Source organism: Oncorhynchus gorbuscha, linkage group LG04 (genome assembly GCF_021184085.1).
Source record: "Oncorhynchus gorbuscha isolate QuinsamMale2020 ecotype Even-year linkage group LG04, OgorEven_v1.0, whole genome shotgun sequence".
Taxonomy (NCBI): Eukaryota; Metazoa; Chordata; class Actinopteri; order Salmoniformes; family Salmonidae; genus Oncorhynchus; species Oncorhynchus gorbuscha.
Window position 1 is genome coordinate 11,778,196 of NC_060176.1, and position 58,391 is coordinate 11,836,586.

Genomic DNA, 58,391 nt, shown 5'->3' on the forward strand with positions numbered 1-58,391 from the left:
AGCCATTTTGCCACAACTTTGGAAATATGCTCTGGGTTATTGTCCGTTTGGAAGACCCACTTGTGACCAAGCTTTAACTTCCTGACTGATGTCTTGAGATGTTGTTTCAATATATTCACATAATTTTTCTTCCTCATGAAGCCATCTATTTTGTGAAGTGCACCTGTCCCTCCTGCAGCAAAGCACCCCCACAACATGATGCTTCCACCCCCGTGCTTCACGGTTGGGATGGTGTTCTTCAGCTTGCAAGCCTCCCCCTTTTTCCTCCAAACATAATGATGGTCATTATGGCCAAAAAGTTATATTTTTGTTTCATCAGACCAGAGGACATTTCTCCAAAAAGTACGATCTTTGTCCTCATGTGCAGTTGCAAACCGTAGCCTGGCTTTTTTATGGAGCAGTGGCTTCTTCCTTGCTGAGCAACCTTTCAGGTTATGTTGATATAGGACTCGTTTTACTGTGGATATAGATACTTTTGTACTTGTTTCCTCCAGCATCTTCACAAGGTCCCTTGCTGTTGTTCTGGGATTGATTTGCACTTTTCACACCAAAGTACGTTCATCTCTAGGAGATAGAATGCGTCTCCTTCCTGAGCGGTATGACGGCTGCCTGGTTCCATGGTGTTTATACTTGCATACTATTGTTTGTACAGATGAACGTGGTACCGTCAGGCGTTAGGAAACTTCTCCCAAGGATGAACCAGACTTCTGGAGGTCTACAATATTTGTGGAAGCCAAATGTGACCTGTCCATGGTGCTGACAGAGCCAAAACAGCTTTCACAGACACACCCCTCATCAATTTAGGTGCATGCACCTGTGCATCCTTTCCAACCAATTAATGTTATTTAATGTACTTTACAAAACCATGCCAAGGAGTCTGTGCAACCCTGCCTCATGGTATACAGCATATACTGCAGGATCTCTCCTCATTCTCCTGTGAACATAATTTTAAACAGAACACATTAAGTTGCAATGGCACTCATTCAAGGATCTGTGTTTTAGGCATATAGGAATTCAGGAGCATTATCGAACACAGAACATGTAAAGTAATTGTCAAGGATCAATGTTGATATCCCTGTAGCAGTCCTGCTCAAGGAGGAAAATATAAAGAAAGACAAGGGATTAGGGAGTGCAAGAGTCTCGTTTTAAAGACAGTGGGAGGGGGATGATGAAAGAGAGAGAGGAGAGGAGGATGGATGGAGTGTGAGGAGTGTGCGCTCAGATAGACTGGTGCTGTCCGTTCAGCACCACAGCTCTCATCTTTCGTTGCATGCCACACGGGCTGTACGCTTCCCTAATTAAAAGACGGCGTGGATTTGGAGCTAGGTTTTCAATATATGGAGTCATAGCCTACACACATATTTCATCAACGCTTTTCGGAGGGGTGTTCATCTTTGGGTTTGTGATGTAGCCTAACCATGAACATTTGGATTTTTTTCCATCCAAATTTCTGGGGCAGGCACAGGCTGCTTCTTGCTTTAGCCTACCTTGCAACTATATCAAACATCCGTTGAGGTATTGCTTTCTTTGGTATTATTAAAAGTTGTGATTTATCTGAAAGATTCAGTGGAGCCTGTGCTTTTTTTGCAAGCTGAATAAAAGAAGTCGGTAAGAAACCTGCCTTCTCTTTTCCTCTTTCAACCCGAGTTCATGTGTCGGCCAGATCCCACTGCGTTGCCTCGCACATGTTTTGCAATACAATGACTGGAACCTGCTCGAGACATGCCTAAGCGACGCAATGGGACAAGGCGACGAGAACGATCGTATTGTGATTAACGTGGGAGGTATCAGACACCAGACCTACCGTAGCACCCTTCGCACATTACCGGGCACCCGGTTAGCTTGGCTCGCCGAGCCAGATGCCCACAGTCACTTTGACTACGATCCCAAGATTGAAGAATTCTTCTTTGACCGGCACCCGGGTGTGTTTGCCCACATCCTCAATTACTATAGGACCGGGAAGTTGCACTGCCCTGCAGACGTTTGCGGCCCTTTGTACGAGGAGGAGTTGGCGTTCTGGGGTATAGATGAGACCGACGTGGAACCATGTTGTTGGATGACTTATCGGCAACATCGAGAGGCCGAGGAGGCATTGGATAGTTTTGGGGGTGGCCCCCCCGAGAATTCAGAGGAGGATGGGGATGAGGAAACGCTGGGAATGATCAATAGGTTGGCTCTTGATGGACCAGATGCCAAATCAGGGGGGCATTGGCGACGTTGGCAGCGGTTGCTTTGGGCACTTTTCGAGGATCCCTATTCTTCTAAATATGCAAGGGTAAGTAAGGGTTGGAATCAGTCATCTTGAGTCAATAAAAGTTTAGATAGGCCTACTACTAGCCTGAAAAAACAATGCTTTACAATTTCTCTCTCTCTGTGCTCGCGCGCTCGTGCGTGTGTGTGTGTGTGTGTGTGTGTGTGAAGGAGAGACATTTGCTTTAACATAGTTCCTTTCACGCTCATCCAACGTTCACGTAAAAAGTTGGGTTCATAGTCACGTACTAATAAGGCTCGTGAATATTAATTGGATTTGAAGCTTGAAGTTGAAATTTGAAGTTGGTACATACATTTATTTACTTTTAAATGAATGACGTATACCCGTTGATTATTGAATAATATAACTTACCCGATTAGCTAAGTTCAACCTTCGTAGCCCATCATAACCCAAAATATGAGCTTGTTTCACTTCATTGTTGAACAGGTCAATTATAAACCAACACTGTATTGCCTCTATAATGTTGATATCATGAATGGTCAGACCTTGCATCCATAGCCCTGTCTATGAATTTGAAAGGGGTTACATTACTCCAGCCACATCTCTCAGCTGTTTACCAGAACAGTGATGGGGTGGCGGTGTTGTTATTGTTTGAACTACAGATTTCCATTTTTTTATGTGTCCATCACCAGCACACAAACTATTGTCTCTTTCCTAAGCTGGAACAGAATGGTGATCAATGAGAGGAATATTTGTGACGTCAACAGTCCTACATATATTTGTCTTTACACCAATCAAATCAAATCAAATCAAATGTATTTATATAGCCCTTCGTACATCAGCTGATATCTCAAAGTGCTGTAGAGAAACCCAGCCTAAAACCCCAAACAGCAAGCAATGCAGGTGTAGAAGCACGGTGGCTAGGAAAAACTCCCTAGAAAGGCCAAAACCTAGGAAGAAACCTAGAGAGGAACCAGGCTATGTGGGGTGGCCAGTCCTCTTCTGGCTGTGCCGGGTGGAGATTATAACAGAACATGGCCAAGATGTTAAAATGTTCATAAATGACCAGCATGGTCGAATAATAATAAGGCAGAACAGTTGAAACTGGAGCAGCAGCACGGCCAGGTGGACTGGGGACAGCAAGGAGTCATCATGTCAGGTAGTCCTGGGGCATGGTCCTAGGGCTCAGGTCCTCCGAGAGAGAGAAAGAAAGAGAGAATTAGAGAGAGCATATGTGGGGTGGCCAGTCCTCTTCTGGCTGTGCCGGGTGGAGATTATAACAGAACATGGCCAAGATGTTCAAATGTTCATAAATGACCAGCATGGTCCAATAATAATAAGGCATAACAGTTGAAACTGGAGCAGCAGCACAGTCAGGTGGACTGGGGACAGCAAGGAGTCAGTCCACCTGACCGTGCTGCTGCTCCAGTTTCAACTGTTCTGCCTTATTATTATTCGACCATGCTGGTCATTTATGAACATTTTAACATCTTGGCCATGCCCCAAGAACAGTCTTGGGGCATGGTCCTAGGGCTCAGGTCCTCCGAGAGAGAGAAATAAAGAGAGAATTAGAGAGAGCATATGTGGGGTGGCCAGTCCTCTTCTGGCTGTGCCGGGTGGAGATTATAACAGAACATGGCCAAGATGTTCAAATGTTCATAAATGACCAGCATGGTCGAATAATAATAAGGCAGAAGAGTTGAAACTGGAGCAGCAGCACGGCCAGGTGGACTGGGGACAGCAAGGAGTCATCATGTCAGGTAGTCCTGGGGCATGGTCCTAGGGCTCAGGTCCTCCGAGAGAGAGAAAGAAAGAGAGAAGGAGAGAATTAGATAACGCACACTTAGATTCACACAGGACACTGAATAGGACAGGAGAAGTACTCCAGATATAACAAACTGACCCTAGCCCCCCGACACATAAACTACTGCAGCACAAATACTGGAGGCTGAGACAAGAGGGGTCAGGAGACACTGTGGCCCCATCTGAGGACACCCCCGGACAGGGCCAAACAGGAAGGATATAACCCCACCCACTTTGCCAAAGCACAGGCCCCACACCACTAGAGGGATATCTTCAACCACCAACTACCATCCTGAGACAAGGCTGAGTATAGCTCACAAAGATCTCCGCCACGGCACAACCCAAGGGGGGGGGGGCGCCAACCCAGACAGGATGACCACATCAGTGAATCCACCCACTCAGGTGACGTACCCCCTCCAGGCACTAGATTTAGCTTATTCATTACATTGCCTGGTTGGAGCTCTCCTTGGTTCTGTAGGCTTTTAGCTGCATTTATAACCTAATTATTAGCTTTGTCTAACCTTTCGGTCTTTTCTCCTTGCAATTCGACTTAGCTTTGAACAACACCACCTATCACACCTGGTATTCCCATTCCCAATGCCTTTTAGCTTCACTTGAAAACAATTCAAAAGTAGTCTCTTACTGACCCAATAGGATCCTGACCCACTGACCTGAGACAGCTGTGAGGAGATGCAGGGATCAGAAATCCACCCTCCCCTAGCTCAGCACAGGATACAACATGTTAGAGTATATCATCTTCAGAATGTATCTATAATCAATCAACTGGTCAATCAATCAATATGCATTATGCAGCATATGTGTTATGTTTTGGTTAGTTATTGGTCCCTTTGCTGTTCCTCAGAGACTGAGCAGTTTGAGAATTACGCAAGTGCAAGCAATAGCCTCTGCTTTGGCTCTGTCAATTTCCATAAATGCTTAGATCAATGTATATAAGTGCATCCGCTTACTCGTTTACACTGGAGCATACTGGCTTGACTCCATCTTTTGCACCTCTCAATTCTCCTGAGGGGCAGTGATTACAAAAGTGCAGGGTTGAGTGACAGTATAGTCTACCCTCTCTCTTCCACTAGCCAAGTGTGTATTGTCTACACGTTGGTTCTCTCATATAGCATCCTTCCCATTTTCTCACTCTCTTTACCTGTTTCTCATTCTCAGTCTCTCATTGTGAAAGTAAATTGTTGAGTTACTATGAATGAGCATGTCCCGGTGCCTTAGCAACTGGAGATCAAATGGACCATAGAGACCATGCAGTGTACACAGACACACCATAGGGCCTTCACAGAGCATTGTGAGTGCAAAACATGAAGCTACAGGTGTAGGATCTTAATTTGTTCGCTTATGTTGTTGTGAGTTTTCCTGCACCGCAGGAAATGCAGTTGAGCTTTGTGATTTACATAAATTCACTGAAAACCCACACACATAACAGTATTGCACTTTTCATGTAGCCAAAATTTGGTCATCTATTAGCGTAACAGCCGATCAAGCAACATTATGGAGTAAACGTTTAAATCCTGTTGCAGCAAGATTGTTTTGTTGTGACAATCCTGCTGTACTGACCAATTATGTGAGATGAGCTAGTCAGGGAGTCGATTAGTTGTTATTAAATCCTCATTAGGCCCAGTTTTGGTCAGCAGGGGCAAACATAACACTGATCTCAGAGGAAAAACATGTTGACCGTCTGTCCTTATCTTTTGCTCCAGTAACGTTGGTTTCCTCCTATGTAAATAATATATATAGAAGGAAGAAAGGAAAGAGAGAGAATCAGATTTTTATATCCCCTTTGGAGTCTCTTTTGTTGGTGCTGGGTGACAGAAGAGGTGGCAAGAAGGACCTCATTATCACCTTTCTTAATAAACACCCAACCTCACCTCTGCCACCTCATACACCCTCCTGCAATGCTGGAGGACATGCAACGCTTCCACTCTATATCCCACTTTACAAGCAGAATTATTACCTAGGTATTACAGTGGGGTAAAAAAGTATTTAGTCAGCCACCAATTGGGCAAGTTCTCCCACTTAAAAAGATGAGAGAGGACTGTAATTTTCATCATAGGTACACTTCAACTATGACAGACAAAATGAAAAAAAAAATCCAGAAAATAACATTGTAGGATTTTTTATGAATTTATTTGCAAATGATGGTGGAAAATAAGTATTTGGTCAATAACAAAAGTTTATCTCAATACTTTGTTATATACCCTTTGTTGGCAATGACAGAGGTCAAACGTTTTCTGTAAGTCTTCACAAGGTTTTCACACACTGTTGCTGGTATTTTGGCCCATTCCTCCATGCAGATCTACTCTAGGGCTGTTGCTGGGCAACACAGACTTTCAACTCCATCCAAAGATTTCCTATGGGGTTGAGATCTGGAGACTGGCTAGGCCACTCCAGGACCTTGAAATGTTTCTTACGAAGTCACTCCTTCGTTGCCCGGGCGGTGTGTTTGGGATCATTGTCATGCTGAAAGACCCAGCCACGTTTCATCTTCAATGCCCTTGCTGATGGAAGGAGGTTTTCACTCAAAATCTAACGATACATGGCCCCAATCATTCTTTCCTTTACACGGATCAGTCGTCCTGGTCCCTTTGCAGAAAAACATCCCCAAAGCATGATGTTTCCACCCCCATGCTTCACCGTAGGTATGGTGTTCTTTGGATGCAACTCAGCATTCTTTGTCCTCCAAACACGACGAGTTGAGTTTTTACCAAAAAGTTATATCTTGGTTTCATCTGACCATATGACATTCTCCCAATCTTCTTCTGGATCATCCAAATGCTCTCATGCAAACTTCAGACGGGCCTGGACATGTACTGGCTTAAGCAGGGGGACACGTCTGGCACTGCAGGATTTGAGTCCCTGGCAGCGTAGTGTGATACTGATGGCAGGCTTTGTTACTTTGGTCCCAGCTCTCTGCAGGTCATTCACTAGGTCCCCCCCGTGTGGTTCTGGGATTTTTGCTCATCGTTCTTGTGATCATTTTGACCCCACGGGGTGAGATCTTGCGTGGAGCCCAAGATTGAGGGAGATTATCAGTGGTCTTGTATGTCTTCCATTTCCTAATAATTGCTCCCACAGTTGATTTCTTCAAACCAAGCTGCTTACCTATTGCAGATTCAGTCTTCCCAGCCTGGTGCAGGTCTACAATAGGTCTCCAATTTTGTTTCTGGTGTCCTTTGACAGCTCTTTGGTCTTGGCCATAGTGGAGTTTGGAGTGTGACTGTTTGAGGTTGTGGACAGGTGTCTTTTATACTGATAACAAGTTCAAACGGGTGCCATTAATACAGGTAACGAGTGGAGGACAGAGGAGCCTCTTAAAGAAGAAGTTACAGGTCTGTGAAAGCCAGAAATCTTGCTTGTTTGTAGGTGACCAAATACTTATTTTCCACCATAATTTGCAAATAAATTCATTAAAAATCATATTATGTGATTGTCTGGATTGTTTTCCCTCATTTTGTCTGTCATAGTTGAAGTGTACCTATGATGAAAATTACAGGCCTCTCTCATCTTTTTAAGTGGGAGAACTTGCACAATTGGTGGCTGACTAAATACTTTTTTGCCCCACTGTACATGGTGATTAATGCAGTGTCAGTGTAGCGTCGATGTAATTTAATGCAGTTACACACAGTACCTTTGTATGTGAAGCAGATGTAGTTTGTATAACTAGATGTCTGTACCACTACCAACCGTTCTTGTGGACAGATATTAGTGCAGTGGTACTCATGTTGCTTTCAGACATGGCTCACATACTCTCACATACTTCCAGTGAGCAATATATTAAATGAACCTGTCTTAAGTTTGGAAGGCAATCTGAGGGAACTTAGACTGACCATAATTCAGACACGTGGCTACAACTACTAGTCTTCCTACTTATGAAAGGGGACATTGAGGCATCCTGTGCCCTTGGACTTTTGATGACTTGGCCCTTACTGCCTGGATTTGCGAGAGGACAAATAATTTAGATTAGTTAATTGATCGATCAAATTGCTGCTCATGTAAGGATGTAAATAAATGCTTAAGTAAAACGTGTGTTTAAGTGGTAAGGATGATGAGAAATAACTTTGTGCAGCTGGGAGAGAAGGAAATGCATGACTGAATGCAGTTTGGTGGGGTTTTGGGACAGGTAGGGTAGATGTGGGTTTGTTCAGGTTAGAAGTGGAAGTGGGAGCTGCTGGATGGGAATGGGTAGGAGGTTTCTTTTCACTCAGCCATGGCTGTGGGTTGTAATGTATCACTCCACGTCACATAAGAAACACAGCAGTGAGTTTATGTGGAGGGAGAGCTTTGAAATCAATATCATGCTAGGCTTTTAAAGTGGACGTGTCAGCTTTAACGTGAGGAGCCTACTGACCATACAGACACCCAGCCAGCTACCACGACCTTCAGCTATCTGGGATGAAACTGCTCTTGAGTTTAGAAGGAGATCCATTCTCCTTGAAAGTGCACCTACATGGAAAGTAGCTATACGTCTACATAATCGCCTTAGAGAGACAGTGTGGCTGGGACGGCAGCTTCTAACCACCACAGAGTGAGTAACAGATCCAGGCTGAACAGAAAAGAGCAAGGCTGGTTGCTCCTTAGATGGCTGGAGCGATTAACATGAATTAGTTGGGCACAGACCCTGGTAATTAATGGAGATAGAGACGGAGGCATCCTATTACACAAAAGACATGCTGCATGGCTAACCTTGCAACACTTTAACAGGAAGTCATCTAGGTTTTAAGGAGATCCACGCGGAGACTGGCTTGTCTGGAGGGCTGTGGCCGAGATAGATGGTCATATTGCTTTATCAAACAACACCTGCTCTTAGTCTACCATGTGGCATGCTGTAGTACATTGAGGTTCATATGTGTAACTGTATGAACACATTATGCACATGTAGGTGTGCATGTGCATGATACACATCGACACAGTCCAACTCCAGTAGGGAAATGCACAAACCAATCAAAAGCTGGTCACTGGGATATCTAACACAGCTCTTCCTCCCAAAAGAAGTGGAGCAGGACACCCCTTAAAAAGCACTGGGGTTTGTCCCTGCGCTCCTGTATAATTGATTTCCCAGGCAGGAATGAGAGGAATGAGGCACCCAGCTAAAAGCATTCAAACTGGGGCAAATATCGAGGCAGAATTACAGGCCTATCACGCCACCATTACACTGCCAAACAGAGAGGAAAGTTACACTCACTTGTTCTGCCTTCATCTACAAGATAACACTGGCTCCAACAACCTTTCCTCTGAACATACACCCAACAGTTATCTGACAAATCCTAAACACCAAAACTATTTGATCTTCATGACTTTCAAAACCAGGTCGCAGTTGTAAATGAGAACTTGTTCTTAACTGGCCTACCTGGTTAAATAAATACACATTTTAAAACACAAGATTTTCTGTCTTTCCAGTTTCATCCTGAATGGTCAGGCGTGGTGAGGGAGTGTTTATTCAGTTTATTCATCACCTTTGTCCGTTAGCGATACATGCTGGCATAGCCATTACCTCAGCCAGACCATACCATCTGACATGGGGTGTCACTCAGATTTATCCCACTGAAGATATAACCCATATAAGACTGTTCTGTAATGTTGAGCTCCCCCCTGTTGACACACTTGCCCTACTTAAGGGCAACCCAGTTTTCACAGAAAACACTCATGTGTGGCTCTCACATAGCACTATGATTATTGAATGAACATACCTGTACATGTCTTCCAATAGCTTAGTCTCATTGAAAAGAAAATAGATTAAAACTACAGTGATTTAGCTAAGGTTTGATCGAGATTGTTTTGCATTTGAATGTTAAGTCAAACTGAATGTGTTTCTTGCTCCGTGCTAATTGGTGGACCAGAAATGGACAGAGACATTAGGGACAGCAGGCAGGGTGACAGCCTGTAGAAGAGCATGATTATGGACGAGGGAAATGAGGCTTCACTGAGGGAAGCAGGGATATCCTCAGAACTCTGTCAACAATGTGACTAGAGGCTTTTCAGCGGATCGTCATGTTTTTATCTGACATAGGCTTATTATGTCAGAATTCCCTCAGATTTGTCTGATGTTTATTCCCCTGTTCATGTTCATAAGAGTAGTTATATTAAGTGTGTATGTGACTTCAAAAATATGATTTAGTATGACAAATATGATTTAACCAAGATAGCCACACTGTATACTGTACAGCAGGATGCAACTCCCACAACAACATCACAGGGCATGTTTGTGGACAATAACACACACCTACTGTATGTAGTCACTTTCTATTGGTATGTGTGGCCACAATGATTACTGATGGATATAGGCCTGTCCCAGAGTGCAAATAACCTTGATGTGACCCTGGACAACACTCTGTCGTTCTTTGCAAAAATCAAAGCAGTGACTCGCTTCTGCAGGTTCATGCTTTACAACAGCACAGGTCCTAATCCAGACACTTGACATCTCCCGTCTGGACTACTGCAACTCAATGTTGGCTGGGCTCCCCGATGTGCCATCAAACCCCTGCAATGTAACCAGAATGCTGCAGCCCGCCTGGTGTTCAACTTTTCCACGTTCTCCCGTGTCACCCCGCTCTGATGCACACTCCACTGGCTTCAAGTCAAAGCTTGTATACACTAGAAGACCATGGTACTTGCCTACAGAGCAGCAAGAGGAACTGCCCTTCCCTACCTTCAGTCCCTGCCCATCTTCCAAAAACATCTAAAACCCTAACTCTTCAAAGAGTATCTTAAATAATCCCACAACACCCCCCCGCTTGGACCCCCTCCTCACCCCGACCCATTAAAAGAAAATCATTTTGTGATCTAACTCTTGCACTTGATTTTCCCCTCTTACTAGCCCTGACTTTGCTGTTAGCTACTTTATTGAGGTAAAATGTACTTACTATGACTATCTTAAGATGAATGCACTAACTGTAAGTCGCTCTGGAGCTTCTGCGAAATGACTAAAATGTAAATGTTTTGTGTGATTGGTGTGGGCAGCAGTGATGATGAGGAATGGCAAACTGGCACTGAGCACGGGGATCACTGACACACATGGCCTAGGCAAATGTTTGTCGTGTCTGTTGCCGGGGGAGTCCATAAGCAGAGAGAGATGACGTTAAACCCAGGCCATTGAATAGCATGATGAAGCACTGACCACTGCTTCCTTATAATGCTCACTTATTGCTATCCCTTCTGTATCTCATCATTTACTATGGTGTTTAGTCTGCCTACACATACTGTCATTCATGTTACAGTATGTTATGCCTCTGTGCTTGAGTCTCAGTAATCATAAGGGCTATTGTGCTAAGTTAGTATACATAATTCAAGAATCATTCTCTATCGTTTCTGTCCTCTAGTCAGAATAGAGGCTTTCATAGTCGATGTGAGTAATTTACCCAAGGCAAGGCGTTAGAACAGTTGGAACAGAGCCACATTATGTGTTGGCACTATCAAGTCATGTTATTTAAAGTGTTTTAGATAACTTAGAGCCAAACTAATTGATAGACGGTTTTAGTAAAGGCTTTGCCTTTGGTGTTTGTACATGGCTGGCTTGAAGAATATATAGTCAAGATGTGCAAGTCCTCCTTATTCTTCTTCCTATGGTTTCAGATGACTCAATCTGTTGTGGTTTGTGTATGAATGGATTTGTATAGTTCATTATAGTGCTGTAAATGCTACATATACATTCTCTCTTTCCGATGTGCACAGTAATAGAGGAAATCAGTTAAGTGGGATTGCCTGTTTCATAGCAATAACCTTTTCATGTTGTATCTCCCATCACAGACTGCAGCAGGTGAGTGGAACAGGGAGGGAGGTGGTGGTGGAGCTCTGAGCTAACTCAGCATTCTGAGGCATCACACAGCTTCGGCAGCACATGTTCAATCTCGACTGTCTCTACTGTCTCTACTGTCTCTACTGGCACTCTCAGATCATACTCTGACAGGGTATTCTAATTACAACCTAAAACTAAAAACAGCCAGCAAGCATTTGGTTACCAATGGCTGTTACTGGGCTAACAAACGTCTTCCAAACAAATGCTCAATCAATCAGTTCAACATGACTTCCTTTTTACAGTATAACGGATCTGGTGTAGGCTGTTTGTTGATTTGTTGGAGAGAAAACCAATGTAGTCATTTTCAAATCAAATCAAATCAAATCAAATCAAATTTATTTATATAGCCCTTCGTACGTCAGCTGATATCTCAAAGTGCTGTACAGAAACCCAGCCTAAAACCCCAAACAGCAAACAATGCAGGTGTAAAAGCACGGTGGCTAGGAAAAACTCCCTAGAAAGGCCAAAACCTAGGAAGAAACCTAGAGAGGAACCGGGCTATGTGGGGTGGCCAGTCCTCTTCTGGCTGTGCCGGGTAGAGATTATAACAGAACATGACCAAGATGTTCAAATGTTCATAAATGACCAGCATGGTCAAATAATAATAAGGCAGAACAGTTGAAACTGGAGCAGCAGCACAGTCAGGTGGACTGGGGACAGCAAGGAGCCATCATGTCAGGTAGTCCTGGGGCACGGTCCTAGGGCTCAGGTCCTCCGAGAGAGAGAAAGAAAGAGAGAATTAAAGAGAGCATATGTGGGGTGGCCAGTCCTCTTCCGGCTGTGCCGGGTGGAGATTATAACAGAACGTGGCCAAGATGTTCAAATGTTCATAAATGACCAGCATGGTCAAATAATAATAAGGCAGAACAGTTGAAACTGGAGCAGGAGCATGGCCAGGTGGACTGGGGACAGCAAGGAGTCCTCATGTCAGGTAGTCCTGGGACATGGTCCTAGGGCCCAGGCCAGTTGAAACTGGAGCAGCAGCATGGCCAGGTGGACTGGGGACAGCAAGGAGTCATCATGTCAGGTAGTCCTGGGGCATGGTTCTAGGGCTCAGGTCCTCCGAGAGAGAGAAAGAAAGAGAGAAGGAGAGAATTAGAGAACGCACACTTAGATTTACACAGGACACCGAATAGGACAGGAGAAGTACTCCAGATAAACAAACTGACCCTAGCCCCCCGACACATAAACTACTGCAGCATAAATACTGGAGGCTGAGACAGGAGGGGTCAGGAGACACTGTGGCCCCATCCGAGGACACCCCCGGACAGGGCCAAACAGGAAGGATATAACCCCACCCACTTTGCCAAAGCACAGCCCCCACACCACTAGAGGGAAATCTTCAACCACCAACTTACCATCCTGAGACAAGGCCGAGTATAGCCCACAAAGATCTCCGACACGGTACAACCCAAGGGGGGGGGGACCCAGACAGGCCGACCACAACAGTGAATCAACCCACCCAGGTGACGCACCCCCCCAGGGACGGCACGAGAGAGCCCCAGCAAGCCAGTGACTCAGCCCCCGTAACAGGGCTAGAGGCAGAGAATCCCAGTGGAAAAAGGGGAACCGGCCAGGCAGAGACAGCAAGGGCGGTTCGTTGCTCCAGAGCCTTTCCGTTCACCTTCCCACTCCTGGGCCAGACTACACTCAATCATATGACCCACTGAAGAGATGAGTCTTCAGTAAAGACTTAAAGGTTGAGACCGAGTTTGCATCTCTGACATGGGTAGGCAGACCGTTCCATAAAAATGGAGCTCTATAGGAGAAAGCCCTGCCTCCAGCTGTTTGCTTAGAAATTCTAGGGACAATTAGGAGGCCTGCGTCTTGTGACCGTAGCGTACGTATAGGTTACGGCAGGACCAAATCAGAGAGGTAGGTAGGAGCAAGCCCATGTAATGCTTTGTAGGTTAGCAGTAAAACCTTGAAATCAGCCCTTGCTTTGACAGGAAGCCAGTGTAGAGAGGCTAGCACTGGAGTAATATGATCAAATTTTTTGGTTCTAGTCAGGATTCTAGCAGCCGTATTTAGCACTAACTGAAGTTTATTTAGTGCTTTATCCGGGTAGCCGGAAAATAGAGCATTGCAGTAGTCTAACCTAGAAGTGACAAAAGCATGGATTAATTTTTCTGCATCATTTTTGGACAGAAAGTTTCTGATTTTTGCAATGTTACGTAGATGGAAAAAAGCTATCCTCGAAATGGTCTTGATGTGTTCTTCAAAAGAGAGATCAGGGTCAGAGTAACGCCGAGGTCCTTCACAGTTTTATTTGAGACGACTGTACAACCATTAAGATTAATTGTCAGATTCAACAGAAGATCTCTTTGTTTCTTGGGACCTAGAACAAGCATCTCTGTTTTGTCCGAGTTTAATAGTAGAAAGTTTGCAGCCATCCACTTCCTTATGTCTGAAACACATGCTTCTAGCGAGGGCAATTTTGGTGCTTCACCATGTTTCATTGAAATGTACAGCTGTGTGTCATCCGCATAGCAGTGAAAGTTTACATTATGTTTTCGAATAACATCCCCAAGAGGTAAAATATATAGTGAAAACAATAGTGGTCCTAAAACAGAACCTTGAGGAACACCGAAATGTACAGTTGATTTGTCAGAGGACAACCCATTCACAGAGACAAACTGATATCTTTCCGACAGATAAGACCTAAACCAGGCCAGAACATGTCCGTGTAGACCAATTTGGGTTTCCAATCTCTCCAAAAGAATGTGGTGATCGATGGTATCAAAAGCAGCACTAAGGTCTAGGAGCACGAGGACAGATGCAGAGCCTCGGTCCGATGCCATCAAAATGTCATTTACCACCTTCACAAGTGCCGTCTCAGTGCTATGATGGGGTCTAAAACCAGACTGAAGCATTTCGTATACATTGTTTGTCTTCAGGAAGGCAGTGAGTTGCTGCGCAACAGCCTTCTCTAAAATCTTTGAGAGGAATGGAAGATTCGATATAGGCCGATAGTTTTTATATTTTCTGGGTCAAGGTTTGGCTTTTTCAAGAGAGGCTTTATTACTGCCACTTTTAGTGAGTTTGGTACACATCCAGTGGATAGAGAGCCGTTTATTATGTTCAACATAGGAGGGCCAAGCACAGGAAGCAGCTCTTTCAGTAGTTTAGTTGGAATAGGGTCCAGTATACAGCTTGAAGGTTTAGAGGCCATGATTATTTTCATCATTGTGTCAAGAGATATAGTACTAAAACACTTGAGCGTCTCTCTTGATCCTAGGTCCTGGCAGAGTTGTGCAGACTCAGGACAACTGAGGTTTGGAGGAATACGCAGGTTTAAAGAGGAGTCCGTAATTTGCTTTCTAATAATCATAATCTTTTCCTCAAAGAAGTTCATGAATTTATCACTGCTAAAGTGCAAGTCATCCTCTCTTGGGGAATGCTGCTTTTTAGTTAGCTTTGCCACAGTTTGCATGACCTTGTCACTAAATGTGTATGTTATATGAATTTTGTTTCTGGACTTGACTGTCTGTGTAGCATTAGTTTCGTTCATTGGCGATATAATATACTTTTTAATGAATGAAAGCCACTTATGATATCAGCCGCTGATTAAAATGTTTCCTTTATTGGCCTCCTGGGTGGCACAGTGGTCTAAGGCACTGCATCACAGTGCTAGCTGTGCCACCAGAGACTCTGGGTTTGAGCCCAGGCTCTGTCACAGCCGGCCGCGACCGGGAGGTCCATGGGGCAACGCACAATTGGCCTAGCGTTTTCCGGGTTAGGGAGGGTTTGGCCGGTGGGGATATCCTTGTCTCATCGTGCACTAGCGACTCCTGTGGTGGGCCAGGCACAGTGCACGCTGACCAGGTTGCTAGGACCAGGTTGCTAGGTGTTTCCTCTGACACATTGGTGCGGCTGGCTTCCGGTTGGATGTGTGCTGTGTTAAGAAGCAGTGCGGCTTGGTTGGGTTGTGTTTCAGAGGACGCATGGCTCTCGACATTCGTCTCTCCTGAGCCCGTACAGGAGTTGTAGCGATGAGACAAGACAGTAACTACTAACAATTGGATTCCACGAAATTGGGGAGAAAAAGGGGGTAACGTTTAAAAAAAATATATATATAAAAAATTGATTAATTTATATATATTAATTTATATATATATTTTTAACTTTATTGTAGTTAACAGGGAGTCATGCTAAGACCAAAGTCTCTTTCACAGATGAGCCCTGTATACACATCAATATTAACATCAATATAGCAAAAGCAAAACACATACAGGATGATGATACAGGAGGGGCAGGAGCCAACTGTGAATGAGGCCTTAGCTGTTTATGTTGTCGGTAGTTACATTGGGATGTGTCTAGTTATTGACACTGTTTTTAAACTGTCAGTCAAGGCCCTTCTAGATCTGCAAGGGCACTCACACGAAGGCTAAGCATCTCATGTACTAAAACTTAGATGGACAATTATTAGGCAAGGCCTGTAACTTGATCCCTACATGGTAAAAAAAACATGTTTTTTTTTAAGGTAATTTACTGGCAGCCTGTAATTTACCTGTAAGTTACTGAAGAAAACGGTACAGTATGTTACCGTAAATATAACAGGATTTTTAAAACCCCACAGAGACAGTCCTTGATTCACAGAAAACAACCTTGTCCACCCTCATCATCAGCATGTGAAAAGGTCACCAGTGTTCTACTTTACAGATGCTCTTATCCAGAACGACTGGATAAGTAGTGAGTGGATACAGGTTCATATTGGTTCAAAGTGGTGTCGTGGAAATTCAGTACTGAGAGAGACTTGGTCTTGGTCATTTCTTCAAACAATCATCTTTATTTTATATTGATTAATTATTGCAATAAGGTCACGCCCTGACCATAGAGAGCCCTTGGTTCTCTATGGTGTAGTAGCTCAGGGCATGACTAGGGGGTGTTATAGTATGTCTATTTCTATGTTGGTTCTAATATGGTTCCCAATCAGAGGCAGCTGTTTATCGTTGCCTCTGATTGGGGATCATATTTAGGTCGCCATTTCCCCACCTGTGTTTTGTGGGATATTGTTTGTGTTTAGTTGCCTGTGTGCACGTCATGATGTCACGGTTCTTTATTGCTTTGTTTGTTTCACTGAGATTAAAAATATGTGGAACTATACTCACGCTGCGCCTTGGTCCGCTCATTACGACGATTTTGATAAATAATGAGACTGTCAGTCCACCAGTCTTGACTGACAGGCTAAGAGTTTAGCTTTCACAGATGATGCACAGTTTTTATATAGCTGAAACCAAGATTGCTTAGCCAGTCACTTCTAACCTTCCCATAAGCCACCTTGGTTATCTACACATGATGATCTTTTACTTAGTTTCCCAGATGCCAGTAAGATGAGACAATGAGGCATTGTTCTTACTCTTCCTGGCTCTCTCTATTTCGAGTCACACACACTACGTCTTGTCTACAGAATGCTATTTTTTATCACCAGCACAAGTCAATTGTCAGCTTCAAACTATCTCTAGTAGAACCCATGTCCTCAACTCCCAGACTATCTGCAGGGTGCTAGAGTGGAGACCATAAAACACAGCATTAGCAGGACAGAAATATCTTACTGTTCGTTAGGTAAATAATTGTTACATAGGTGAATTGTTGTTAATTGTTAAATAAGGTGAATGCATCATTTTTGCCTCACACTGGTCCCCTGTGGGATTCAAACCCACAACCTTAGCATTGCAAGTGCCATGATCTACCAACTGAGCCACAAGGCACTGAACTTGTTTTCTCTCCTCTCTCTCATGTAGATTCATGCCTAATAACATTTAGGAACACAAACTCAAACAAACACACATTACATAAAAAACACACTATATATATAAAAAAAACATAAGTATTTATCTAAAATTACACATACTGCATGTCATGCACACTCATAAACAGGCAATGCAAATACATTGTCACAAACGCATACAGTAAGCACAGAGAAAGGCAGATGGATGGAGGGAAAGGTCGTTACATAAGAGAACGTGACATGCTTTCATCTCTAGGAGGCATGAGTCTAAAAGAGAGAGTGTGGGAGGGGTTGTAGGAGAGAAGGGTCTGGTTGCAGTTTTATTTTGTTTAGCATTGACTCAATGCTGTCTCCTACACTTACAATGGCACTGTGACAGAAGCATCTACAGATATAGGATCTTAATTTGAGCCAGTTTTCTACAGGAGGAAAATAATCTTGCAGCAACAGGAAATTTGAGTTATTATGTGTATTATAACTAATGGACATTTTTTGCAGGGGTTGATGCATTTTTTGAAAGGGCAAATCATGTCTGAAATGCCAAACTTTAGAAGCCTTATTAATACTAAAAAACACGACAAGTTTGCATTTCAGCAACAAAAGAGTGATCAAATTAAGATCCTACATCTGTAACTTACTTCCAACATTTCCTGATTAAGCATTTGATATACTTGACATGTACATGCTTTCTGTGGCGCAGTCTACGTTGCAGCCTTTTAACTTAATTATATTGTGTATTTACTATCTCAATGCATCCTCTCAAACAAACGACATGCTTGCGATGTTGTGTATTGTTAGATATTACTGCACTGTTGGAATTAGGAACACAAGCATTCTGCTCCATCCGGAAGAACATCTGATAAATATGTGTATGAGACCAATACAATTTTCAGAGTAGAACCCACAGCAAATCTAAAAATTTTGTGCACAATACCATTGATTTAATTCCATATTGAATGTTAATATCCATGCAGTATTCTCCTTAGTGGTTGTGTCCTTAAACTAGCAGGTACAGCACACTGCCAAGTGTCACACTCTGACTTACATACATTATTTATTATGGTCACATTTCTATCTTTATTCATCGCTGTCCATTAAGCTTCCTATTTAGTGGTGTTGTTGTTAATTCAGTTCCATGTAGCAGAGTCTTGTTGGTGAAGCTGCTGGGTGTTTATTTCCCAGCAGTATGGCTCCTATAACCATTTCTGATGAGAGTGTGATGTGTTCTGACAGAAAGGCCTGCTGATTGGTTTCCTTGGAGGAAGGTTATATTCTCAGTTATAAACTCAGCATTGTCTTTGACTCCCTCCCACTGAAGGATGAGGCCTTGCCAGCCTAGACACAAAGGGAAAAGAACCACCCTCTCAAAGCTGAGAGGTGCAGTGCAAATGCTTGCTTGCTCTGGTCAGTCTGCAGTGTAGACATTATGTTTGGGTCGGCGTCAGTTCTGTGCATGGGATTGTACTGTATGAGTGGGATTGTAGGTAGGTAGTCCTGTGTGAAGGCGTTTCCTTCACCTGTAATGCAAACAGGACAATGGCTCATGTTCAGCACTTCTAATACTTATTTGCTCCAAACCGGAATGATACAGATAAAGGATCTTAATTTGATCCCCCTGTTGCACGAGAGCTTTCCCTCAAATGCAGGACATTTAAAATGTGTAGTGTAATTGAGGTTGAAAGAAATTTCAGACTTGATTTTCCCTACTGAAAAATGTATCAATCCTTACAAAAATGTACATGAATTATAATCCACATAATAATTCTAATTTCCTGTTTCTGAAGGATTATCTTCCTGCTGTAGCAAATTAGCTCAATTTAAGATCTTACATCTGTATGTCATGTATTTTTTGTTATTTTTACTTGCCGATTACAGTGGTGGAAATTTGACTCCCTAATGGTTCATTCAAATGACTTCCTGGCTTTCTGTAACACTGATTTATCACAACTCAACAAGCTAATCACACATCTATTACGGAAACACCCCCATATCCAAACCATGACAACATACAGTAATTCACATGAGTGTGTTATATTGCACTTTGCCTCTCATTTATAGTAAGACACTCGCTCATTAGTTTTCTGTAAATGTTGCTGATACATGTTCTGTTGAGAACACCAGGGAAAATATCATTCTGCTAGCATCTTCCACCAAATACATCACAATCTGCCTTGGATGATGTTTACACACTCAGCCATGCATGTTAACAAGCACATGCTCTCGCACACACGATCAGATACATTCATGCATGCACACACATTGTTTGTGCTGCAGGTCAGAGGTAAGAACGAGGAAGGGTGGCTCTCATGTTGGCTTAATGTATTGTAATATGAGATTAGAAGTTTGTCTCAAGATAAAGCTTTTAGAGAATGCAGTTAGGATACAAATTGCGCACATGCCATGATACCACTCTGTCTAGAAGTTCCTCAATGATGTGTTGATCCTTTCCTCTATCTATACTACACTGCTGTTTCTATGTTCAGTGCCAGCAGTCTGTAGCCAGTCATGGAATAAACATAAAGGAAAGGTCAGTCAACGTTTTTCAAAGAGCTGTTTCATTTCCTTTCTCTGGAGAGTTCAATTTGACTCATGGAATTTGTGTTAACGGCTCAAGTTCCTTCATTAGTGAACAATATGATACTTTTCCAATGTTCCAGGTTTCCCTCTTACAGCTGCATATCGTACTTTATTAGTAACAATGTTGCTGTATTGATACGGATAGTTGATCATGTTGGAGAAAATGTTGGATGTTCTGAGAACAATGTCACATGGACTTAGATGTTGGATATTCTGCACAGGAAGTTGACAGCAGTTTGTATTAATTCTCAGTCCAATGACAGGCCTCAGTAATTAAATCCATCCAGGGATGCTGCTGATCTATTTTCACACCAATGAAAGAATGGAAGCAAGTCTGTCACCTTTGCTGGGCTTGTGAGAGAAAATGTTGTGGTGACAAGGACAGTAACAGTCTCTTCTCTTCCTTCTGGCCTTACCACAACCTGTCTTCATTTCAGACACCCAACCAGAAGGTTATTTTTATGTCGAGGACAGATGGAAACAGTCAGAGTGTGAAAACAAAGTCATTGAATTTCATTTACACTTGTGGATTGAAGTGTTATTGTGGTTGTTGTTGCTGCAGTGGTTTTCGTGGTTGCTGTTATTGTTGTTGCTTCTGTGGTTGTTGTTGTTGTCAATGTCTAGTGTGTGTTGCATGTGTGTCAGAATGAGAGTGAGAGTGTGAATGAATGTGTGTGTTTCTAAGAAATAAATCGCAGTGGGCTTTTCGTCTTTCAGACGTCTTTCAGGCGTCACCCTCCCTGTCATGTGTGCCGTCAACTCCAGGCCTCTGCTGCATCAGGCAGGTGGAGGTGGCATATCTAATGTACCCTTTTATCAATTTCATTAGCACACATTGCAGAAGGGCCTGCAGCTTGCAAAGCCTTCAACAACAATAGGCCTGGTCAGAGTGAATCGCTTTAGCACAGTTTCTTTAAAAGTAATGACGTTCTCTCAATTTAATGAGTCAGTCAGACTGTCTGTATTGTCTTTTCTGTCTCTGATTCTCTATCTGATGGTATCAGTGGAACACAAGGTACATTTACTACAGTGAATGAAACCTACTGGAAAAGGGCACTGCATAGGTTTAAGTGTAAAGGGTTAACTAGAATATGTTTTTGTGCCTTTTTCCATTATACAAGCCTTTCAACGGTCACTGGAGGTTAACGAGACCACTTCATTTCTCAACACCCCGGTGTGCTTCTTTTGTCAATGAATCCTTTCTCCCGAGAGGTTGTTGTTGTTATTGTGAGTATCAGGGTTGTAAGGTGTGCCTGTCTTATACTGTTTGGAGTTGAAAAGATCAATTTGATTTACCCTTTATATTGACATTGCTTTGGCTCAGTTTGTTAAAAGTCAAGGATGTTGGAAGTTGTGTACCATGCACAAAAAGAACTGTCTTGGAAAAATAACCTAATTGTCATTTGTGTCATGTTTGTCATTTATTATCATGTCTTGTCCCTGTGCTCCCCATTCTATTCGTTTCCCTCTGCTGGTCTTATTAGGTTCTTTCCCTCTTTCTATCCCTCTCTCTCCCCCTCCCTCTCTCACTCTCTCGCTCTCTCTTCTCTCTATCGTTCCGTTCCTGCTCCCAGCTGTTCCTATTCCCCTAATCATCATTTAGTCTTCCCACACCTGTTCCCGATCCTTTCCCCTGATTAGAGTCCCTATTTCTTCCTTTGTGTTCCGTTCCTGTCCTGTCGGTTCCTTGTTTAGAATTCACCGTGCTGTGATTGTGTATCGCCCTGTCCTGTCGTGTTTTTGCCTTCATCAGATGCTGCGTGTGAGCAGGTGTCTCTGTCAGCTACGGCCTGCGCCTACCCGAAGCGACCTGCAGTCTGTGGCCGCTTCTCCTGTTATTCCCCTCTACAGACTAGAGGATTTCTGTTATTCCCTGTTTGGACATTTCCTGTTAAGGATTCAGGATTTGTCGTTTTCTGTTTGGACTTGAATAAACTCTGTTTCTGTTAAGTCGCTTTTGGGTCCTCTTTCACCTGCATGACAGAAGGAACCGACCAAGGAATGGACCCAGCGACTTCAGACGTTCGTTACACTGCCGTCGAGATCCAAGGAGCCATGCTCGGCAGACACGAGCAGGAATTGTCTGCTGCTCGCCATGCCGTGGAGAACCTGGCCGCTCAGGTTTCCGACCTCTCTGGACAGTTCCAGAGTCTACGTCTCGTGCCACCTGTTACTTCCTGGCCTGCCGAGCCTCCAGAACCTAGGGTTAATAACCCACCTTGCTACTCCGGGCAGCCCACTGAGTGCCGCTCCTTTCTCACGCAGTGTGAGATTGTGTTCTCTCTCCAACCCAACACATACTCTAGAGAGAGAGCTCGGGTTGCTTACGTCATTTCACTCCTTACTGGCCGGGCTCGAGAATGGGGCACAGCTATCTGGGAGGCAAGGGCTGATTGCTCTAACAAGTTCCAGAACTTTAAAGAGGAGATGATTCGGGTTTTTGACCGTTCAGTTTTTTGGTGGGGAGGCTTCTAGGGCCCTGGCTTCCTTATGCCAAGGTGAACGGTCCATAACGGATTATTCTATTGAGTTTCGCACTCTTGCTGCCTCTAGTGAGTGGAACGAGCCGGCGCTGCTCGCTCGTTTTCTGGAGGGACTCCACGCAGTGGTTAAGGATGAGATTCTCTCCCGGGAGGTTCCTTCAGATGTGGACTCTTTGATTGCTCTCGCCATCCGCATAGAACGACGGGTAGATCTTCGTCACCGGGCTCGTGGAAGAGAGCTCGCATCAACGGTGTTTCCCTGCTCCGCATCGCAACCATCTCCCTCCTCTGGCTTTGAGACTGAGCCCATGCAGCTGGGAGGGATTCGCATCTCGACTAAGGAGAGGGAACGGAGGATCACCAACCGCCTGTGCCTCTATTGCGGAGTTGCTGGACATTTTGTTAATTCATGTCCAGTAAAAGCCAGAGCTCATCTGTAAGCGGAGGGCTACAGGTGAGCGCAACTACTCAAGTCTCTCCATCAAAATCCTGTACTACTTTGTCGGTCCATCTACGCTGGACCGGTTCGGGTGCTACATGTAGTGCCTTGATAGACTCTGGGGCTGAGGGTTGTTTCATGGACGAAGCATGGGTTCGGAAACATGACATTCCTTTCAGAGAGTTAGAGAAGCCTACGCCCATGTTCGCCTTAGATGGTAGTCATCTTCCCAGTATCAGATTTGAGACACTACCTTTAACCCTCACAGTATCTGGTAACCACAGTGAGACTATTTCTTTTTTGATTTTCCGTTCACCGTTTACACCTGTTGTTTTGGGTCATCCCTGGCTAGTATGTCATAATCCTTCTATTAATTGGTCTAGTAATTCTATCCTATCCTGGAACGTTTCTTGTCATGTTAAGTGTTTAATGTCTGCCATTCCTCCCGTTTCTTCTGTCCCTACTTCTCAGGAGGAACCTGGCGATTTGACAGGAGTGCCGGAGGAATATCATGATCTGCGCACGGTCTTCAGTCGGTCCCGAGCCAACTCCCTTCCTCCTCACCGGTCGTATGATTGTAGTATTGATCTCCTTCCGGGGACCACTCCTCCTCGAGGTAGACTATACTCTCTGTCGGCTCCCGAACGTAAGGCTCTCGAGGATTATTTGTCTGTGTCTCTTGACGCCGGTACCATAGTGCCTTCTTCCTCTCCGGCCGGGGCGGGGTTCTTTTTGTTAAGAAGAAGGACGGTACTCTGCGCCCCTGCGTGGATTATCGAGGCTGAATGACATAACGGTTAAGAATCGTTATCCGCTTCCCCTTATGTCATCAGCCTTCGAGATTCTGCAGGGAGCCAGGTGCTTTACTAAGTTGGACCTTCGTAACGCTTACCATCTCGTGCGCATCAGAGAGGGGGACGAGTGGAAAACGGCGTTTAACACTCCGTTAGGGCATTTTGAGTACCGGGTTCTGCCGTTCGGTCTCGCCAATGCGCCAGCTGTTTTTCAGGCATTAGTTAATGATGTTCTGAGAGACATGCTGAACATCTTTGTTTTTGTCTATCTTGACGATATCCTGATTTTTTCTCCGTCACTCGAGATTCATGTTCAGCACGTTCGACGTGTTCTACAGCGCCTTTTAGAGAATTGTCTCTACGTAAAGGCTGAGAAGTGCTCTTTTCATGTCTCCTCCGTTACTTTTCTCGGTTCCGTTATTTCCGCTGAAGGCATTCAGATGGATTCCGCTAAGGTCCAAGCTGTCAGTGATTGGCCCGTTCCAAGGTCACGTGTCGAGTTGCAGCGCTTTTTAGGTTTCGCTAATTTCTATCGGCGTTTCATTCGTAATTTCGGTCAAGTTGCTGCCCCTCTCACAGCTCTTACTTCTGTCAAGACGTGTTTTAAGTGGTCCGGTTCCGCCCAGGGAGCTTTTGATCTTCTAAAAGAACGTTTTACGTCCGCTCCTATCCTCGTTACTCCTGACGTCACTAGACAATTCATTGTCGAGGTTGGCGCTTCAGAGGTAGGCGTGGGAGCCATTCTATCCCAGCGCTTCCAGTCTGACGATAAAGTTCATCCTTGCGCTTATTTTTCTCATCGCCTGTCGCCATCTGAGCGCAACTATGATGTGGGTAACCGTGAACTGCTCGCCATCCGCTTAGCCCTAGGCGAATGGCGACAGTGGTTGGAGGGGGCGACCGTTCCTTTTGTCGTTTGGACAGACCATAAGAACCTTGAGTACATCCGTTCTGCCAAACGACTTAATGCCCGTCAAGCTCGTTGGGCGTTGTTTTTCGCTCGTTTCGAGTTTGTGATTTCTTACCGTCCGGGTAGCAAGAACACCAAGCCTGATGCCTTATCCCGTCTGTTTAGTTCTTCTGTGGCTTCTACTGATCCCGAGGGGATTCTTCCTTATGGGCGTGTTGTCGGGTTAACAGTCTGGGGAATTGAAAGACAGGTTAAGCAAGCACTCACGCACACTGCGTCGCGCGCTTGTCCTAGTAACCTCCTTTTCGTTCCTGTTTCCACTCGTCTGGCTGTTCTTCAGTGGGCTCACTCTGCCAAGTTAGCTGGTCATCCCGGTGTTCGAGGCACTCTTGCGTCTATTCGCCAGCGCTTTTGGTGGCCGACTCAGGAGCGTGACACGCGCCGTTTCGTGGCTGCTTGTTCGGACTGCGCGCAGACTAAGTCGGGTAACTCTCCTCCTGCCGGTCGTCTCAGACCGCTCCCCATTCCTTCTCGACCATGGTCTCACAATCGCCTTAGACTTCATTACCGGTCTGCCTTTGTCTGCGGGGAAGACTGTGATTCTTACGGTTGTCGATAGGTTCTCTAAGGCGGCACATTTCATTCCCCTCGCTAAACTTCCTTCCGCTAAGGAGACGGCACAAATCATTATTGAGAATGTATTCAGAATTCATGGCCTCCCGTTAGACGCCGTTTCAGACAGAGGCCCGCAATTCACGTCACAGTTTTGGAGGGAGTTCTGTCGTTTGATTGGTGCGTCCGTCAGTCTCTCTTCCGGGTTTCATCCCCAGTCTAACGGTCAAGCAGAGAGGGCCAATCAGACGATTGGTCGCATACTACGCAGCCTTTCTTTCAGAAACCCTGCGTCTTGGGCAGAACAGCTCCCCTGGGCAGAATACGCTCACAATTCGCTTCCTTCGTCTGCTACCGGGTTATCTCCGTTTCAGAGTAGTCTGGGTTACCAGCCTCCTCTGTTCTCATCCCAGCTTGCCGAGTCCAGCGTTCCCTCCGCTCAAGCGTTTGTCCAACGTTGTGAGCGCACCTGGAGGAGGGTGAGGTCTGCACTTTGCCGTTACAGGGCACAGACGGTGAGAGCCGCCAATAAACGCAGGATTAAGAGTCCAAGGTATTGTTGCGGCCAGAGAGTGTGGCTTTCCACTCGCAACCTTCCTCTTACGACAGCTTCTCGTAAGTTGACTCCGCGGTTCATTGGTCCGTTCCGTGTCTCCCAGGTCGTCAATCCTGTCGCTGTGCGACTGCTTCTTCCGCGACATCTTCGTCGCGTCCATCCTGTCTTCCATGTCTCCTGTGTTAAGCCCTTTCTTCGCACCCCCGTTCGTCTTCCCTCCCCCTCCCGTCCTTGTCGAGAGCGCACCTATTTACAAGGTACATAAGATCATGGACATGCGTTCTCGGGGACGGGGTCACCAATACTTAGTGTATTGGGAGGGTTACGGTCCTGAGGAGAGGAGTTGGGTTCCGTCTCGGGGCGTGCTGGACCGTTCACTCATCGATGATTTCCTCCGTTGCCGCCAGGATTCCTCCTCGAGTGCGCCAGGAGGCGCTCGGTGAGTGGGGGTACTGTCATGTTTGTCATTTATTATCATGTCTTGTCCCTGTGCTCCCCATTCTATTCGTTTCCCTCTGCTGGTCTTATTAGGTTCTTTCCCTCTTTCTATCCCTCTCTCTCCCCTCCCTCTCTCACTCTCTCGCTCTCTCTTCTCTCTATCGTTCCGTTCCTGCTCCCAGCTGTTCCTATTCCCCTAATCATCATTTAGTCTTCCCACACCTGTTCCCGATCCTTTCCCCTGATTAGAGTCCCTATTTCTTCCTTTGTGTTCCGTTCCTGTCCTGTCGGTTCCTTGTTTAGAATTCACCGTGCTGTGATTGTGTATCGCCCTGTCCTGTCGTGTTTTTGCCTTCATCAGATGCTGCGTGTGAGCAGGTGTCTCTGTCAGCTACGGCCTGCGCCTACCCGAAGCGACCTGCAGTCTGTGGCCGCTTCTCCTGTTATTCCCCTCTACAGACTAGAGGATTTCTGTTATTCCCTGTTTGGACATTTCCTGTTAAGGATTCAGGATTTGTCGTTTTCTGTTTGGACTTGAATAAACTCTGTTTCTGTTAAGTCGCTTTTGGGTCCTCTTTCACCTGCATGACAATTTGTTCTTCTTTAATGGAATCACTAAGCCCTTCATGTCCAGGTAGGACCCTGGCTCTATCACTACTGTACTGTGGCTGTTGTGTATGTGCCTGGCAGCACCTGCCTCCTCTCAGACCTGGACCTGTTTAAAGATACAATCCGGGATCTTAAGCAAAACAAAATCTTAACATAGTGAACGAATTGGATTTGTAACATAGCACACAAATTGGATTTGTAACATAGCACACAAATTGGATTTGTAACATAGCACATGAATTGGATTTGTAACATAGCACACAAATTGGATTTGTAACATAGAACATGAATTGGATTTGTAACATAGAACATGAATTGGATTTGTAACATAGCACACAAATTGGATTTGTAACGTAGCACACAAATTGGATTTGTAACATAGAACATGAATTGGATTTGTAACATAGCACACAAATTGGATTTGTAACATAGAAAATGAATTCCAATTTGTAAGTCGCTCTGGATAAGAGCGTCTGCTAAATGACTTAAATGTAAATGGATTTGTAACATAGCACACAAATTGGATTTGTAACATAGCACATGAATTGGATTTGTAACATAGCACACAAATTGGATTTGTAACATAGCACACAAATTAGATTTGTAACATAGCACATGAATTGGATTTGTAACATAGCACACAAATTAGATTTGTAACATAGCACACAAATTGGATTTGTAACATAGCACACAAATTGGATTTGTAACATAGCACATGAATTGGATTTGTAACATAGCACACAAATTGGATTTGTAACATAGCACACAAATTGGATTTGTAACATAGCACACAAATTGGATTTGTAACATAGCACACAAATTGGATTTGTAACATAGCACACAAATTGGATTTGTAACATAGCACACGAATTGGATTTGTAACATAGCACACAAATTGGATTTGTAACATAGCACACGAATTGGATGATGGAGCATCACTTTAATATTCCAGTGGTGTTAAGTGGAGTAATGCAACCCAATCAGTCTCTTCTGGCAGCAGCAGCACTGCTGTCAGCCCTAATCTATGGGCAGCAGTGTATAGCGGCCTATACATTAAGGACTGTGCATTAAAACACCATTCAAAAGTTATGAGGTGGCACTGTCACATATTATCGTTTGGGCCAGATGCCATGGTGAAGACAGTGCCCTCCCGGAATTAATACCTTAAGTGCTGGTGCAAAAGCTGACCCAGAAACAAGCTTTCCCCTGCACAGTACATAACATCCCCCTCGGTCCCTCCCCTCCTCACTGCAGGCCCTGCCAATACTAGCAACTCCCTTACCGGTAGAGCACCATAGTTTAGGTACACGCCCTTTCATGTGACACTCAGTTAAGAGTACTGACCTTGATGTGTGTTGTAGAACTGAAGAGAGCTGTGGGGGTGTTCTAGTGCTCTGTTCCTTCACGTTTGTATTCTAAGCTCCCTCGCTTATAATCTCTCTCTCTCTCTTTCCCTCTCCCTCCTTCTCTCCCTCCCGCTCATCTCTCCCCTGCAGTGGATAGCCTTCGCCTCCCTGTTCTTCATCCTGGTTTCCATCACCACCTTCTGCCTGGAGACACACGAGGCCTTCAACCCCATCATCAACCGGACGGAAATTGACCCGCTGGACAACAGCACGCGGGTCTACCAGGAGACTGAGACCGTGGTCTTCCTCACCTATATTGAGGGGGTCTGTGTGCTGTGGTTTACATTTGAGTTCATAATGCGAGTGACGTTCTGTCCGAGCAAGCTGGAGTTTTTCCGTAACACCCTCAACATCATCGACTTTATTGCCATCATGCCCTTCTACCTGGAGGTGGGGCTGAGTGGGCTCTCTTCCAAGGCGGCTAAGGATGTACTGGGTTTCCTACGCGTGGTACGCTTTGTCCGGATCCTCCGGATCTTTAAGCTGACTAGGCACTTTGTGGGACTGCGTGTCCTGGGTCATACACTCCGAGCCAGCACCAATGAGTTCCTGCTACTAATCATCTTCCTTGCCCTGGGTGTGCTCATCTTCGCCACTATGATCTACTATGCTGAAAGAATTGGTGCCAAGCCCAATGACCCCCGAGCCAGCGAGCACACGCACTTCAAGAACATTCCTATTGGATTCTGGTGGGCGGTGGTGACAATGACAACCCTGGGCTATGGAGACATGTACCCTCAGACATGGTCTGGCATGCTGGTGGGAGCGCTGTGTGCTCTGGCTGGTGTGCTGACTATCGCCATGCCAGTGCCTGTTATTGTCAATAACTTTGGGATGTATTACTCCCTGGCGATGGCCAAGCAGAAGTTACCAAAGAAAAAGAACAAGCATATCCCCCGCGCCCCACTTCTGGGCTCCCCCAATTACTGTAAGTCGGAGGTAACCTCACCTCACCACAGCACGCAGGACGACACATGGCCCCTGGCCCCACAAGAACCACCAGAAGAGAGCTTAGAAATAAACAGAGAAGGTAGGAAAACTTTCTGCCAAATGTCCATCTGAATCTCAATGAAAAGAAAAGAAATGCTCGAAGAACTGACTGAACTCCCCTGCCTTCGCACCACCTCCTCCTTCTCCTACTCATCCTCCTCTCGCCACCTCCTCCTTCTCCTACTCATCCTCCTCTCTCCACCTCCTCCTTCTCCTACTCATCCTCCTCTCTCCACCTCCTCCTTCTCCTCCTCATCCTCCTCTCTCCACCTCCTCCTTATCCTACTCATCCTCCTCTCTCCACCTCCTCCTTCTCCTACTCATCCTCCTCTCTCCACCTCCTCCTCCTCCTACACATCCTCCTCTCTCCACCTCCTCCTTCTCCTACTCATCCTCCTCTCTCCACCTCCTCCTTCTCCTACTCATCCTCCTCTCTCCACCACCTCCTCCTTCTCCTACTCATCCTCCTCTCTCCACCTCCTCCTCCTCTCTCCACCTCCTCCTCCTCTCTCCACCTCCTCCTCCTCTCTCCTCCTCCTCCTCCTCCTGCTAACTCACCAGTCAGAAAAACAGCCATTCTCCACACCAGGAGCCATTGAATGTGGAGAGCCCCTACATGGCAGTATGTTGACCAGTGACCACTCCACACATACAAATACGTTATCAACTCCACTGCCCACTCGCCAGACATTATCAACTCATACCACACTAGACCAAATCTCATACCACACCAGATCAAACCTCATGCCAGAACAGACCAAACCTCATACCATACCACACCACACCAAACCTCACACCACACCACACCAGACCAAACCTCATACCACACCAGACCAAACCTCACACCACACCAGACCAAGCCTCATACCACATCAGACCAAGCCTCATGCCAGATCAGACCAAACCTCATACCACACCAGACCAAACCTCATGCCAGATCAGACCAAACCTCATACCACACCAGACCAAACCTCATGCCAGATCAGACCAAACCTCATACCACACCAGACCAAACCTCATGCCAGATCAGACCAAATCTCATACCACACCAGACCAATCTCCCCCTCAATTACCTTTTCATCTCTACCCTGACTAGTTTAATGCAGTGATAAAAACACTAAAAGTAACACAGTGGCACATACAGTAGCCAGCCATCCCGACCACAGATGTTAAATAGCGTATTTCCTCCACTCAGATGGAAAATACATCACAATTTATGAATCACACATAAGACTATCACACCAATGCATTTATGATATTTCCTAGTTAACTTATCTGCTTGTGTGCTGTCTCAGGAAAAAATACTGCAGTGCTGTGAAACAAGATTAAAGCCTGCAGACATATTGTTCATTTGGCTGATTGCCAAATGTATTTGTATGATGCCTAGGCCAGGTAGCAGAATAGGAAGCTTTTCAGAAACATATATATATATATATATACAGTGGGGAGAGCAAGTATTTGATACACTGCCAATTTTGCAGGTTTTCCTACTTACAAAGCATGTAGAGGTCTGTAATTTTTTTAAATCATAGGTACACTTCAACTGTGAGAGACGGACTCTAAAACGGACTCTAAAACAAAAATCCAGAAAATCACATTGTATGATTTTCAAGTAATTAATTAGCATTTTATTGCATGACATAAGTATTTGATAACCTACCAACCAGTAAGAATTCCGTCTCTCACAGACCTGTTTGTTTTTCTTTAAGAAGTTCTCCTGTTCTATACTCATTACCTGTATTAACTGCACCTGTTTGAAGGCGTTACCTGTATAAAAGACACCTGTCTACACACTCAATCAAACAGACTCCAACCTCTCCACAATGGACAAGACCAGAGAGCTGTGTAAGGACATCAGAGATAAAATTGTAGACCTGCACAAGGCTGGGATGGGCTACAGGACAACAGGCAAGCAGCTTGGTGAGAAGGCAGCAACTGTTGGTGCAATTATTAGAAAATGGAAGAAGTTCAAGATGACGGTCAATCCCCCTCGGTCTTGGGCTCCAGGCAAGATCTGACCTTGTGGGGCATCAATGATCATGAGGAATGTGAGGGATCAGCCCAGAACTACACGGCAGGACCTGGTCAATGACCTGAAGAGAGCTGGGACCAGAGTCTCAAAGAAAACCATTAGTAACACACTATGCCGTCATGGATTAAAATCCTGCAGCACACGCCAGGTCCCCCTGCTCAAGCCAGCGCATGTCCAGGCCCGTCTGAAATTTGCCAATGACCATCTGGATGATCCAGATGAGGAATGGGAGAAGGTCATGTGGTCTGATTGTCATGCAGGTAAAAGAGGACCCAAAAGCGACTTAACAGAAACAGAGTTTATTAAAGTCCAAAACGGAATAACAGAATTCCTCTAGACTTGTAGAGGGGGAAACAACTGGAGAAGCGGCCACAGACTGCAGGTCGCTTCGGGTAGGCGCAGGCCGTAGTCGACTGAGACACCTGCTCACACGCAGCATCTGATGAAGGCACAAAACACGACAGGACAGGGTGATACACAATCACGGCAAAAACACGACAGGACAGGGCGAAACGCAATCACGGCATGGTGAATACAATACAAGGAACCGACGGAACAGGAACGGATCACAAAGGAATAAATAGGGACTCTAATCAGGGGAAAGGATCGGGAACAGGTGTGGGAAGACTAAATGATGATTAGGGGAATAGGAACAGCTGGGAGCAGGAACGGAACGACAGAGAGAAGAGAGAGCGAGAGAGTGAGAGAGGGAGGGGGAGAGAGGGATAGAACCAAACAAGACCAGCAGAGGGAAACGAATAGCATGGGGAGCACAGGGACAAGACATGACAATAAATGACAAACATGACAGTACCCCCCCCACTCACCGAGCGCCTCCTGGCGCACTCGAGGAGGAATCCTGGCGGCAACGGAGGAAATCATCGATGAGCGAACGGTCCAGCACGTCCCGAGACGGAACCCAACTCCTCTCCTCAGGACCGTAACCCTCCCAATCCACTAGGTATTGGTGACCCCGTCCCCGAGAACGCATGTCCATAATCTTATGTACCTTGTAAATAGGTGCGCTCTCGACAAGGACGGGAGGGGGGAGGGAAGACGAACGGGGGTGCGAAGAAAGGGCTTAACACAGGAGACATGGAAGACAGGATGGACGCGACGAAGATGTCGCGGAAGAAGCAGTCGCACAGCGACAGGATTGACGACCTGGGAGACACGGAACGGACCAATGAACCGCGGAGTCAACTTACGAGAAGCTGTCGTAAGAGGAAGGTTGCGAGTGGAAAGCCACACTCTCTGGCCGCAACAATACCTTGGACTCTTAATCCTGCGTTTATTGGCGGCTCTCACCGTCTGTGCCCTGTAACGGCAAAGTGCAGACCTCACCCTCCTCCAGGTGCGCTCACAACGTTGGACAAACGCTTGAGCGGAGGGAACGCTGGACTCGGCAAGCTGGGATGAGAACAGAGGAGGCTGGTAACCCAGACTACTCTGAAACGGAGATAACCCGGTAGCAGACGAAGGAAGCGAATTGTGAGCGTATTCTGCCCAGGGGAGCTGTTCTGCCCAAGACGCAGGGTTTCTGAAAGAAAGGCTGCGTAGTATGCGACCAATCGTCTGATTGGCCCTCTCTGCTTGACCGTTAGACTGGGGATGAAACCCGGAAGAGAGACTGACGGACGCACCAATCAAACGACAGAACTCCCTCCAAAACTGTGACGTGAATTGCGGGCCTCTGTCTGAAACGGCGTCTAACGGGAGGCCATGAATTCTGAATACATTCTCAATAATGATTTGTGCCGTCTCCTTAGCGGAAGGAAGTTTAGCGAGGGGAATGAAATGTGCCGCCTTAGAGAACCTATCGACAACCGTCAGAATCACAGTCTTCCCCGCAGACAAAGGCAGACCGGTAATGAAGTCTAAGGCAATGTGAGACCATGGTCGAGAAGGAATGGGGAGCGGTCTGAGACGACCGGCAGGAGGAGAGTTACCCGACTTAGTCTGCGCGCAGTCCGAACAAGCAGCCACGAAACGGCGCGTGTCACGCTCCTGAGTCGGCCACCAAAAGCGCTGGCGAATAGACGCAAGAGTGCCTCGAACACCGGGATGACCAGCTAACTTGGCAGAGTGAGCCCACTGAAGAACAGCCAGACGAGTGGAAACAGGAACGAAAAGGAGGTTACTAGGACAAGCGCGCGCGACGCAGTGTGCGTGAGTGCTTGCTTAACCTGTCTTTCAATTCCCCAGACTGTTAACCCGACAACACGCCCATAAGGAAGAATCCCTCGGGATCAGTAGAAGCCACAGAAGAACTAAACAGACGGGATAAGGCATCAGGCTTGGTGTTCTTGCTACCCGGACGGTAAGAAATCACAAACTCGAAACGAGCGAAAAACAACGCCCAACGAGCTTGACGGGCATTAAGTCGTTTGGCAGAACGGATGTACTCAAGGTTCTTATGGTCTGTCCAAACGACAAAAGGAACGGTCGCCCCCTCCAACCACTGTCGCCATTCGCCTAGGGCTAAGCGGATGGCGAGCAGTTCACGGTTACCCACATCATAGTTGCGCTCAGATGGCGACAGGCGATGAGAAAATAAGCGCAAGGATGAACCTTATCGTCAGACTGGAAGCGCTGGGATAGGATGGCTCCCACGCCTACCTCTGAAGCGTCAACCTCGACAATGAATTGTCTAGTGACGTCAGGAGTAACGAGGATAGGAGCGGACGTAAACGTTCTTTTAGAAGATCAAAAGCTCCCTGGGCGGAACCGGACCACTTAAAACACGTCTTGACAGAAGTAAGAGCTGTGAGAGGGGCAGCAACTTGACCGAAATTACGAATGAAACGCCGATAGAAATTAGCGAAACCTAAAAAGCGCTGCAACTCGACACGTGACCTTGGAACGGGCCAATCACTGACAGCTTGGACCTTAGCGGAATCCATCTGAATGCCTTCAGCGGAAATAACGGAACCGAGAAAAGTAACGGAGGAGACATGAAAAGAGCACTTCTCAGCCTTTACGTAGAGACAATTCTCTAAAAGGCGCTGTAGAACACGTCGAACGTGCTGAACATGAATCTCGAGTGACGGAGAAAAAATCAGGATATCGTCAAGATAGACAAAAACAAAAATGTTCAGCATGTCTCTCAGAACATCATTAACTAATGCCTGAAAAACAGCTGGCGCATTGGCGAGACCGAACGGCAGAACCCGGTACTCAAAATGCCCTAACGGAGTGTTAAACGCCGTTTTCCACTCGTCCCCCTCTGATGCGCACGAGATGGTAAGCGTTACGAAGGTCCAACTTAGTAAAGCACCTGGCTCCCTGCAGAATCTCGAAGGCTGATGACATAAGGGGAAGCGGATAACGATTCTTAACCGTTATGTCATTCAGCCCTCGATAATCCACGCAGGGGCGCAGAGTACCGTCCTTCTTTTTAACAAAAAGAACCCCGCCCGGCCGGAGAAGAAGAAGGCACTATGGTACCGGCGTCAAGAGACACAGACAAATAATCCTCGAGAGCCTTACGTTCGGGAGCCGACAGAGAGTATAGTCTACCTCGAGGAGGAGTGGTCCCCGGAAGGAGATCAATACTACAATCATACGACCGGTGAGGAGGAAGGGAGTTGGCTCGGGACCGACTGAAGACCGTGCGCAGATCATGATATTCCTCCGGCACTCCTGTCAAATCGCCAGGTTCCTCCTGAGAAGTAGGGACAGAAGAAATGGGAGGGATGGCAGACATTAAACACTTCACATGACAAGAAACGTTCCAGGATAGGATAGAATTACTAGACCAATTAATAGAAGGATTATGACATACAAGCCAGGGGTGACCCAAAACAACAGGTGTAAACGGTGAACGGAAAATCAAAAAAGAAATAGTCTCACTGTGGTTACCAGATACTGTGAGAGTTAAAGGTAGTGTCTCAAATTTGATACTGGGAAGATGACTACCATCTAAGGCAAACATGGGCGTAGGCCTGTCTAACGGTCTGAAAGGAATGTTATGTTTCCGAGCCCATGCTTCGTCCATGAAACAACCCTCAGCCCCAGAGTCAATCAAAGCACTGCATGTAGCACCCGAACCGGTCCAGCGTAGATGGACCGACATAGTAGTACAAGATCTAGATGAAGGGACCTGAGTAGTAGCGCTCACCAGTAGCCCTCCGCTTACTGATGGGCTCTGGCCTCTTACTGGACATGAATTAACAAAATGTCCAGCAACTCCGTAATAGAGGCACAGGCGGTTGGTGATCCTCCGTTCCCTCTCCTTATTCGAGATGCGAATCCCTCCCAGCTGCATGGGCTCAGTCTCAAAGCCAGAGGAGGGAGATGGTTGCGATGCGGAGCAGGGAAACACCGTTGATGCGAGCTCTCTTCCACGAGCCCGGTGACGAAGATCTACCCGTCGTTCTATGCGGATGGCGAGAGCAATCAAAGAGTCCACATCTGAAGGAACCTCCCGGGAGAGAATCTCATCCTTAACCACTGCGTGGAGTCCCTCCAGAAAACGAGCGAGCAGCGCCGGCTCGTTCCACTCACTAGAGGCAGCAAGAGTGCGAAACTCAATGGAATAATCCGTTATGGACCGTTCACCTTGGCATAAGGAAGCCAGGGCCCTAGAAGCCTCCCCACCAAAAACTGAACGGTCAAAAACCCGAATCATCTCCTCTTTAAAGTTCTGGAATCTGTTAGAGCAATCAGCCCTTGCCTCCCAGATAGCTGTGCCCCATTCTCGAGCCCGGCCAGTAAGGAGTGAAATGACGTAAGCAACCCGAGCTCTCTCTCTAGAGTATGTGTGGGGTTGGAGAGAGAACACAATCTCACACTGCGTGAGAAAGGAGCGGCACTCAGTGGGCTGCCCGGAGTAGCAAGGTGGGTTATTAACCCTGGGTTCTGGAGGCTCGGCAGGCCAGGGAGTAACAGGTGGCACGAGACGTAGACTCTGGAACTGTCCAGAGAGGTCGGAAACCTGAGCGGCCAGGTTCTCCACGGCATGGCGAGCAGCAGACAATTCCTGCTCGTGTCTGCCGAGCATGGCTCCTTGGATCTCGACGGCAGTGTAACGAGCGTCTGAAGTCGCTGGGTCCATTCCTTGGTCGGTTCCTTCTGTCATGCAGGTAAAAGAGGACCCAAAAGCGACTTAACAGAAACAGAGTTTATTAAAGTCCAAAACGGAATAACAGAATTCCTCTAGACTTGTAGAGGGGAAACAACTGGAGAAGCGGCCACAGACTGCAGGTCGCTTCGGGTAGGCGCAGGCCGTAGTCGACTGAGACACCTGCTCACACGCAGCATCTGATGAAGGCACAAAACACGACAGGACAGGGTGATACACAATCACGGCAAAAACACGACAGGACAGGGCGAAACGCAATCACGGCATGGTGAATACAATACAAGGAACCGACGGAACAGGAACGGATCACAAAGGAATAAATAGGGACTCTAATCAGGGGGAAAGGATCGGGAACAGGTGTGGGAAGACTAAATGATGATTAGGGGAATAGGAACAGCTGGGAGCAGGAACGGAACGACAGAGAGAAGAGAGAGCGAGAGAGTGAGAGAGGGAGGGGGAGAGAGAGGGATAGAACCAAACAAGACCAGCAGAGGGAAACGAATAGCATGGGGAGCACAGGGACAAGACATGACAATAAATGACAAACATGACACTGATGAGACAAAAATAGAGCTTTTTGGTCTAAACTCCACTCGCCGTGTGGAGGAAGAAGAAGGATGAGTACAACCCCAAGAACACCATCCCAACCGTGAAGCATGGAGGTGGAAACATAATTCGTTGGGGATGCTTTTCTGCAAAGGGAACAGGACGACTGCACCGTATTGAGGGGAGGATGGATGGGGCCATGTATCGTGAGATCTTGGCCAACAACCTCCTTCCCTCAGTAAGAGCATTGAAGATGGGCCGTGGCTGGGTCTTCCAGCATGACAACGACCCGAAACACACAGCCAGGGCAACTAAGGAGTGGCTCCGTAAGAAGCATATCAAGGTACGGGAGTGGCTTAGCCAGTCTCCAGACCTGAACCCAATAGAAAATCTTTGGAGGGAGCTGAAAGTCCGTATTGCCCAGCAACAGCCCCGAAACCTGAAGGATCTGGAGAAGATCTGTATGGAGGAGTAGGCCAAAATGCCTGCTGCAGTGTGTGCAAACCTGGTCAAGAACTACAGGTAACTTATGATCTCTGAAATTGCAAACAAAGGTTTCTGTACCAAATATTAAGTTTTGCTTTTCTGATGTATCAAATACTTATGTCATGCAATAAAATGTAAAGTAATTACTTAAAAATTATACAATGTGATTTTCTGGATTGTTGTTTTAGATTCCGTCTCTCACAGTTGAAGTGTACCTATGATAAAAAATTACAGACCTCTACATGCTTTGTAAGTAGGAAAAGCTGCAAAATCGGCAATGTATCAAATACTTGTTCTCTCCACTGTATACACAGTTGAAGTCGGAAGATTACATACACCTTAGCCAAATACATTTAACCTCAGTTTTTCACAATTCCTGACATTTAATCCAAAAATTCAGTTTTAGGTCAGTTAGGATCACCACTTTATTTTAAGAATGTGAAATGTCATGAAATTAGTAGAGAGAATTATTTATTTCCCGGGTCAGAAGTTTACAAACACTCAATTAGTATTTGGTAGCATTGCCTTTAAATTGAGTAACTTGGGTCAAACTTTACAGGTAGCCTTCCACAAGCTTCCCATAATAAGTTGGGTGAATTTTGGCCTATTCCTCCTGACAGAGCTGGTGTAACTGAGTCAGGTTTGTATGCCTCCTTGCTCACACACACTTTTTCAGTTCTGTCCACAAATGTTCAATAGGATTGAGGTCAGAGCTTTGTGATGGCCACTGCAAAACCTTGACTTTGTTGTCCTTAAGCCATTTTGCCACAACTTTGGAAATATGCTTGGGGTCATTGTCCATTTGGAAGACCACATTTGCGACCAAAATTTCACTTCCTGACTGATGTCTTGAGATGTTGCTTCAATATATCCACATAATTTTCCTCCCTCATGATGCCATCTATTTTGTGAAGTGCACCAGTCCCTCCTGCAGCAAATCACCCCCACAACATGATGCTTCCACCCCTGTGCTTCACGGTTGGGATGGTGTTCTTCGGCTTGCAAGCCTTCCCCTTTTTCCTCCGAACATAACGATAGTCATTATGGACAAACAGTTATATTTTTGTTTTATCAGACCAGAGGACATTTCTCCAAAAAGTACGATCTTTGTCCCCATGTGCAGTTGCAAACAGTAGTCTGGCTTTTTTTATGGCGGTTTTGGAGCCGTGGCTTCTTCCTTGCGGAGCGGCCTTTCAGGTCATATCAATATAGGACTCTGTGGATATAGATACTTTTGTACCTATTTCCTCCAGCATCTTCACAAGGTCCTTTGCTGTTGTTCTGGGATTGATTGGCACTTTTCGTACCAAAGTACGATTGTCTCTAGGACACAGAACGCGTCTCCTTCCTGAACGGTATGACTGCATACTATTGTTTGTACAGATGAACATGGTACCTTCATGCATTTGGTAATTGCTCCCAAGGATGAACCAGACTTGTGGAGGTCTATAATTTTTTTCTGAGGTCTTGGCTCAGGTCTTGGCTCATTTCTTTTGATTTTCCCATGATGTCAAGCAAAGAGGCACTGAGTTTGAAGGTAGGCCTTGAAATACATCCACAGGTACACCTCCAATTGACTCAAATTATGTCAATTAGCCTATCAGAATCTTCTAAAGCCATGACATAATTTTCTGGAATTTTCCATGCTCTTTAAAGGTACAGTCAACTTAGTGTATGTAAACTTCTGACCCACTGGAATTGTAATACAGTGAATTATGAGTGAAATAATCTGTCTGTAAACAATTGTTGGAAAAATTACTTGTCATGCACAAAGTAGATGTCCTAAACAACTTGACAAAACTATAGTTTGTTAACAAGAAATTTGTGGAGTGGTTGAAAAACGAGTTTTAATGACTACAACTTAAGTGTATGTAAACATCTGACTTCAACTGTATATATTCACTACCAGTCATAATCTTTAGCACACCTACTTATTCAAGTGTTTGTCTTTATCTTTTCTATTAAATAACACATATGGAATCCTGTAGTAACCAAAAAGTTTAAACAAATCAAAATGTATTTTATATTTGAGATTCTTCAAATAGCCACCCTTTGCCTTGATTACAGCTTTGCACGCGCTTGGCATTCTCTCAACCAGCTTCATGAGGTAGTCACCAGGAATGCATATAAATTAACATGTGTGCCTTCTTAAAAGTTCATTTGTGGAATGTCTTTCCTTCTTAATGCATTTGAGCCTATCAGTTGTGTTGTGACAAGGTAGGGTGGTAGGGGGTAGGGGGACATATTCAATCATTCCCTATCCCATTCTGCTGTTCCCACATGCTTCAAGAGGGCCACCATTGTTACTGTTCCCAAGAAAGCTAAGGTAACTGAGCTAAACGACTACCGCCCTGTAGCACTCACTTCCGTCATCATGAAGTGCTTTGAGAGACTAGTCAAGGACCATATCACCTCCACCCTACCTGACACCCTAGACCCACTCCAATTTGCTACCGCCCAAATAGGTCCACAGACGATGCAATCTCAACCACACTGCACACTGCCCTAACCCACCTGGACAAGAGGAATACCTATGTGAGAATGCTGTTCATCGACTACAGCTCGGCATTTACATTTACATTTACATTTAAGTCATTTAGCAGACGCTCTTATCCAGAGCGACTTACAAATTGGTGCATTCACCTTATGACATCCAGTGGAACAGCCACTTTACAATAGTGCATCTAAATATTTTAAGGGGGGGGTGAGAAGGATTACTTTATCCTATCCTAAGTATTCCTTAAAGAGGTGGGGTTTCAGGTGTCTCCGGAAGGTGGTGATTGACTCCGCTGTCCTGGCGTCGTGAGGGATTGTTCCACCATTGGGGAGCCAGAGCAGCGAACAGTTTTGACTGGGCTGAGCGGGAACTGTACTTCCTCAGTGGTAGGGAGACCAGAGGTGGATGAACGCAGTGCCCTTATTTGGGTGTAGGGCCTGAAGAGCCTGGAGGTACTGAGGTGCCGTTCCCCTCACAGCTCCGTCTTGTAGCGGATGCGAGCTTCAACTGGAAGCCAGTGGAGAGAGCCGTGAGAGAACCAGGCTGGAGTTGTAGGGGTTTAATGGCACAGGCAGGGAGCCCAGCCAACAGCAGTAATCCAGACGGGAGATGACTGCCTGGACCTGCGCCGCTTCCTGTGTGAGGCAGGGTCGTACTCTGCGGATGGTGTAGAGCATGAACCTACAGGAACGTGCCACCGTCTTGATGTTAGTTGAGAACGCAGGGAGTTGTCCAGGATCACGCCAAGGTTCTTAGCGCTCTGGGAGGAGGACACAATGGAGTTGTCAACCGTGATGGCGAGATCATGGAACGGAATTTAACACCATAGTACCGTCCAAGCTCGTCATCAAGCTCGAGACCCTGGGTCTCGACCCCGCCCTGTGCAACTGGGTACTGGACTTCCTGATGGACCGCCCCCAGGTGGTGAGGGTAGGCAACAACATCTCCACCCCGCTGATCCTCAACACTGGGGCCCCACAAGGGTGTGTTCTGAGCCCTCTCCTGTACTCCCTGTTCACCCACGACTGCGTGGCCATGCACACCTCCAACTCAATCATCAAGTTTGCGGACGACACAACAGTGGTAGGCTTGATTACCAACAACGACGAGACGGCCTACAGGGAGGAGGTGAGGGCCCTCGGAGTGTGGTGTCAGGAAAATAACCTCACACTCAACGTCAACAAAACTAAGGAGATGATTGTGGACTTCAGGAAACAGCAGAGGGAACACCCCCCTATCCACATCGATGGAACAGTAGTGGAGAGGGTAGTAAGTTTTAAGTTCCTCGGCGTACACATCACAGACAAACTGAATTGGTCCACCCACACAGACAGCATCGTGAAGAAGGCACAGCAGCGCCTCTTCAACCTCAGGAAGCTGAAGAAATTTGGCTTGTCACCAAAAGCACTCACAAACTTCTACAGATGCACAATCGAGAGCATCCTGGTGGGCTGTATCACCGCCTGGTACGGCAACTGCTCCGCCCACAACCGTAAGGCTCTCCAGAGGGTAGTGAGGTCTGCACAACGCATCACTGGGGGCAAACTACCTGCCTTCCATGACACCTACACCACCCGATGTCACAGAAAGCCATAAAGATCATCAAGGACAACAACCACCCGAGCCACTGCCTGTTCACCCCGCTATCATCCAGCAGGCGAGGTCAGTACAGGTGCATCAAAGCTGGGACCGAGAAACTGAAAAACAGCTTCTATCTCAAGGCCATCAGACTGTTAAACAGCCACCACTAACATTGAGTGGCTGCTGCCAACACACTGACTCAACTCCAGCCACTTTAATAATGGGAATTGATGGGAAATTATGTAAAATATATCACTAGCCACTTTAAACAATGCTACCTAATATAATGTTTACATACCCTACATCATTCATCTCATATGTATACGTATATACTGTACTCTATATCATCTACTGCATCTTTATGTAATACATGTATCACTAGCCACTTTAACTATGCTACTTTGTTTACATACTCATCTCATATGTATATACTGTACTCGATACCATCTACTGTATCTTGCCAATGCCGCTCTCTGCCATCACTCATTCATATATCTTTATGTACATATTCTTTATCCCCTTATACTTGTGTCGATAAGGTAGTAGTTTTGGAATTGTTAGATAGATTACTTGTTGGTTATTACCTCATTGTCGGAACTAGAAGCACAAGCATTTCGCTACACTCGCATTAACATCTGCTAACCATGTGTATGTGACAAATACATTTGATTTGATTTGGTATACAGAAGATAGCGCTATTTGGTAAAATACTGCCCATATTATGGCAAGAACAGCTCAAATAAGCAAAGAGAAACGACAGTCCATCAATATTTTAAGACATGAAGGTCAGTCAATACGGAACATTTCAAGAACTTTGGAAGTTTCTTCAAGTGCAGTCGCAAAAACCATCCAGCGCTATGATGAAACTGTCTCTCATGAGGACCGCCACCAGAATGGAAGACCCAGAGTTACCTCTGCTACAGAGGATGTTAATTGGAGTTACCAGCCCAAAGAAATGCTTCACAGAGTTCAAGTAATAGACACATCTCAACATCAACTGTTCAGAGGAGACTGTGTGAATCAGGCCATCATGGTCAAATTGCTGCAATGAAACCACTACTAAACGACACCAATAAGAAGACTTTTTTGGGCCAAGAAACACAAGCAATGGACATTAGACTGGTGGAAATTTGGTCCTTTGGTCTGGAGTCCAAATTTGATATTTTTGGTTCCAACCTCCGTGTCTTTTGGAAATGCGGTGTGGGTGAACGGATGATCTCTGTATGTGTTTTTCCCACTGTAAAGCATGGAGGAGGAGGTGTTATGGGGTGTGGGGGTGCTTTGCTGGTGCATGGCTACCACAGCATTCTGCAACGACACGCCATCCCATCTGGTTTGGGCTTAGTGGGACTATCATTTGTTTTTCAACAGGACAATGACCCAACACATCTCCAGGCTTTGTAAGGGCTATTTTACCAAGAAGGAGAGTGATGGAGTGCTACATCAGATGACCTGGCCTCCACAATCCCCTGACCTCAATCAAATTGAGATGGTTTGGGATGAGTCGGACCGCAGAGTGAAGGATAAGCAGCCAACAAGTGCTCAGCATATGTGGGAACTCCTTCAAGACTGTGTGAAAGCATTCCAGGTGAAGCTGGTTGAGAGAATGTAAAGAGTGTGCAAAGCTGTCATCAAGGCAATGTGTGGCAATTTAAAGAATCTCAAATATAAAATATATTTTGATTTGTTTAACACTTTTCTGGTTACTACATGATTCCATATATGTTGTTTCATAGTTTTGATGTCTTCACTATTAGTCTATGATGTAGAAAATAGTAAAAATAAAGTAAAACCCTTGAATAAGTAGGTGCTCTAAAACCTTTGACCGGTGGTGTAGATGTATATTTTTTTAACAGCGAATGCTTTTATTTCACAGTTAACTTGTTGAACTAACATTGCACCAGTGATATCGCACTTTAGAAATGACTGCAATAAAAGAGACAGCCTGGTTTCCTGGAGACCTGTGTGTCTAACCTGTGTGACTCATAGGGGAAGTTGGACAAAGACAGCAGAGAGTGGGGGTTTCCCTCAGAGAACCTATCAATTTGCAGAAGGTCCCTTGGATGGATGATGACTGTGTTGCTCTTTCATGTTTTTCTGCTTGGATGACCAGGCCAGTTGTGGTGAGCACAAGCAGCTTTGGGGGGATTCTCAGTTAATCACTGGCTGATATAGTGTACATCGCCTACTCATGATAGGGATAGGGCCCAACTGATTCCATTGGGTTCCCTCTTCTATGAAATAGTGTGAGTAGTGTGTATTTATGCTCTGCCACGAGGGCCTGAAGTGGCCATGAGTACATCTTGTGATGGCTCCTTATTTACTGCCACATGTTACGGCCAAGCATCATTCCACTCTACGTCTATGACTAACAGCCCTCTGAGCACTCTCACACACACACTCTCACACACACAAAAAACACTGCACCCCTCGCTTGCTGGCTGTACTCCTGTTTATAGTAGAATCCTTTATGACTTTATAATGAATGTTTTCCCTGGAGAGTTGTAATCCAAGATGTCCCACTTACAAGGTGTCTCTACTGATTAGATTCCAACAATACTATTCAGTGATAGTTATTTGTTTGTAACAAACCAATTTAGATTACCTTGACCTCTATCTGCACCTTTACTTTGTAGCCTGTCAGATGGCATCTACAGGCTGAGCCATCAGGGCCTGTCACCTGACCTGACTCCCTGCAAAGAGAACATCCAGAGGTGACATAATGACCTGTCTGCTGGAGGAGAGAGGACAAACATTAGCAAGGCTCACACTTCCTGACTTTCTGACTTTGCCTAGTCATATGATACAGGATGTGCCCAAGTCTCATTACTTCTATGATCTTGACCAATGAGAGTTAGAGATTCACCAGGCACTGCCATAATGTACACTATCTGGAGGTGGTAAAAACAAAGATTTTTTTCACCTTCCCACCATCCTCTCTCTTACTTAATGTCTTATTTATTTAATTCTCCCCAATCTTTTTTCCATGCCAATGCCCATTGCCATGACAACAGTGTCCAAGCAACGCACATTGCACAATAAGATTGAGGTTCCGCCAGGAACTGCAGCTATTGACTTGCTTCTCCTATTATTCACACTGGGCTGCAAAGCAGAATGATGGAATAAGCAGCCAATCTGAAACTCATTTAGCACCCAATCAGAAAACAGTTTGACCAGCTCATCCATCTACTGTACATGATGTCACTGAATGGTAATTGAACAGACAGACATTAGAGCAACACTTTACATTATATGAACATTGTTCCAAAGTTACTATAAGGGATATATGTATGTAATCAACTCCTTCCATGTATGTAATAACACATGAATACACACATTCAGGAACATGCTGAGCATGGGCCCTCAAGATGGGTTGGATTCAGCTCAGGGGGAAATTAATAATGTGTGTAGAATGTTGTGATTCTGGCACATAAGTTGGCATTCTCTATATACGGCCTCCAATGGAGTGAGAACCCTGTTACCCTCATCGTTGGTAAAGCTCTATGCAGCGCAGAAAGCAACTACACACAAAGACAAGATCCCACAACTGAAGGTGGGAAAATGGGCTGCCTAAATATGATCCCCAATCAGAGACAATGATAGACAGCTGCCTCTGATTGGGAACCATACTCAGCCAACAAAGAAATATAAACATAGATTTCCCACCCTAGTCACACCCTGACCTACCAAATAGAGAATATAAAGCATCTCTAAGGTCAGGGCGTGACAGTACCCCCCCAAATGTGCGGACTCCTGGCCGCAAACCTGAACCTATAGGGTAGGGTCCGAGTGGGCATCTACCCTCAGTGGTGGCTCCAGTTCCGGACGTAGCCCCTGCTCCCTACGCTGATCCCTCTGCTTCTGTGGAACCGGGCCATGGATCGTTGCCGGAGGAACCGGACCGTGGATCATCGCCGGAGGCTCTGAACTGTGAACCACCGCTGGAGGCTCTGGACTGCAGCTCGTCGCTGAAGACTTTGAACTGCAGACCGTCGCTGGAGGCTCTGGACTGCAGACCGTCGCTGGAGGCTCTGGACTGCAGACCGTTGCTGGAGGCCCCGGACTGTAGACCATTGCTGGAGGCTCTGGACTGTAGACCGTCGCTGGAGACTCTGGACTGCGGACCATCGCTGGAGACTCTGGACTGAGGACCGTCCCTGGAGACTCCGGACTGGGGACCGTCTCTGAGGGCTCCGGACTGGGGACCGTCTCTGAATGCTCTGGACTGGGGATCGTCGCTGGAGGCTCTGGACTGGGGACCGTCGCTGGAGGCTCCTGACTGGGGACCATCGCTGGAGGCTCCAGACTGGGGACCGTCGCTGGAGGCTCCGGACTGGGGACTGTCGCTGCAGGCTCCTTGCCATGAATCATCAATACAGGCTCCGGGCCATGGATCATCACTAGAGGCTTCGTGCCATGGATCATCACTACAAGCTCCTGGCCATGGATCATCACTGGAGGCTTCGTTCAGGGAGCTGGAACAGGTCTCACCGGACTGAGGAGACGTACTGGAAGCCTGGTGCGGGGAGCTGCCGCAACGCGTCCTGGCTGGATACCCATTTTAGCTCGGTGAGTGTGGAGAGCTGGCACGGGATGCACTGGGCTATGAAGGCGCACTGGAGGCATAGTGTGTAGAGCCGGCGCAGGATATGCTGGGCCGTGGAGGCGCACTGGAGGTCTGGAGCGTAGAGCTGGCACAACGCGCCCTGGCAGAATCCCCCCTGTAGCACGGCAAGTGCGGGAAGCTGGCACAGGCCGCACTGGATTGACGAAGGATATCCTGGGCCAAAGAGACGCACCGGAGGTGAGGAGCGCTGAGCCGGCACAATCCGTCCTGGCTGAATGCCCACTCTAGCACGGCAACTGCGGGGAGCCCCCACGGTAAAAACAGGCAGTTGGCTCAGTTCTGAAGCCTGACTCCGCCAATCTCCCTGTGTGCCCCCCAAAAAAAAAAAATTGGGGGCTGCCTCTCGTGCTTGATTCATTGAGCTAATCTAAACATAAATTTCCCACCATAATCACACCCTGACCTACCAAATAGAGCATATAAAGGATCTCAGGTCAGGGCGTGACAGTCTGTCCTCCAGTCTTTGAACAAGAGGCACGGGCTTTTTGATTAGGATGAGGGATAGGCTAGGATTGCCAAATATACAATGCATCAATTAACTTTTTACAGCAATCTACACAATAAAACTAACTTTCTAGGAATAAGAGAGCTGGGAAAGATTACATAACTTTTAAAGTACTGTTCTGTACTCCTCCTAAAGATGGTCCCTTGAGCAGCTGATGTGATCGAGCGTTCTGGCTCGACACACACATGCACGCACATTAAGGGACCAGTGAAGACCCGGTGAAATGCCATTGGGATGACTATGAGAGTGCAATTCCAAACAGCAAGCCAGTGCAGTAAAAAAAACACAAAAAAATACCCTCTGAAATTGCTGTCATCATTTATTCAGTGAGCTGTTTTTAACCACATGTGCAACACAGACACTTCTGGACCAGGTCCGCTAACCGACATACAGTATCTCGCTGTATATCTCGTCTGTGGTTGTGCAGTGTGGCAACACATTTCAACGAGAAGTGATGAGTATGGTTCTGTGAGAAATGTAGTGATGGATGTAGTGATGGCTGACCAAAATGACCAGAATGCATCATGCTTCTATTGGAAGTGTTGTCCTCCACAATGCCAGTGATGGACAGACCTCAGTGATATGGTCATTACTGCTGTGTCATCTTTACTCTCCCTCTCTTTCCCGTAAAGAGGCACCATCTGGACAAATCCTCTGCCACCAAATCCTCTGCCACTGGCCAACAGCCAATCAATAGAGCCCATGACTTGGATACAGATATCCAAAAGACGAATGAGGGGATGGGGGGGAAGTAAGAGGGGGATGAAAAAAAGACAAAGTCAACAGGGATAGGGAGAAGGGGATGAACACAGAGGCTGTAATTAAAGTGTAGGAGGAGAGAGGGAGGTAGGGAATGGTGTCTGTATTCATTGAACTATTCTGAAGAAAGTGACTCATCTCCCACTCTCTCTCCCCGTCTTCCTCTCCCTCTATCCCAGAGGGTCTGCGTCACACGTACAATGGCTTTGTGTGGCTGGCTAGGGTCTGTGTGCTGCCTGCTGCGCTGACAAGAGCAGATGGATTACTGTAATGTGTAATGGGGTGAAGCATCAATTCAGCAGAGATACCATTGCTAATATCTGCAAGTGTTACCCACAAATAATGTTTTACTACAGCGGTGACAGTGGTGGTCTGGGATGTGTGGTTCAGTCTGGAGATGTAATGCTTATAAGGCCCACGAGGTATGACATGTGAGGCCTGGATGATCAAATGGTAGTGTTTCCTGTTCTCTCAGATTGTTGTGAGTTGGCCACCTTTACTTACCATACTGAAGATGAAGAATCGTGTGACACTATGGTTATTTTATTGACCTGTAAATAGTCACTGCTATGTCTGTAACGGCAGGTGGTACATTTCGAGGACAGAAGCTTGTTAGTTTTGAGAGTGAGGGATTTGGGAAACCAAAGAAAGCATATATTCCGTGCCAAATTGAGCAGCAAGTCTGAAGTTTTTGTTAGTTGAAGTTCCTGTGGTTGGGATTTGGGCAGTTGGGAAAGGTCAATGTTGATTTTACATTTTTAAAAGTTTGATGATTGTACTTCAAAACTGTGTTACCTGGTTTATTAAAAAACAGCCAAGCTTGCGCACAAATGCCAGTGCTGACACATCCTCTTCCACACCATTGAGGAATCACCACTAAGTTCTTCTCCCTCTGTTTCAGCACCACAAGCTGTTTTTCAAGATCCAAAAGTGAACGAGGAAACATCCAAGGATCCAGCCAAGAGAGCAGCCAAGGAGGCAGCCAAGGAGGCAGCCAAGGAGTCAGCCAAGGAGTCAGCCAAGGAGGCAGCCAAGGAGTCAGCCAAGGAGGCAGCCAAGGAGGCAGCCAAGGAGGCAGCCAAGGAGGCAGAAAAAGCAGCGCTGGCCAATGAAGACTGTCCCCACATAGACCAGATCATGTCACCTGACGACGGCCTGATCTTAAGCCCTATTGACCGGTCCGAGCAGCAGCCCTGCTTCCTCCTGGCCATGGGCGGGAGGCCAGGCCACACAGCAGCCAGAGTCAGGAAGGGTACGTAATATGACACACCTAGACACAGGCCCTACATCGGGGCACACATCCCAGGGCTTAAATCTCAGGGCACACCTTCCCCAGGGCACACACTTCAGGGAACACATCTCAGGGAACACACCTCAGGGAACACACCCCAGGGAACACACCCCGGGGAAAACACTTAAACTCAAGCACACTTTCATGTGTACTCAGTGAGGAGAAACTGCGCACACAAAAAGTTGTACTGTAAGTCTGAAACATGACACAAAAAGACACTTTAGAGAGCACACACATTATTTTTGTTGTTGCTATCTCCTATATCACAGTAGGTCTTGTCCTTACTATCTTTGTCTATACAGCTTCCAACACAAACAACTTTAGGTCCCCCACCCAGGTACTACTGCTGAGCGACACAACATCACCCCCAACATTCTTCTTTGGCATTTGGATGCCTTTTTCTCTGTCCAACTCTTCTCTTTCATTAAAACTGAATCATCTGAATTACTCTTACTTTTATGGATTTACTTCCGCAAAAAATAAGTTACTGAACAAATATATAAACAAATCACTAATCAGTGGTCTTGTTTTTCTGTTTTGGGATTTTCTTTAAATGTTTCTTTACGTTACCATGCCAACCCTCCTCTACATTTCTGGGTGTTCTATTCTTTCCATTTGGTTTGTTCACTATCACTGAGACTATCACACTGCCCCCTGGGCCAACCTTAACTTTCCCTTGTTCTGTTTTTCCTTGTTTATCCTCCACTCATTGTCTGATCTGTTTGTTCCTCCCTCCATCACTCCCCCCTTCATCATCCCTTCATCCTTGATTTGTGTCTAATTGGCCGGTAGCTGGCCCTTCCCAGGGGAGGTCACTGGCGGAGCCGGCGCCCCCATGCCCACCCCTCAGCCCCCAGGGCCCCCAGGGCTACCCTCTGCTGCAGCTAGCTGGGTGGGTATGTGGTCAAGAGGACGGCCATGCCACACTCACAACCTGACGCCCCAGCCTCTAGCACTACAGAATAGCACAATGAAAGAAATGCCTTGTTCACCACACCGAGAGATCCTTACTATCCTTATGCTCTACAATAACACCAGGCCTTCATCATGTCCTCTAGTCTACAGTTACACCAGGCAAAGGCAGGACAAGTGCAAGCAAAAGGCTTCTATGATGAATCTAATCTGAAAAAGAAGAAGAAGAAGCTGATTCCACAATTGTTGCAGTAACAAACTATAATGCCAGTGTCATCCGCAGCTTCTTAAATTAGCTGCTTGTGAGCGTAGGGAGATGAATCACAAGCATATAATACTGTATATTGTTGTCATGGGCTAATAGCATTGCTAAATCTCACCTGCCATCATCCCCAGCCAAGTTCCCAGACACTAGCTAAGACAGAACCTGCTACAGCCTCCAGACAGTATACAATTTACACATACTTTTTTTATCCTGTCTCCTCTAGAGCACAGTGGAGCGTTTTTTGGTCGAAAGGTCACATTCTCACTGTCTCCCATAGTGAACTGCTCTTTGTGAGCATGATCTGTTTAGGATGGACAAGTTCAGTGACTCTCAAGAGCCATAACACAAACACAACAGTAATCCACTGTGTCCACATCATGAGACTGATCCATTACATGAATCAAGTAGGATAATCACTAACAGTAGCTAAGAGTACACATGCCCTCACTGTTGTATATTCTATGTAATGTGTTTATGAATGTGCTTCTGAGTGTGTGTACGGTATGCCTGCGACTATGTCTGTGTGTGATTGTCTATGTACATGTTGCCAATGGAAAGTGAACCTGTTTCTCTGTTGCTCCATGTTGGCATGTGTTGCACTTGTCTCTTAACACTGCATGTCCTGTCCAGCTGATGGTTGGCATTGGAGAGGAAATGTAGCTGGTGGTAAGGGGTGAAGTATGGTGAGGAATAAGAGAGGCCACATGGTATTACAGTATATGACAAGCATGGTGAGAAGCAAGACGGAAATGTTCAACAGCTCTAACAACGAATAATAATTCAACAAGATCTAACTTCTGCTAAGAACAATTTTTATACCATTGCTTCACAAATAGATGACAGGCTATTGTTATTAAATAACAGCATATCATAAGATTATGTAACAAGATCACTATATAATTGGACTGCAGGAGATAGTATATGTTGAAGTCTAGCTGAATATGGCTCTGTGCAAGCACTCTTATTGACAGTATTACAAAGCAGACAGGATACTGTCAGTCTCTCTTCTCCATTTCATATTGTAAACCACAAATGTATCTTGATGTTGAACTAGCTGAATAAGCGTCAGATAAGTGTTAGTGCCTGGAGCCAGAATGGCTGCTGGGCTCTCAACCCTGCTAGAAAATACATTGATGTGCCTTCTCTTTCTGAGCCATACCTCAGCCACCCCCCCCCCCCCAACTGCAACTGCTCTCTGCATGCTTCCGGGACCTTAATCAAACAGAGAACACATGAATGGTAATACATGCGTACAATTTGGCCTGGATCAATAACATTATACATTTTGAAAAAAAGAGTGAAAGGAAATTCTTTGAAAGATAGAGGTCCCATACCAATACACTACACTCCAGGAACTCTGTCTCTCCCCAAACAAAGGTTACCAAATGCTTTATAGCCTTAGCACCATTGCAGGCATGGGGGGAGGGGGGGGGGGGCTGGTACCGGAGTGGTGTAAGTGTCTGCAGGGCCCAGCAGCCCACATAGTGTCCTGTAGCATTCTGTAGACATGGATCAGTGGCACAGGGCGGTCTCCTAGTGTCCCCTCTAAACCTCTGCCCCTCTCCTTGTTACCCACCCACAGGAACCCAATCTGCAGCTAGCTCCTGTTCCACCGTGTTGTATCGGTCTGTCCCATTTTTGTCATCTGGACCTTGCTTTCCGTCTTCAGCTTCTGTCTCTTATTTTTTCTGTGGTTATCTATCTGCGTTGCTTGTTCTCTGTCTCTGTAAACTGTCCCTTCTCAAAACTGATAATGGGAAGAGAGTCTTTAATACCAGAAATATGGAAGTTTGACATCCATAGGAAAGAGTAGGTCAGCTCAGGTAGATTCCAAAGGATCTGGAAGAACTCATATAGAACTCTACACCTATGAATGGGAGATAATAATCTCTAAATACTCTTGTATTGCCCATCCAAATGGTGAAAAGGGCCCAGCTGTAAATGTTCACTGAAGATGAAGAACTCCAACACTTCAATTATTGGAACCTAGTCATGTCTTTATTGAAGGCAATCCATCAATAGATTCATTAGTAAATATATATATTTTTGCTTATCTATATTCTATTTCATAATACTTTTTTACAAGGTAAAGAATGTCTCTTCCCACCACACGCACAACCACAAAGTAGCTACTTCAAAGACAAGTCCAATTTTCCCATTTTTGGTTGACTTCTTCTCCCGTTCTGCTCTTCTGTCTTTTATTCTGTCGATCTACCTATCCAGCTACAATCCTGTCTTTCTCTGTTGTAGTGGCTCCCCCTCAGGGAGGTGGTGTGCATGGACACAGCTCTGATACAACAGATAGTTGGCCCAGTCACACATCCTGACACTCTGTTCCTCTGCTGTCCTCTCAGCTTGTCTCTTTCTTTCACTTCTCTATATCTCTGTCCCTTGTTTTCTCTTCTTCTCCTGGATCACCACAGAGCAAGTTTGTTAATTTGTAATTTTAAAACATCTGTAAGAGGTCATCTTCCTCTGGAACCCCCCCCCCCCCCCCCATTGTCTTACCTTTCTCAAATGAATCCATCGTCTTGGGAATGACTAATGACTGGCTGATGCTGAGCAACAATCTTCCTCTGGAACCCCCCCCCCCCCCCCATTGTCTTACCTTTCTCAAATGAATCCATCGTCTTGGGAATGACTAATGACTGGCTGATGCTGAGCAACCCAACCCTCCCGTGTATTCTCTACCACAGATCCACGTAAAGAGGAGACTGTCTTAGTTAAGTATATGCAGGCAGAAGTTCTCAGAGTGACCTGAGGTGGGCGCACCACAGTCTGACTGAGTGTGAGAAACCAACGCTTTAGGAGAAATCCCCCTCTCCAACGTTTCTTGATTCCACGGATGGAGGGCTTGACAGGGCCATATTCACAGTGAGGAAGAGAAACAGTAGATACAGAGGTTTCTTACAGTGAGCTCACCCATCTCACTTTGAAGGACATGTTTTCTCTCAAACATCATGATCGAAAACGTCCTTTTTGCTTTTCTTCGTTGTTGTTTTTGTATGGACTTTTTCTCAGTGAAGAACTGTAGGAGGACAGAAAGACAAATAACAAAGGAACATTGGTCTGACATCTTGGCCTGAATGGCCAGAAAGGGTGGAATGAAATCAATAAGTAGAGGACAATAAGAATAACTGCTAATGGTATTTATGTCACCCAATACCATCAGTTAAACATGACTCTTTTTATTTAGCATGAGTTGCATGGTGGACTAGTAAAACATAAAAAATAAACTATAGCTATTACGACTATCCGTATGAAGAATATATTTTTCTTTTAATGATTCCTCACTTTTGCGTACAATTTGTATAGCCAGACTATTAAGGTGTTCAATGACAGTGTTTTCTTCTCACATTTCTTCCTATTCTTCTTTGTGGTACAGAGTACATGTTACCTGGCAGCTCTGGTCATATTGACCACTATTTCCTAACTAGAGACTTGTAAGAACATGGAGAATATACATATTTCAGCAAGCTCTCTATGTTGTGAAAAGCTAAAATAACATTTGACCTTGTTTATGTTGGCATGCTTGTGATCCTGGATCTTACTGAGAAGAATCATTTAGGCTAAATTAGTAATCTATGTTTCTGTCTACTGCTATACGTCGAGATGTATACAATCAATTATTTATGGAGAACTTATCATTGTGAACCATTGTTACTTTCACATACTAAATATATACTTTGAACATTGTTATTTTTTTAAAGAAAACTAGAAACAATATCATAAAGAATCTGGTTGACTCAGGTTGTGTCTGACCATCTTTTCCTAACAACCTTTAGCTACTATGAAAGCAGCAAAAATACATGTATATTTGAAAACATAAAAGCATTGTTTGCAATTAAGAACATGGGGGAAATCAGCTGCATGCACAATGTTATGCAACATGAAATTGGGAGAAAAGAGTTGAAGAATACAACTCTAGCATGAAATAAATTTTGTATGAAACCTGTCAGAGGGGTCTGTATTTCATTGAATGGATTGAATGTATATGAATGTATTTCTCCCTTTCTCTCTGGTGTACCAAGCTTTTTGGAAACCAAAAGGAAGTGAATCTCTGAACCCAGAGTGGCCTGGAAGATGCATGGTAGAATGCACAGCATGGTGATGACTAAACCCTCAACAACATCTAAAGGGGACTTTAAATTAAGCATGGTTTCAACATACTCATAAGACTTCCCTTTTAAACAAACTCTTTATACAGAAAGTCTACTCTAAGAGGTGTGATGCATTGGCTAAGCATGGGTGAAGCATGATCAAACTAGCTGGTTTACCATGGGATGCCAGCCCGGCGGCACACATTCAACTCCTCTAAAGTTATCTCATCTCTGCTCCTCCCTCTGCACTTTGAGCATCATCCACCATTAAGTCTCACCCAAGCCCTCGCCCAGCAGGCCCTCGCCCAGCAGGCCCTCGCCCAGCAGGCCCTCGCCCAGCAGGAGCAGGCCCTGGGTAATAACACTTCTGTCTCTCTTCTCTCTAGCATCCCGCCCAGGCCGGGCCAGGCGATCACAGAACACAGACCAGTCAGTCTGTGTTATGAACCATGGTGTCCCAACCACACTGTGTGTGGGCCACAACGTCCCATCCCACGACTGATAATGCTCTTAGTCTGTTTGTTGTACATAGATGACCAGTGCCAGGGGGGTGCTGACGTGGACAGCTGGGCATGCTGCCAGGCCCTGCCCAGCCTTAAATGTCACCCAGAAGAGTTGTGGTTCTCACACCTTTCTCATTGGCTGCTGTACCTATGACTGGTTGATTTCATGCGGTACACACTTGAGTAAGAATGAACGTTGTGTGTGTGTGTGTGTTTGTGTGTGCGTGTGTGTGTGCGTGCGTGCGTGCGTGTATGTGTTTGTTGAAGCTTATGTTTGTACTGTATATCTGCTTCCCTTCCTTGTGTCTGACTTCATGTAATTATGTTGGAGAAAGTCTAATCAAGAGTGTCATTTTGACCCCAGTAACACAGTCATTTTTTTCCCTGAGTTAAAGCTTGCCAAATAGTTGTTTTCTGGCTGTATACATTTCATATACAGTACATACTGCACTCAGAACAAAGTTTTAAAATGCATGTACTTCACGTATGTGACCATGAGACTGTCAGAGATCAAGCACTAAAATAAGTCATTACAAAACTGGTTTTGAAGGGATAAAAACAAAATGATTACCCATGTTGTAAACTACCTAGTAAATGACAACTGGTTGGTTGGTTTCTAAACTCTCAACAGTACTGTATGTTTTACACTTACATGAAACAATATTTCCACAATTCTTTCACAAGCGTATAATGTTTTCAAAAGTTTTGGGCTTTGCTTTTCTAGTTAACTATAGATTATTGACTAATATCTCTTTTGCCACTTGGCTTAATGTGTCAAAGAGCCAGGTTATTACCAATATGTTGCATGAGCAAGCTGTGGTACTAGATACCATTATTGGCATTGAGATGTGTAAGTGAGGGAGGCTGAGGAACAGTTTTCCACTGTTTCCATGAACTCAGTCTGAATGCCCATATTAATAAAGAAAAATGCAGTTTGCTGCAAAGTCGTCACATTTTCCTTTTAACAACTCCCAGGGGGATTATTCAACACATGATTTCCTACATGGGATTTCAAAACACACAAAAGATGCATTAACCACATAGTTACTGAAGGTTGATAGAATATGATGGAATATATGCATAGTCTACGTATACTAATAACCTCTTCATTTGGCTCACAAATGCTCTTAGCATAAGATTGCTGCCACAGACAATATATACTGTACACTGCCTGTATAATAAACCATTCAACCAGCGCTCCAAACTAGACATCAGGTTAAACTATTTTGGTAAATAATATCTCTCGCACTGAACAAAAGACCAGTGTATTTAACTATGTAGAACTTGAATTGAGAATATTTGCTATTTAAATGTTGCTATTTAATCAGATAGGGGTTGGGGTGCACATCTGCATAATGTAAAGAGTTTGTATTTCTAAAGTCCGTTTTTAGACCAGACTACTTAGCTCAGCTAACACGATAAAGAGGAACCAGCCAAGTAAAGACCTTCCTCCTATAGTGAAGTGGTCAACGTAGACATGCGGCTGTATTTACACACTACACCACTGCCATACCAATGCACACGTCTGATCTACAAACACAATCCTATCCGAGAGGTGGAGTGAAGCATGGAACAGTCCAGGCCACAATTATGCAACAGGGAGACTCCTCCCTCTTCAATGGTGCCAAATTTAAGGGATCAGTGTGTTTACTAAACGTTTGCTATGGGAATTGCATATATGTTCCACAGTTGTTGTTTTTCTTAGCAGCAAACCACAGTACAGTATACCTTACACTCAAACATCTTGCAAAATATATGACAAATTAGGTAGAAAGATGTTCAGTAGTGAATGCAACTAACCAACCTTAGTGCTGAGGTTGGTTATTGTTTGAAGTTAGTGCTTGCATTAGAAGAGGTATTAAGATGATAAAATAACTGCCTGTGTGAACATACGATGTGCATTGATCACACAACTCAGTCTATGTTGGAAGAATGCCAGTTTGTTTTGATTTGTTAAGCCCCATCTGTCGACCAACACAGGTACATATTCTTATGTTCCCTTTCAAGATATGTATTCTAGCTGAGCTCTGCTGGATGATCCTTACAAAAAGAACCACATAAATAACATTTAAAAAGTATTGAAATAAATGATCTCCGTTTTTCTTTGTGCTTATATGTTTTGTTTTAGTGAATCATTTCTTGTTTTTTTATCTCTCACATACACACTTCTATCTGAACAGCGCATGTTTTGAATGTTTATTACATTCATATACTCTCTCTGCATTCGGCTTGCTGCTCTGGTCCTGTTCCCATGGAAACCATCTGCACAGGAGGATACATCAGAACATTGGAGGCAAAAATTACGTTCATACTGGCACACATGTAACCAGATGATTGTGTCAGGCCACCTTGAGAGAGGAGAGTCAGTCAGAGTAATCTGATAAACACATACACATTTAGCCTAAGCAGTATCCAGACGAATACGATATGACCTCAGAGGTGCTGCACCTGAAAACAAACAGAGAAACTCTCCCACACATGGTCACACAAACACACCTACAACGGTTGAGTCACTGTTAAAGTTACAAGAAACCCACAGTAGTAGTAAATGTTCCTGAAAAATAAATGTGGAGGTTGTGAGATAAGCAAAGCATATGCCCTGTATTAACCCATTGAACTTGGCAAGATAGTTTCTATTGTTTAGCTGTCACTACCATCAGCCTATCCAGATGATTTAGTGGTTCAGTGTACTCTATATGGCACTCTGACAATGGGCCAGGGAATTACTAGGGTCTTGCCAAACTACCAGGGCTCTGATATACAGCTACTGCAGCATATCAAGGCCTGTGAATCACTGGAGTAGAATCAATCTGTGTGGCAATTACACTGTTTGTAAATTAGCTAGTTAATCTCATTTGAGTGGCTGGTTCCGTAATATACATTATTTTCAGTGTGCTGTACTGTGTTCACACAATTCATTTCGAATTGTATAAAAGTTATGTTTCTCTTTTTTTTATTACACTGAGGACATCCACCTGAGGATCCAAGGTTGTCTTGCTGTGTGTTTGCTTGGTTATTTATTTGGTTGTTTGGTTGCTTATTTCTTTGTGTCATTATCTACTCTGTATCGTTGCCAAATGTATCCCGACATTAAATCACCAATGGACATGCAGGTGCAGTTATTGTACATGTTCCAGGTGTTTGGCCCTAATTTCAATTGAGTCCAGTGAATGGATGAATACATTTGCCCTGGAGGGCAGCACTGTGCAGTGTGCAGTGTTACGAGTTCCTTTCTGTGCTGGTGAGCTTTGATCATGGACAGGAAGGCCAGGTCTCCATCACTGGCAGAAATAGGCACCATGGCAACCTAGTTACCTAACAGGGCTTGTTACCAAGGCAACACAAGCATGATCACCTCTCAAGGGCAGCACATTTTCCCAACCCCTTTATTCTACATGATTTCTGTTATCTCTCTCCCCCCCCCCCCCCCCCTCTCTCTCTCTGTAGATGATGTCTCCCTCCTGTCTCTCTGTGTTTTCACACTGGCTATTGATATAATTTCCTTTACTTTACCCATCTGTGGCTTAGCATTCTCAATATCTTTGTTTGTGTTATGTCACGATTGTGCTGTTGTACACACAAAGGTTTTTTTCTTTTTTTCTAAGACTGGGAAAGGATTGACAGTGTCACACAGAGATGTACACACAACATAGACTATTACGCATGTCCCATTATAACAGGACACCTGCTGTACTGTTGGTAACTCTGTCCACATGGCCACATATTTGATATAAAAAGATATTGTATTACATACGTACTGTACATTCAATAAAAACACAGCTATCTCGTGGGATTGAAAGAGCCACATGTTTTCTGATTCTAAACTGCTCC

At 45.3% G+C, this 58,391-nt stretch overlaps 1 protein-coding gene across 3 annotated transcripts; it reads left to right on the forward strand.

The window, feature by feature from the left end:
- Positions 1–1,246: 1,246 nt before the first annotated feature.
- Positions 1,247–55,340, forward strand: LOC124033668 (potassium voltage-gated channel subfamily C member 1-like). Of its 3 annotated transcripts, XM_046345834.1 has the most exons (5): positions 1,247–2,275; positions 28,474–29,413; positions 48,391–48,741; positions 49,573–49,672; positions 51,540–53,871. In XM_046345834.1, the coding sequence occupies exons 1-5, from the start codon at positions 1,739–1,741 to the stop codon at positions 51,556–51,558; spliced, it is 1,947 nt and encodes a 648-aa protein (XP_046201790.1). In that variant the 5' UTR covers positions 1,247–1,738; the 3' UTR covers positions 51,559–53,871. The 3 variants fall into 3 exon arrangements, with proteins under 3 accessions (XP_046201790.1, XP_046201791.1, XP_046201789.1); XM_046345835.1 differs by lacking the exons at positions 49,573–49,672; positions 51,540–53,871 and adding an exon at positions 54,444–55,340; XM_046345833.1 differs by lacking the exon at positions 51,540–53,871 and having other exon boundaries at positions 49,573–51,387.
- Positions 55,341–58,391: the final 3,051 nt, after the last annotated feature.

Coding starts and splice junctions, on each gene's coding strand:
- LOC124033668 (XM_046345833.1), top strand. CDS start 1,739: ATGGGACAAGGCGACGAGAACGATCGTATTGTGATTAACGTGGGAGGT. Junction 2,276..28,473: donor ATTCTTCTAAATATGCAAGG/GTAAGTAAGGGT, acceptor TCTCCCCTGCAG/TGGATAGCCTTCGCCTCCCT. Junction 48,742..49,572: donor AGCAGCCAGAGTCAGGAAGG/GTACGTAATATG, acceptor ATTGGCCGGTAG/CTGGCCCTTCCCAGGGGAGG.